Source organism: Papaver somniferum, chromosome 9 (genome assembly GCF_003573695.1).
Source record: "Papaver somniferum cultivar HN1 chromosome 9, ASM357369v1, whole genome shotgun sequence".
NCBI classification, from domain to species: Eukaryota; Viridiplantae; Streptophyta; class Magnoliopsida; order Ranunculales; family Papaveraceae; genus Papaver; species Papaver somniferum.
Genome location: NC_039366.1, coordinates 52,982,562 through 53,054,650, shown reverse-complemented (window position 1 = coordinate 53,054,650; position 72,089 = coordinate 52,982,562). Strand labels below are relative to the sequence as shown.

The 72,089-nt window shown below is 36.1% G+C and overlaps 3 protein-coding genes across 4 annotated transcripts; 2 read left to right on the top strand and 1 right to left on the bottom strand.

Annotated features, from left to right (window-relative positions):
• The first annotated feature begins 22,578 nt into the window (after positions 1–22,578).
• On the top strand, positions 22,579–26,448 carry LOC113313144 (adenosine kinase 2-like). 2 transcript variants are annotated; one of them, XM_026561874.1, is made up of 11 exons: positions 22,579–22,755; positions 23,262–23,315; positions 23,723–23,769; positions 23,869–23,900; positions 23,987–24,088; positions 24,219–24,286; positions 24,931–25,201; positions 25,298–25,368; positions 25,470–25,512; positions 25,592–25,775; positions 26,058–26,448. In XM_026561874.1, the coding sequence occupies exons 1-11, from the start codon at positions 22,673–22,675 to the stop codon at positions 26,120–26,122; spliced, it is 1,020 nt and encodes a 339-aa protein (XP_026417659.1). In that variant the 5' UTR covers positions 22,579–22,672; the 3' UTR covers positions 26,123–26,448. The 2 variants fall into 2 exon arrangements, with proteins under 2 accessions (XP_026417659.1, XP_026417658.1); XM_026561873.1 differs by having other exon boundaries at positions 25,446–25,512.
• A 1,013-nt stretch (positions 26,449–27,461) lies between these two features.
• On the bottom strand, positions 27,462–28,294 carry LOC113308191 (auxin-responsive protein SAUR50-like). The gene has a single exon (XM_026556671.1). It carries the CDS (start codon positions 28,212–28,214, stop codon positions 27,708–27,710), a length of 507 nt encoding a protein of 168 aa, XP_026412456.1. The 5' UTR covers positions 28,215–28,294; the 3' UTR covers positions 27,462–27,707.
• Positions 28,295–37,182: 8,888 nt separating this feature from the next.
• Positions 37,183–38,544, top strand: LOC113311945. Its single transcript, XM_026560727.1, has 3 exons — positions 37,183–37,364; positions 37,536–37,956; positions 38,050–38,544. Exons 1-3 carry the CDS (start codon positions 37,183–37,185, stop codon positions 38,542–38,544), a joined length of 1,098 nt encoding a protein of 365 aa, XP_026416512.1.
• The last annotated feature ends 33,545 nt before the right edge of the window (positions 38,545–72,089 follow it).

Below are 72,089 nucleotides of genomic sequence, written 5' to 3'. Positions count from 1 at the left end.
TGTGTTATAGTTAGAAATTTTAATATAGGATTAAAGATTACATAGTCTCAGTTATTTAACACATAGATAATCTAGCACTGGAGAATAGTGAGGTTTGTAATGCTGGAATGTTTGTGTTATCTTTGTTTGTAGGAAAGCATTGTCGGGCCTATCTAACCTAGACAGGGAAACTGCATGCATGGATTTTCATTCATAAAGGGAGGACTTACTTCTATTAGTGAACTGTTAGATCCCACATTTTACTTGGAAACTGATAGAGTACATTTTCCCGTAATTAGAACCGTTAATCTATTAAAATAAAAAATGAAGTTAAAATTTTAAGAGTAGTTAAGATAATACTTCGGCCATTAATGTTAAGAATAATAATAAATGATAATAACATCACTAGTGATCACAATAGAATTAATATTAACACTTATTAAAAATAGTATTGTATTGAACCTTATCTAATTGAAATCTTATTAGTAAATATATGACGATAAAAGTAATAATTAGGGTCAAGTAGCTACGCAACATTATTAGTAATTATCCACAATCAATTTTTGTAAATAAAATAAATAAAATAAAAATTGGAAATACATTCTTTTGCATTTAAATCAAATAGATAATATAAGAATTTCTAGATTTGACCTAAGAATGTGAGGACACATTTTTGCATATAGTAATCTTATACCCAAATTATTTTTAGTTCAATAACTGATTTAGTAAATCATTAGAAATTAAACAAATATACGTGAAGAAATAATAATAGAATTTGAATGCTTAGTACAAAAATAAACTTGAAAGGAAATAAATTCGTATATTAATAAGATACTTTACATTAAAGACTATTAGAATACATTATAATTTTATGCAGACTCAAGTTGAAATGATATTAAGTTACCAACGCTAATATTTAATAAGATATATATATATAGTATACACACTCGATATGATTAGGTAAAATCAATTATAGTCATACTTCTAAAATTAAGACTTAGTGTACCAACGGGATTATAAACAAACTAATAACGATAATAATAAAAATATAGAAAATAGTAACACTGCTGATAATAGTATTTCAATAATTTTGTTAATAGCAAATTTATAGTAGATAATAATATTTGGAAAATTTATATATAGTATTAACAGTAAGTTAAAATACCAAGCATTATAGATTTACGTGAAATCAAATTTGGATTAACTATATGAATAAATGTATAACAAAAATAGAACTACATCAAATTAATAAATTATTAAATATTAAATTATAAATTTTAGCGCGAAGAGCTTAGACATACTTATTTGTTAGAGATTAATTTAACAGAGTGAGCTTAGAGACAATCATATTATGAAAGAAAAATTAGTCTATTGAACCTGAAGCTACAAATTATAGATTCTAGTTGTAGAAAACCATATAGGTTTATTTTTCATTTCTTTTGGCTTCGAACTCATTTGAAATGAATTAGTTTTTTTTTCGCGCGTTTGTAAGTATGAGCAATACTTGCATTTGGATGAGAGATAGTTTTTCTCTATAAGGTGGAGAGTTTTGCAGACCAGAAGGATGGATCGATTTTCGAGGACGAAAATGAATAAGGTATGGAGAATGCAAGGACCCTCAAGCTCGTCAACGCTATTAGACCAGTCATGAGACGACTAAGCCGCTATTGACTTGATTAATTAGAGACGAACGTTAATTAATAGAAATTAATCTAACAACGATCTAATTACGAAATTAGTATCACTAGATAGATATCGAAAAGTTATCCGATATGGACTACTCGAGCGCGTCAATCGAAAGCCGAGCGAAGAAGATTTTATTAGTTTAGTTAGAAGGTAAAAATCATCATTTTTCATCATGAACGCCTTGGCTTCCCTTATCCATTTTCTAGGTGCCTTAATATTTTCTTTGGTCTTATCAACCCAGAACGAGCAGATAAGCTCATTCTTTCTTTCTTCTTCTCTTTCTTCTATTTTCTTCTGCTTCGTCTCTGCTCTCCTCTGTTGATGTATGAAAGATTAATTGAGTGTGGTTTTGTTTAGAAATTCATAAGAAGCTTTGGGTGTTGACTCAAAGGAGTAGGTGATGGTGTGGTGATCGATTAAGCTTGGGAGAAGAAGAATCTGATGTTGATGGAAATTAGAAATTAGGGTTATGTTTCAGAGATAAAGGAATCAAGAGAACTTGATGAATCTGTTGAGGGTTTGGTGATTTATGCTTGTGTTGATTCGAGGAATTGATTCAATCTCATAGGAACAGTAAGATAAATTTAGGGTTTCAAATTAATTCGTTTCTCTTCTTGGATTTGTTGTTATTTGATTGAATTAGTATATGGGTTTGTGTTTGATTGAAGTCTAAATGGATGTATGAAGGTTAATTTGATTTCATAGAGAAACTAGAGTTCCAGTTCGTTCTTAAATCAAATTAGAAATAAGAGTTTGAGTTTCTTTTAATTAGGAATCATCTAATTTGTACTGGAAGGAAGATGAATTAGTGATTTAGAGTTAGGGTTTTGTTAAATTGAGAAGGAATATTAGGTTTCTGAAGTTCAGAGAGAATTAGGGTTTTGAATGGTGATCTGAAATTGGAAGAAGAACAAGGTGATCAAGAGAACAATTACTGGTGAGGTTCAGGTGGCAGGTGCAGCTGTTAGTGGTTTTGAATTATAAGATTGCTGACTTGAGAAGTTAAAGTTGTAAGTTGAGTTACAAGGGATGAAGATGTGCTATAAAGTGGGTTTGAGATTGAAAGAAGCTTACAATTCTGTGGTTGTGTTGTTGGCTTGAAGCTGTAAAGGGGATTGGTTTTAGTTTAGCTGATTAGGTGGCGCAGGTTGTGTTAGGATTGGTGATTGTATTGAGTTGCAGTTGAAGCTATTGAAATTCCAGGAGCTCGTGTTGGTGGTGTTCAAATGGGGAATAATCCGAGCTGAAGTTGTTGTGTCAGTGGAAGGGTTGAAATGAGAAGTAGTTAGATCAAATGCAAGAGGGAGACCAAGAGTTGTATCTGAAGTTGCAGGTGTGGTGAACTGATAAATGGTGGTGTTTGAGTGTTGAGGCTGAAATTGCAGTTGAGAGGAGTATAAATGAAGTGTTGGAGTTAATGGTGTTGGAACTGAACTACAGGTGATGATGCTGGTCTATGAATGCCATACAAGGTTGTTTGAGAAGAAGTGAATGGTGTTACAGAAATGAGTCTTGCTGGCTGGCTATGGGTGTATGATTTTGTGTAAGAGATTGAAATGGAGAACAACTGCAGGTACAAGTGGGTTATGCGCAGATTATGAAGCTATGTATAAATGTAAAGAATATGTTATCTAGAGCTAGGAATCAGAGTGTAGTGTTTGATGAAAACAAGACTTTGGAGATGGAAGTTAGTTTGTAACTCAGAGAATTGTGTTTAGTTGGAATGTTGTTGAGATTGTGTGTTTGTATTTATGTTTGATTGTGTTTTGAGTTTTGTGTTTGTGCATTAGTTGTGGCATGAGCTTATGGCTCAGGCCATGTGCATTATGCCTGTTAGTCATTCCAGTCAGTCTAGCTGACTTATCTGGCTTAAATCAGTCTAACCCTGAGTTGACTCAGTGGACCGAGTTGAACCTTGACCCTAGAATTTTAACTGATGTTGACTGTTAGACGACTCCATTGACCGTTATAGACTGTCAGTTGACCAGTTTGACCGGGCTTTGGTTAATAGTGAACTTGGGTTTAGAATCAATTTCCCACTTGAACATGCTTTGGATCCCTTATGGTACGAATTGACCTTTGGTTCCTTTTACAAAGTTGTAGATATTCTTAAGACATACCTAATGGACTATAAAATCAACATTATTGAATTAGTAAACCTTTAGATGTGCTATAGATAGATAATGAAAAGTGTAGAACCATAAATGGGCTTAGAACAATTAGATAGTTTATTTAGCCTATAACTAGAGAATTGTATGAGATTATGTTATGAGCCATGTCTGAGCCTTTTGGCTAATATTCAGAGTGCTTGTGTGATTAACAATTAGTCTTTATTAACAACGACTAAATCAAAGGATGAAACAGTGGATTATGGATCTCAAGGTAGGCGAGGCTTGTCATCAAAAGAAGTGGGAATCGATAACGAATTCTATTGTATTCATTATTGTTTTACAAATCTATCTTTGGTGAAATTCATGCACATCTTTGTTACTATATGATATGTGTATGCATGTATTATACGTGAGTAATACAAACTAGTTTTCTTTTACATTTTGGGATGGGATTGGATCTTTAGAAACATCTGATATCTGTGTTTTGGGAGTATTTACTTATTTTCAAAAGTGATTCTTTCCATTGAATGGAAATTGGTTACAATCTTTATTTATTGTTAGCATGAAAGGGAGAAGGTTCCCTTTTGATTGGTGTGAGATGTGTGCCCCAAATGTTATATCTATTAGGCCTCGTTAGGTTGAATATTATATAGGTCTGGTTTAAATTTGTCCAATATGTTTTCCCTATTTCCGTACAACTTATAATCTTAATATGCTTTATTTGTTTTTCTGTGTTTTAACGGTTTTCAGTAAAACATGCTTTGTCTTTAAATCATTCTAGTGATTACTTGAAAGTTAGTTGTTGTTTCTACTGGGCACCTTTCGGGATGATGTGCTCACTCAATTCCCAATTTCAGTTTCAGAGATAGATCAAGATGTGCACGTGGCGATGAAAGCTTCAAGAAGTTGGTTAGCTTCCGCTATGTTATTTTGTGTTTATATTCTTTTTGTAAATCAACTCGCTATTGAATATGTATCATTTGAGAGGAGTTCTTGTATTTATTTCAGAAAGGGTTTAGATTTGGGTTAATCTTTGTTTAGAACTTCTTTCTTAGTGTTTTATTAAATGTTTTACATCCTTAGTGCCTCATGTTATAGTTAATAATTTGGATTAGTAAGCTTCTAGCTTAGGGGGCGCTACATATATCACCCACAACTAAGAGTTGGTATGACCCAAAGTCGAAGACTTGATAAACCAATCTGTCTCACATAAAAAAGTCTATTGAATAGATAAATCTGTCTCCCACAACCTAGTAATATCAACCTCACAATAATCTTAATCGTGTGGTAACGAAACAAGATATTGTGGAATCACAAACGATGAGAGGAACATGTTTGTGACTACTTTTTATATTTCCTATCGGAGATTCAATCTCGAGCAAATCTTAAAGAAGATAGTACTCAATACGATAGAAAACAGCAAGATCAGAACATGTAACTACAGAGAAAATAGTTGGGTCTGGCTTCAGAATCCCAATGAAGTCTTTAAGTCGTTAACCTATAATGGTTTTAGAGAAACCTAGGAGTTTATTGGATTAAACAGAAGAGCCTTTGTCTAACTCATATCACTGAGATTGAATAGAGTTGTTACCGAACAGATTTGTTGTTCCTTTACTGTTTGGAATATGAACCAAAGGAATTGTTCCAGTGCGTGCACTTATTGAATGTCGGAAGCGCAGGGATACTGAAAAAAGTTGGTGAACTATAGGTTTAGTTGATTGGTCTCAATTATATGAATTTAGGTTGATTTTGTATAGCGGCTTAATTCTGAGAGTATTCAATTTTGGACTAGGTCCCAGGGTTTTTCTGCATTTGCGGTTTCCTCGTTAACAAAATCTTGCTGTGTCATTTACTTTTATTTTCCGAAATTATAATTGTTGTTATTCATTTTGCATTTGACCAGGCCTTGCCCTTTACTAGGAAATTGAAACAACCGTATTCAAATCCTCAGCATATATTCACTTTAAGGCATACAATAAACCCGCTGACAGGGGATTCACGGAAAGATTACCTCCCGTACCAGACGGGCGAAGAACCGCTGAAGTCGACTCGGGCCATGACTCCTATGTCATGTGTGAACCCGAGGGGCCGAGACGATATTGTAATCGTCGTCCTTCCCTGCAAACAGTTTTATATTTAATGTACCCTTCCTTAGGGTTAAAAAAAAATGTCCAAGTCCAAAGTCCAAATAAAGTGCAAAAGAAAAGAAATAAAAAAAATAATAATAATAATTACAAAAAATGGAAGGTCTCTAAAAAAATAAAATAAATTCTCTCTCTTTCTTTTTAAAATTTTTTCTTTCGCTCTTTTTTTTTTGCTTTGTCTTTTTCCTTCTCTTTTAGCTTTAAGCTTTGATTCCAAGTCTTTAGTATCCAACTTCAAACCTGTAATACAAAGACACACCCAAAGAAACGTAAAAAGAACAAATGAAATAAAAAAAACCTAAAAATTCTACCTAAGCACAAATCCCCGTCGGCGGCGCCAAAAATTTGATGTGATTTCAAAAGTTGTTGTAGTAGTAGAGTTCGTCTAAGACTCGTGAAGGTTCGATTTTTAAATTTAATAAAAATAAATATACAAATAATGTTAACAATGGTGAGAGGTACTGGGACTAGGATTCCACCAAATATTCAAATTCATGTGATTCACCTATTTATTCTAAACCATTTTAGCTCATTTAACAAGTATTTTGGCTCTATTTCTTTGCCTAAGATAGATTCTTAAAATATTAATTGTAAATCTTAAGCATGGCATATCAAAAGAATTAATCCTAAGCGTAAACCATCAAACGAAATGACAATTAACTAAGAATTTTTTTTTTTTAATTTTAATTTAATGCAAATAGTCAAATAAAGAATTAAATGAATTTATCGCATGATGAATTTTGGTTTCCTCCCTCGTCCCAGCGTGGGGTTTAGCTTCTCATATTAATCACTTGATCAAAATACATGTTTGTTGCTCAAAAGTTGATTAAAATGATGAAAAGGTGTAAAACAGCGAAAGTACGACCCACAACAAGGGTCCAAGAAGAACGATAAATAGTAATGGTCACGGACGCAGTATCTCTACGACCCACGCCTGTGTGTCGTTCTCACTGTTGGAAAACGACTGTCCTGGCGAGTCTCTATCCTGGGGTGTAAAACACCACTTTTCGAGCCAATTTCGCCGCAATAGCTTATTTTTCCAAAAACATCTACAAAAACATAAAATAACACAATAAGTATTTAATCAAGTCTAACAATACAGAACATTGAGAACAAAATAGACACATAAATGCGTCTATCATGGTGGTATTGTAATATCCTGATTTCGGCAGTGGTTGGCCGGATGGAATATAAGTAATGGTTCGTCCTTTCCTAACACCGAGGACTTTTAAGCACAATTGGATCCAGAGTTGGCAGAAAACTCTGCAGTTAAGCGTGCTCGAGCGAGAGTAATCCAAGGATGGGTGACCATCCGGGAAGATTCTGTTGGATTACCGCAGCGATACCCGTTGAAAACCCCACACTGTCGGATAACCGTAGTGGCTAAGTGGGGACAGTATTGGTTGAGGGACGAGTCATTACAGCACCACTAAATATTAAGTTACATGTTGTAATATTTAATCCAAACAAAATAGACATCAGTTTTTGATTTTTGTCGATTATTGTGTAAGGTTTATTGATGGATAAAACTCTCTATTATTTATGAATAAAATTATTACTTTGTAATTTTTCTTGTGATAGTTTTTCGATTACATAGTCCGTGCTTAAATGCTTTATATTATTGATATGTGTAAGGTATGTTTGATTTCGGTTTTCATAACCTTAATATTCGATCTCATACGATGTGTAAACCCTTATGGTTTGTGTGGCTTTTTGATTTAGCGGGATTAAGTTCTAGCCCATGTTGGTAGGCTTTATCAAAGGATCATAAGGTGTTCTGATTGAAACTCATATGTGAAAAAGTTACAATATGTTGAATTTTTGTTTAACATAAAAGCATATGTGTTTCGGGTTTTCAACTTTTGCTATTTGCATGAAAACCGATTCAACCTTTCTCTAGTAAAGGTTGTTGTTGTTGTTGTTGTTGTTGTTGTTCTTTTGTTCTTGCGAGAGGATGACAACAAAATGGGGGAGAGTTCTAACTTGAACTTGCGCTTAATGATATATCTTTGTGGGTAGAAGAGGATGCGGAATTTGAGGTAACGAATTTGTTAGTTAATCGTTTTCTTATTTAAGAAAAGCTTGAGTTTATTGCATATATTTTTCTTTTGCTTAACAAAATTCGGTACAATTGATGTTTATTCCATTATGTGTGTATGTATGGATGGATGTGTATGTGTGATTCAATTGTTTCCGGTTAAGAAAAACTGGTTTGATATCTTTCTTTATTGTTTGGTATCCATGGTTTTAGACTTAACGAAATTTCGGTGAAATTGCGGTGCTCTAATGTCTATGTTTATTTCAATTGCTTCCGGTTAAGAAAAATAATTGTACAAGTCAATTTATTTGGTTTGTATGTATTTTTTATGGCTTAACAAAATACGGGATCATTTGTTTAGTCCAATTCGATTCCGGATAAGAGAAACTAAGTTAATTTCGATCTTAGTTAGACTTATCAAAAGTAAAGGATTCGGTTATTCAAGTCTAATCGAATACCTTGACAAGAAATATTAGTTAACTAACCTAGTATTTATCTTGTCTAAAGTGAAAGGTCTAAGTTATTGTCTGAATAATTAGTGCCTAATGAGAAAAATAAAGTTAATACTGATCTTTATTTTGGTCTTATCGAAACAAGCGATTGTACTTGTGCAATCGGTTTAGCAAGGGAACTAAGTTTTCTTAGTCAATTTGTTAAACTATTAAGGAAAATTGCTCCGGGAAATTGTTTCCTTGATAACACATTAAAACCAAATTACTTGTAGTTTCGGTTTTGATATTGGTCATCTAAAGTGGTATGTGAAACCTTCGTGCTTAACTTTTAGAGGTTGTACAATTCTTTTAAATTGTAAGATCCTTTCGGTTTTTGGTATTTGCTCGTACCTTTGTCATTTTTTGACAAAAAGGGGGAGAAATATATGGATTAAACGAAGTGATTTGTGATCACTTAGGAAAGGACAATTGTGCTTAAACGTTATATCTAACGAAAGAGTAAAACATTGACTAAGGGGAGAAACATATCATATGATGATTGCAGTTATTTGGACTACAAAGGGAAATAACAAAGATGTGCGGATTGAAAATCTACCTATCTCACCTTTAGGGGGAGTATTAGCTTTTTTATTTAAATGTATTCAACGACATTTATGGATTGAATATATGCAGGGTATTGTGCCGTTGAAACTTGGAATCAAGCGTATGTATAATGAATTTTTGTAATTTGTTTATCCATATGATTGTAAGAGTTTTGTCACTAAAATTGACAAAGGGGGAGATTGTTAGAGCATAGCTCGGTTGAACCCACCAAGTGTTGGTATGTCAAGTTTGATTGTCATATTTTAGTGAATCAAAACTCAATTGAAGAGTCGCTTGACTATGTACTAGAGACAACTTCGTATAGGTTAGGCTAGAAAGATTAGGATAATGAGACATACGAGTATTACTCGAAGACTTGAAGAATGTGAAGAAGTACAAGCTACATCGACGACATCATCCTTCCTCGTGAGGTTAGTAATATTTTGACTTGAACTGTTTCATTCCCAACGTATCTTTCAAGTCACGCTATATTGAAAACATAACTGCGAAGCTGTGAATGATTATACTCTAGTAGACATAGTGTTTAGGAATTACAATACGAAGTATAACGCTTATCTTTTAAACTTCGTATATAAGACATCGACATAATCGTATGAATGATATTCTGATTATGTGTATGGGTATGGGTGAAGATTCGTCGTAGGAAACAATGTTTACATTCGTTTAAAGGAAGTACATTCGTGAACTTGTTTTATGAATCGAAAGTGAAATCGCTAGGCTTATTGGTATTGTTATTCATTGCATATCTTTGGATTACCAATATGTGTGATTAGTACAATCGATCATAATTTATTATGTATCTTGGTAAAAATATTCACAGTGCCTGACTTATGTATTGGTATGACTTTTATTAGTGTAACAGATCCTAAGTAATCACCTAAGATGGTAAGACCGATATTTGTAATTGGCGTGACCGATCCTAGTAATTGGTGTGACTAATCACAAAAGATGTGTAATCGATCCTTGTAATTGGTGTAACCGGTCCTGGTAATTGGTGTAACCGATCCTGGTAACTGGTGTGACCGATCACAAGTAATACCATGAGAATATGGTAACCCGGTCCTGTTAATTGATGTAACCGGTCCCAGTAACCATATTAAGGTAGAACCGATCCTTGTGTTTGGTAGAACCGTAAAACCATGATTAGTGTGTTGATTTGATCAATCACATAGTTCTTGGAAATCAGATGAACCAGTTCTAAACTTGTTTGGAAGTGTGGTATAATCGGTTCCAAGATTGTAAATATGAAAGAGGATTTACAAAGAAATAAGATGTCGACATACTTTGAACATGTTCAGTAACTCTTATCTTTTATTGTTCAAAGATATTCCTTAATAATTCAAGGAGATCCCAGACCGAAATAAGTTGAGAATCTTTTAATTAAGGTTGTTAATTTTATATGCTTTTAATTACCAGCAATTAAAATGCATATCTCTGAAAAATAAAAATTGGTAATGTGCATTTACTAATTGGAGATTTTCTAGTAGGATTTCGGTTAATATTGGACAGAGCATTTCCATGAATTATGAAACTGAATTTGGAAATATATTGCATATCTTGAGAATATTTTCGGTTTTGGAAATTCCTTGGTGTCCAAACTTCCTTGGTCTACAGATACCCAAGTTTGCATTTCGAGCAAACTATCCTAAGAGCCAGCAAAACTACCTTGTTGTGTTTTTACTGGTGGAGCCGTCTATTCAGAGAGGAAAGTACCCTAATTAGGTGAAATCTCTTACGACCGTTCGTTTAAAGAATTTTTTGGGATCAAGAAGCCCTACAAGTACCGTTGGTGGGAAACTAAATAATTGCAGTATTATTAGTTTTCGATATGATTTGATTGACTAACTGTTGTTGAACTTTGATTGCACCTAGTTTGTTTATTCTTGAGAATCTTCTCTTCTGATATAAGATTCACTCAAACTAGATCGAAGCGTCGACGGGATCTTTAGAACTGTTTGTATATCTAAAGACGTATTGTGATAATCCATTGTTAACAGACTCCCTTCTGTGCGTGATTGATCACAAGAGATTCAAGTTGTGGTGTGCAGGTGTTTATTGAAGATTTAAGAAGATTTGAATACGAAGAAGATTTCTGATTTGGGTTCATAATCTTTAGTGTGCACAAAACTTGATCGGTTGGGATCCAACTATAATCAGTTTATCTTTAATAGATTTGATTGATTAGTTGCGTAGATCGACATCAGTATTTAGCATCTTGATAGATCCTATTATTGATTGCATAATCTAAACTCTGTTACTTTGGTAGTTGTTGGATAGATTGATCTAAACCCGACAAAAGAGTTTATTGGATTAAACAGAAGAGCCTTTGTCTAACTCATATCACTGAGATTGAATAGAGGTGTTACCGAACATATTTGTTGATCATTTACTGTTTGGAATACGAACCAAAGGAATCGTTCCAGTGCGTGCACTTATTTAATGTCGGAAGCACATGGATACTGAAACTAGGTGAACTATAGGTTTAGTTGCTTGGTCTCAACTATACGAAGTTAGGTTGATTTTGTATAGCGGATTAATTCTGAGAGTATTCAATTCTGGACTAGGTCCCGGGTTTTTTTTTGCGTTTGCGGTTTCCTCGTTAACAAAATCTTGTTGTGTCATTTACTTTTGTTTTCCGCAATTATAATTGTTGTTATTATAATTTAAAGTAAATTGCACAAACGTTAACTCCATATTAATTGATAGTGATCCTATAGAGTTTTCTTAAGTGCGAACCTATTATCAAGTAATCATACTTTGATTGTTGTATTGTCTCGATCTCGTATCCACAGACGATCACACAAAGTGTGTATACCGATTTGTTGTATCGTCTCGACTAAGTCCATAGACAATCACTTTCGGTAAGAGTTATTATAGGTGGAAAAGTTTAAGATTGTGGTATATTTGGGTACCCTCGTCTTTTCAGTCTTCAAATCAGGGTTTGCAATCAATGTTACCTTGGTAACAAAGCATTCAATATTCACCGTTAGATGAAAATCTGATTAGACTCAAGCTAATATCTTTCAACCGTTAGATCGAACTTAGCTTGTTACACACAAATGAAAAGTGACTTCATTTAGATATGGGTAACCATACATAAACGTGTACACCTTGTTGGCTCAACAATAGTTAACCGAATTTATCCATATGAACACTTTCATATCAACCTTGTTCATCTTAACACAACTAGTTCAAATGAAACTAGTTCTAGAGTTGTTCAATTGTTTATATTCTCATAGAAGTATACAAGACACAATTGAAGGAAAATCGATTTTGATTCACTCGAATCAATTCATGAACATTATAGCCACGGTTTGCAAAAGATCACATTTATTATTATATAAATATATTAGTTCATGAACAAACCGATTTTAGAACATAACCTACTCAAGTATGCAAACAGGTACGCATACCTAAGTGGCCGGACTTAGTTTGAGTTCGCCAGTATGCGAACGGGTACGCATACTTTCCAAACTCAGTTGAATTTCCGGACATGAACTTACGCCAGTACGCATACGAGTATGCATGCTAAGTTCTCGGACTTTCATTAAACCAACCAGTACGCATACGGGTATGCATACTATGGTTCCTGGACTTGGAATAACTTGCAACAGTTAGCATACAAGTGCGCATACTGTGTTATATCCAATCATGGTTATTTTTTCTAAACTCTCATTTCAATTATTGAAACATTCTTGGAAGACGACAATAGCTACCTCACACAAACTATTAGCTTCAAATAAATTTTCGAGTGATCGATAGATCAATATGAAACATTCCGAGTCTACATCAAATGACTGTCTCACACAAATCATGTAAGATGTTACCAGATGATTTTTCACATGATCATCTTTTGACTTTCGTTAAGAATATAAGATGAACTTGGTTAAAGCGAAAGCTTACCAACACATATTTCGAGAAATATGCAAGCGAGTTAAACTCAACGCGAAATATTAAATGTGTATAATCGAAGTCTATATAGTTATACGACTTTTGTCTCAAATAAGAGATAAAGTAGATAGAATTTTGAGTGACAGATGAGTTCAAGTCTCCACATACCATTTGTTGATGAAGTTCCGCAAGCTCCCTTAGTAGTTCTTCGTCTTCAATCGATGAACGTCGTGAAGTCTAAAGCTCAAGTACACTTTTTATCTTAATCTGAGACTTAGCTATAAGTAGACTAGAAATCAAGACTTATAGTTTTGGCAAATAAACTTGACAAACAAGCTTGAGATAGCAACGGTTGCGAGTTCGACCGAGCAATGCTCTAACAATCTCCCCCTTTGTCAATTTTAGTGACAAAACTATCAATACATATGGATTACAAAAGAAATAAACTTTGTAGCTTCTCATCCAAATGCTTGATTTCCTTGTTTCTTCAACATTACTCGAAATCTTCGTCACTTCCAAGTACTCCAGTGATTCTGAACGTGTTCAACTCGGCATCGTAATTGTTGAATATTTGTAGCTATAACAATGAGAAAACAGTAGCTCTCAATCATTGTTATACAGTGTCATAGTATCATTAGACAACATCAAAGTCCAATTGTGTCAAAACTTTTACAACAATACTATGGTGATATGTATCACTCCCCCTTAGTCAACACTTCATCTCACAATGAAAACCACTCCCCCTTACATGATGATCCGTAAACCATATGTATGTGTAGTGTGTACTACACATTAATTCTCCCCCTTTTTGTCAATATAAATTGGCAAAGGTATGAAAACTAGTGGGATCATAATGAAATTCTCATAGAGATACTTCATGACTAAAAGAGAACATATCAATTTTGTTTCGATGATTTCACATAGTCGAAACTTAGTGTATTTATCAAGGAGTTTATAAAGATACAAGAAAACTCCTACAATATTCCACATCCGCACTGTCGACAAAGATTTGGCAATTAAGCACAAATTCAATTAATAACTCTACCCCATAAAATGTCATTCCCGAGAGAACAACAAGAGCGACCTTACTTTTACAATAAGATAAGAATTTATTCGTATACTTTGATCCCTAACATAGCATTTATCTATATATAAAAAAATGCGGAATTGAAACAACACCACACTGACGTTCTAAGCCTTGATTGCCCAATAGATATAAATGAGTCCAGGGGCAAAAGGAAAGAAAGCTAATGAACCAAAACAACACCAATAAACTGCCGTAAGTGTTGAAACGTAGCAGTATCTAAAGGTTTGGTGAAAATATCAGCCAATTGTTGTTCGGAAGACACAAATTCCATATTGATCATACCATTTTCATAGAGATCTCTAATAAAATGATACCTTATGTCAATGTGCTTCATTCTTGAGTGATCAACATGATTCTCAGTGATACGAATCGCACTTGAGTTATCACAAAAGATCTTCATTACACCAGTGTCAATTCCATGATCAGCAAGCATTTGTTTCATCCATAGAAGTTGAGTACGACACAAACCTGCAGCAATGTATTCTGCTTCGCATGTAGACAAGGATTGTGAGTTCTGTTTCTTGTTATGCCATGCCACAAGATTCAACCCAACATAGTAAAATCCCCCTGAAGTACTCTTTCTGTCTTCCACACATCCATCCCAATCTGCATCTGAATAGGCAGTAAGATCTATGTTAGTATCAAAAGTATAAGATATACTATACCCGATAGTGTGTTTGATATATCGCATGATCCTCTTTGGAGCTTCATCGCTTTTAAAATCAAACCAAAAAGGAAGGTTAAATAGGTATAAGAGTCAAATTGTATTAAAATTCCTTATGTGTCATATTTTTTCAGGGGCATAATTGGCAAGCAACTCCGTGTCTTGGAATTTTACAAATTTTATCTTGTTGGAAAGATTTGAAAGAGATCTACACATTGAGTACAGACAACAATATCAAATTTAAAGTTTTTACGAAAAATTCAGAGGTATTTATCATTTTACGCACAATTTTGAAAAATTGATTTCATAGCCATTATGCAAACCACCACAAAGGATGCATAACACATTATGTAGCCGTATTTTGGTTTATGCATAGACTAATTTTTTATTGCAACTAATTGAGCGATGTAATCTCTCTGTTTCAGGAAAAGTGATACTTTCATTTTAGGCACAAATTTTCTTTCACAGTCCGATTATATCAGTGTTTCCTTTTTTTATTCGGTCGGTCCTCCCCACCGTGGTAGCAGTGTTCTAGTAATATACTAGTCTTTACTAAGGTACAAGCAAAAACATTTTATGGTACGAGAAAAAACATTTTATTTTATGAAACCAACTCTTGCTTCGACTTCTAAAAGTCAAAATGTTGCTTCCAGATGTGTATCGACACTGTTATTTCTTCCAAACGATCTTGCATTTAGACCTGGTCTTATGGAGATGCTAGCCTCTTCCCAATTGCCTTTACACCTCATCTTGGGAAGGGCCTAGGTCTAGCAGTAATTCACTGAGAAATCTAGGGACGGCTAATGGGTAGTCGTTCCAAGCAAAAAAAAAAACGGTAAATCAACTGTTCCTATTGTAATGTTAACTAGAATTCCTACATGTAAAGGTGAACCTATCACTTTCTTGAGGAGGTTATCCAGAGAAGTTTGTGAAACTTTAGATGATTTGTACTTCAGTGGTGTGATCGCCAACCTACAACGTCAACCTGCAAATTCTGAAGATGATGCCCAAGCCCCCCCGAAGAAGCGAAAACTTCTAAAAACTTTGGGATAGGAAATCCTCAGTTGTATGTATCTCTCACCTTTCATCTTATATAAACAGTAGGATAAACTTGGAAAACTCTGAGAACTGGGAGGAATTGACAAGGATTTTTCTTCTTTAGGTTATTGATCAAGTGTTCACCGGAACGACTTCGTCTAATGTTTCAAAAGCATGGTTGTTTGTTTTTGGAGATTCTGAGAGCTCACAAAACCTTGGTAAGTATGATTGGGGTTCATTTATTTATGGTAGATTGTTAAACAACTTGGACAAGGTTTGTAGTGGTGATGATAAGAACATGGCAACAATGTGGATGATATTAGAGTATTGGTATTATATTTACTTTCGTAATTCTCAACCATTACTTAAAATGGGATCATTTGCACCGTAAGAAATGTACCATGCGATTATGTTCAAATCAATCCATAAAGAGGGTGTGCAACAAACAGACGCTGGAAAACATTCCGTGAACAACTCTAAAAGACAGATGGATTTGTGAGTGTCATCTAGAGCAGTTGTTTGGAAACCATGGGTCCGCAATGCCCACTATGGAGATGGGGATGTAGTTTTAGCAAGAGAGGTTAGTCGAAAGAGAATATATTTTAGGGGAATAGTTGATAAGAAAGATGAGGCACTTTATCTTAGGGAGAGATGAACATAAACATCATAAACACACTACATAAACATAAAACATAAACATTACATCATAAACATGTCTTGACAAAACTAAAACACAGTTAAAACATTACATCATAAACCCAAAATAACACGCCAGAAACTATTGATCAACATAAAATAGACTTAGTCATCCCATTCCACCAACTGACACCCAGAACATTTCCAGAAATGTTCACCAAATGTGTTCTTATCTCTAGAACGATGCAGTTTCATAACAAATTTACAACCAGGGATTGAGCATGGCGCCACTTTTTCGTGTTCAACCTTAAATTTCCCTTTGTCTTTGAAGTTTTTGCATAGTTCATTTACCTTCCTATCATCATTGGCCTTGATTGCATCTTCCAACCACTGCTTTTTCACGAAAATTCTCGAATTGGCAACACAAGTACCTACTTTGTCCCGGTTCCATTTCGAGTAACATTTTGATTCTCGTACAACCTCTATGATGGCACTTGGAGTATATCCAAGGGCATTGCATGGCAGTATGGTCATCAAAAAAACATAGTGGACAAACTTGGTTTGCTTCCACACATATTATCTGTTTTCCTTTGCGACTAAAATTTATTTATGACTGTGTATATTTCAAGAATGGTTTTATGCATCACGGTGTGTTTCTTTGAATGGCTAATGGATTGTAGTTATGTGAAAAAAATGATCTTTATTTATAAGAGAATTCCCCGATTTTCGTCTTATCAATTACAATGTGTTGATAAGGTCAAAGAGATATCTATCTGAATGAGATATCAATAACAATGCGTTGATGAAAGGGTGGTCAGAATCTCAAGGCTAACAGAAACAGATATCCCGGGCAGAACATGCACTATCTATGAACAATGTGAGTTAAGTCGTCTGGGTGTAAACAAGTTGTAGGTTTAAAAAAGGTAAATGCACTATCTATGAACAATGTGAGTCGCCTGTGAGCACAATTCACCTTAGACACGTACATCCAACACTAAGAAAAAAAATTATACTCCAAGAAATCTCGGAACTGTCTACCAGCCTAGTGTAAAGAGAGTGTAATAATATTTGGTTAAGGAACACTAAAACTGAAAATGAGTGTAGATGGAGTGTAAACTTAAAGAAGGTCAAGGAACAGGTATTTGTTAACCGTTTTTAAAAATCCAAAAACGGATAATGGGTAGCCGTTACTAAGGAACGGGCAACCTTTGGCCGGTTTTTTGATGTAGAACGGTTAATGAAGTTCCGTTTTCACTTTATTAGAACGGCCAACCATTGCCCGTATCCGGAGTCTTTCCGCTGGGATTCCTATATACCAGGGAAAGCTTGCGAGAAGAGGGGGTTTCAGCTAGGACTGCCAATGGGTATCTGATTACCCGGAACCGAACCGGACCCAGGCGTATTGGGTCCGGTTCCAGGTCCCAAGATTGTACCCATTAGTAAAATCACTACCCGACGGGTATATATTTGCTTTTTACTTGTTAATTTTACTTAAAATAGGAGTATTTTGTATAGTTTCGCTTACATTTTTTTCATTTAATCCTTATAGAACATTGACATAGATATAATAATAATTTTATATGAAAAATTATTAGAATCAAGCTAACATAACAAACATAAAAAGTGAAAAAAATATTATAACCCCACTTCTATATGGGTTCAACATATAGAAGCCCCACTAAATGGATCATTCATTATCAACTCCATACTTTAGGAAAATGATATTACTAGGCCCAAAAAACCAATTTTTCTTCAGATCTGGCCCATAATTAATTATTATGAATTTTAATAATGACAACACTACCCTTTTGCATATATACAAGAGAGAAATCATAATATATTTTCATTTTTAGATTTTGTCTCTCTCTCTCCTCCAGACGAGATTTTCTTTTGCAAAATGGTTTCTCGTCAGATTCTTCATTTCCAGATCTGAAACAACATTTTTCTCCCGAAATCAAGTTCTCACACAGAACAACATCGTCAATAACTCTTGTTCTTGCGATTTCAGTGCATATTGGTGAAGAAAAATGAATGAAAATCGTCAACAACAACTATACATGAAGATTTAATCATCAAATCATGATGACAAAGATAAGTTCGATATATCTTCATCTTTTCATTCGATTTAAACTTCTGATTTGTTGATTTCCAAATCGATATCAGAAGAAAAAAAATTTGTTTACTGTTGAAAACCTAATCGATCTGATTTCATCTAGAAATATTTATTCAAAACATGATCATAATATAGATCTATAGTTATTTCATCTTGATCTCTCTTTTGAGATTGGAATTTTCAAAAAAAATTGTCAACAAATTTTCTAGGGTTCCGAATTGAAAATCGATTTAGCTTTTAATCTATATTTCCGATAGAAAATCTAAGTTTATTTATGAACTCAGAGCATCTTAATCTCCGTTACCCGTCAAATGAGATCGGAGATGGAAACAACACGATTTTTCTTGAATCGATCGATTCATGTAATTTGAATCTAGGCACGTTTATGTTTTTTATTGTTATTGTTGATGTTGTTTTTGTTGTTCTTTTAGGTTCGATTTATTGTTTTTTATATTTCAATTTGATTTTATAGGGTTGATTAATGGTGTTGGTGATAATTTTGACGGACATGTTGAATAATAAGTGGATAAAATTGAAGGAGAATATGAGAAGAAAGAGGATGAACCATGTTTAGTTTCTGTTGATGGTGTTGGTGGTCATCACACGTTTGAGTTTACTGTTCTTTCGTTCAGAATTTGATTAATATTTCAATGTGATTGAGTTTCTCATTTTGATGATGATGCATAACATGTGTAACTTGCATCTACACATCCAATTAGCTTGTGTAACTTTCCTCTACATATCCACTATATATTAAATGCTAGATGAATAGAACAACAAATAATCTCATCAGTATTTGTGGTTATAATTAGCATCCTCCCAAATTAAAAGTTGTTAAGTTGTTAAGGTTTACTTCAATTGTTTAAATCATGTGGTTTGACTGTATTATATTGAAATTGTATAAAATTCATGGTTTGAGTTTACTGTTCTTTTGTTCAGAATTTGATATATATTTCAATGTGATTGAGTTTCTCATTTTGATGATGATGCATAACATGTGTAACTGTCATCTACACATCCGAATTGCATGTGTGACCTGCGTCTACACATCCAAATTGCATGTGTAACTAGTGTATACACATCCAATTAGCTTGTGTAACTTTCCTCTACACATCCACTATATATTTCAACTTTTAATTGAAGTGAACCTTAACAACTTTTAATTTGGGATAATTGCTGGTTACATTGATGTGTATTTGCTAGTTACACATGCTTTGAAATATGTATGAACTTTGATTTTAGTTTGCTTATCTTGAGTCTTGGCCTACAAATATGGAGTTTGATTAAAGAATTTGTGGTGGAGGTGCAGGTTTTGGAGGAGGATGAGCAGGCAGTGGTGGTGGTGGTACTGGATCAGGTTTGGAAGATAATTTAGATTTGGAGATAGTGGTGGTGTTTTGGTATGAAACTGAGAGGTTTGGTATGGATGCTGGAGTTGTAGTGGACACTGTAAGTTGGATCTACTTTACATTCTGCTTGTCTTAGTTTTTTTTTTTTTTTTTACGTTGGTAGTCATGATCTTGATAGAGCATGTGTGAACAATAGTAAGTTGATACTGGTTCTTTATGTCGACTATTTATTGGTTTCAAATGATGTTTTGTTGGTTTTTGTCTGGTATTAATTTTGCAGTTGGAAAGTTCTTGCATATGTTAGACACTAACAAACACATATTAGGAATTGTTTGAATAGCTTTATCGTAGTCGTTCATTTCTTGTAGTTGAGTATTCATTTTCTTTTCACTCTTTGTACGTTATTCTTCTTAATGATTGATGTCATTGATTGCAATTCTAGTTTTTGGTCGACTTGGTTGTTATGAAATCTAGTTTTGATTGAATATATAATTTTTCAGTCACTAATCATATGCAAGTGTAACTCCTAGTTACACTAGTCATATGCATGTTTAACTGAAAGTTACACAAGTCTGATGCATGTGTATCTCCTAATTACACATGTTATATGCATGTGTAACTCTCAGTTACACAAGTCAGCTGGTGCATAACTCCCAACCACACTAGCATTACACATTTTTTTAAAAAAATTCCTCCATAAAATATCTATGCAAGCGTGAGTAATAACCAGATTCAGTCTTACTAATTTTATTCCTTTCGAAGGTGAGAATAATGCTTAGGCTGAGGCATCGCAATATGCTTCTTTCCGTGGAAGCAGTCACACACCATCCTAATCTTTCTCTATTAGCGAATATTCTTCCAAGGTATGTTGTGCTTTCTCAGTTTCATTCAACATATTTCTCCTCAAATTTGCCTTGTATATCTCTCATATGATTGTTATTCTTATACTGATTTTTTTAATTAGTAACTACACCATTACTACTTTGAAACTTACAAACCAGTTTAGTAATTAGATGATTAGCCAAAGTAACATGTATGGTTAGAGATGGAGATGGTGACGTAGGATGAATGTTGAATATTTAGTGTGTATAAATTTAGGTACACTGGCCAAAGTGAAACTAGATATATGGTAAGATATATGTGTAACTGCATAGTACTTTAGCCATATTTTGGTGTGAATTCCATAATTAGTAGACCAGTCATATGCACATGTAACTCATGATTACACAAATCATATGCATGTGTAACTTCTAATTACACTAGTTTAATGCATGTGCAACTCCTAATTACACATGCTAAAATGGAAAAATCTTGCAACAAAAAATTTACAAAGGTACACAAGCTTTTATGGATGTGTAACTGCTGAGTACACGTCATATTTTATTAGAAGATGCATGTGTAAATCCCAGTTACACTACACAAAGTATGTGTAACTCCTAATTACACTTTCTTAGATAAGTCATCAAGTGTCTTTCTGTGATCTTTGTTATTCGCCTTGTAATTATTCCATAGTTTTGCTTCTATAGATTTTTTTTATCAAACCTAACCCTTGGATGTTTATTTTGTTGCAGATACACAAGCATTTTGGAATCGAGGAAGATAAGAAGGGAAGAGAACATTTTTATTAGAAGATCTCGTAGCTTATTTCCAAGCTTTCGTTTTACGTATTTCGTGTTTTAGCTCGTTTATTGTGTTCAATAACAATTGATAAACAAAGAAATTTTTGTAAATGAAATTATTGTTTCAATAACAACTGAATATAGATGTATAACTTCTAGATACACATTTAGGCTAAGTCCTATGGTCCTCTAATCTAGCAAGTAGATTAGCAGTCCACGCCAACTAGGGCAACCTCCTAAGTCTTATGGGAGTGCTAATCTAGCAGCTAAATTAGCAGTCCACGTCAGCTAGGACCACTGCCAGCGTTGTTTGGTTCAGCGCTTTAAATTTCAGCCGTCAGATCGAATTTTGTGATTTTTGTGATCCGTGTGATTTTTGTGAGCGCTGAACCGTTCAGCGCTAAGGTCACTTTTTGAACGCTGAACCATTCAGCGCTTCAATCTCGCTGCTAGTTGAACTGCGAGCACATGCTAGGAGAGAGAACTAGTGTTAACTTTTAGGTCACATTTTTTTTTGAATTGCAACACTTAACAGCCAATCTAGCAGCTCAATCTAGCCCATAAAACTTAGCCTTATTATGGATGTGTAACTTCAAAAATACACATGCCATATGCATGTGTAGCTTTTTGGTACACATGCCAAATGCCCATGTTAACTGTTTCATGACATATGAATGTGTAACTTTTTCATACAGAAATTCCCATGGTCGGCGACGGCGGTTGGAGGTGGTGGTGAGAGGTGGTGGTGATGGGGACATCATTTTACTATTCTTAATAATTTGGGCTAAATTTAAGTTTTCTTAATTAGGGGTTTGACAATATACACAAGGGTATGAATGTCTTTTAATAATTCGGGACTTAGATTTAAACCTCTTTTAAATTAGGGGCCTCATATTATGGGTAACCTATGGGTGGGGCCTTAGCCTAAGTTTTCCATAGTTGATTTTAGAAGACCCGATAAATATTCAGACCCGACGGATATTTAAGGTTTTTATTCGGTCCGGTTTCGAATCCATTAATTTAGAAACCGGACCCGGAACCGACTAAAATCACTGATTCTGGGTAGTGTACTACCCGGACCCGATAGAACCCGTTGTCACCCCTAATTTCAGCCACGGTTTTTGGCCTTGGGAAGAGCCTAGGCATCTCCATAAGACCCAGTCTTACACCCTCGCTTTCCTTCTCCTCTTTCTCCCGTTCTTCCTCTTCTCCGAAATCTTGTTTCCTTCTTTCGTTACTCTCGTAGTCGTAATCAACCAGAAATGTCTTACGATGGAATCCTATTGGGAATGGGGAATCCCCTTCTCGACATCTCCGCTGTCGTAGACCAAAAATTCCTAGAAAAGTAACTCTCTCTCTCTTTGTAAATCTCAGCAGTTATCTGTCTTTTAATTGTACGTTTGAGCTAGCCATGCCTAAATGAGTATAAGATGATTTTCGCAGGTGAGCTGTTCATTAATTGATCCCAGGGCATCGTCATCTTCGTGCTGATATCGTTAATGATTAGGCTTATCTATTCCTGAAAATGTTCTATGTTTCCATTTTGTGTCTTTTGAACGTTAATGATTTGTGGCGTTTGTTGCTGTAGTGAGGTTTCTTTTTTTTATAATAGCATTTCTTCTATACAGTCGTACAATACGGTGTACTTGTTCTGTTTTGCTCCATTCTAAGTGCACTTCATTTTTCTGCTTTAATAATTGTTTGGATTGTCGCAGTTGTGTAGATAATCTATCTAGTTGATTACTTAAGATCAAGATTAGTGTTTGGCCGAAAGCTTGTATTTGAGGTTCAGTGAGTGTTTTGGATTGATCAAGTTAAGATGGTTCTGAGAGTTTTGTATTCATCTGACAGATACAATGTCAAGTTGGCCAATGCCATTGTTGCAGAGGATAAGCACCTACCTATGTAAGTTAACTATTTTTGATCTTGGAAATAGTAATGTTATTCTAGTTTCATGCGTAAGTACATCTGACTAATTTGCTCCTTTTCTAATCGTTTTCTGTCCTATGATAGAAAGAAGACCTTGAAACCTTTTATCCACACCCAGTTATGCGAACATTGATGGCGAAATTGGATATTCACATTTTGACTATATAGTTCTTAGTATGACTTTACATTAACCTTGAATCTCCAATTCTCCATGTCAAAATAAGAATAGATTATGTCATCATTATAAATCATTCACTAATTATTAGAGCAGATTCCTATGATGGACTATTGTTGTATTATTGTCCCAAGAATTGTAATGTAACCACATAGCCACAACTCTTGATATTTTCGTAAAATAAGAATCTTTGTATGTGTATTCTTAGGTACGATGAGCTGGCTTCTAAATACTCCGTTGAGTACATTGCTGGAGGTAACACAAAGCCTATTTCTTAAGCTGATTACGCTTATTCGATGGGTTGTCGTTAAACATAAGTTAACTGAGTTTTACATTATCTTAACATACATACAGGTGCAACTCAAAATTCAATCAGGGTAGCCCAGGTATCGTTACCCTTATGGTGTGTAATCGCTACAGTTGTACCGTACATGCAAGCTGACTAGCTGAGTGAATATACTGTCTTTCGCAGTGGATGCTTCAAATTCCTGGAGCAACTAGTTACATCGGGTGTATTGGAAAGGATAAGTTTGGGGAAGAGATGAAAAAGAACTCCAAACTTGCTGGTGTTAACGTAAGTTGCCTCTCAGTAGTCCTTGACACTTCAATCGTTTTCTTGTATGTACAAAATTAAGGTGAGCATGTTTCGCAATCTCATCAAGGATATCTAATGCCTATTAATATGATCCACTATCTTCAATCAGGTTCAATATTACGAGGATGAGACTGCACCAACGGGTACATGTGCTGTTTGTGTGGTGGGTGGTGAAAGGTCAGTTCTGAATCTCACTTCTCTTCAGTTCTTTATTGTCTGATCATGCATAATGGTGATGAGAAATCTGTAGCCGAGGAGTTATTGTAAGATTAGTTAACTGAACTGAGTGTTGTGTTCGAACTTTGAAATTCAGTTTTCAAAGTAGTGATTTAGTTGTAGGTGGTTTCATTAAAGAGGTGTGTCTGTTGGCTACTTATTTCACGAATCTTATTTGGTCCATGCTATTTTCACCCCGGGAAAAATACTCAAACAGCCATGTGTATTTTTGGTATCATTCAAATCATTGTTGGGGAGTGCGATGGAGACCATGACACAAGGGTGATGGTGCTCTGATTACACGCATGAGCCCTGGTGATGATTTGGATATCTCTGACACGTCTGTAGTTAACATAGAAGGTTTATGTAATGTCAGGGTTTGGTATGGTAGCTGTAAGCCTGTAAATGGGGATACAATTTGGTTTTAGGTCCGAGATAAAAAGTCCTTTTTGTGAAATTCAAAATGGAAAGTGAGTCTCCGCATTTTATTGGTGAAACTTAATACTTGAAATTCAAAGGAAACGGACCCCTTGTTTTATTCTTTTTCTTCTTGCGAAATATAATGTTGAGAAATTTGGATTCGATGCATTGCAATGTATGTGCAGGTCTCTTATTGCAAACTTATCAGCAGCAAATTGTTACAAATCTGAACATCTTAAGAGGCCAGAAAACTGGGCTCTGGATATTTCCTCTTTACTCGCTTTTCATCACTATTCCTTTCGACTTTTGTTGTATGTTCTTTCAAGCCAACCCAAAGTTATATTCTTATCCTGGACAGTTGAGAAGGCCAAGTACTTCTATGTTGCTGGGTTCTTCCTCACAGTGTCTCCGGAATCCATCCAGCTTGTAGGTGAACATGTTGTAGCTCAAAACAAGGTAATTGCTGATAGGTTAAATTGCCATCCAGCTTGTTTGTTTTTCCATATCTTAGTAGTCACACTGAACTGCAGCTAAATTTAAACCCGTTTGCAGATCTTCGCAATGAACCTTTCTGCTCCCTTTATCTGTGAGTTCTTCCGCGATGTGCAAGAGAAAGCTCTCCAGTAAGCTTTTAAACCTGCATTTTCTATGATAAGAATTAAAATAAATCCATATATCACCACCGAACTTCATAATTCAGGTATGTGGACTATGTTTTTGGCAGCGAAACTGAAGCAAGAACTTTTTCAAAAGTTCATGGATGGGAGGTACACCTGGTTAACGTTAAATTTTGAGGATTTTCTTGGGGTTCAAAGTTTTTATATGATTATGCCATCTTTCTGGCAGACTGATAATACTGAAGAGATTGCGTTGAAGATTTCCCAGTGGCCCAAGGCTTCTGGAACTCACAGGAGGGTTACTGTTATTACCCAAGGTAAAGATCCAGTGGTCGTTGCTGAGGATGGAAAGGTGACATTGTTCCCCGTGATCTTATTGCCGAAGGAAAAGCTTGTTGATACCAATGGAGCAGGTATATTTTCGTATTAAGCATCAAGGGCCTTGCTTTAATTACTGTCGTTTACATCCTCCACTTTCACGCATCGACCAAGTTGGTGCACTACCCTAAGGACCAAATGAAACACATGGTGATAACCTGAACTCTCTAAAGTCCAAATAGAAGGTGGGAACCTTTTCTATGTGGTTTATAACCTAGTTTCATTATGTAAAGCCTGGTCTTTGAGCTAGAAAATGAGCTCCCTGAAATTCTTTTGAAAAAAAAAAATGCAGTTTATATCTACATTTTGGTTTGCAGGAGATGCATTTGTTGGGGGATTTTGTCCCAGTTGGTTAAAGAGAAGCCCATGGAGGACTGTGTGAAAGCTGGATGCTACGCTGCAAATGTCATCATCCAAAGATCCGCCTGTACCTACCCCGCAAAGCCTGATTTTGAGGACTAATATTCTTATCTCTCTATACCTTTGATGTATTAGCTGGTGTATTTGTTTAGCGCGGATGGTAACATATTATGTGGATGGGAGGGTATAGGAGGAACTGGGTGCAGCTTCATATGTTTTTGGTCAATTATCCTTTGTAGTACCCTTTGTTGGGCCACATTCTTGTTTTAACTAGAGAAAGAGACCGTAAGTAATAAAATTAGTTGTGTCAAACAAAAAAAAAAACTAATAAAATTAGTATGAACTAAATTGATGAGTCGTTTTGTTTCTATAGCACAAAGCTGCATTGGATGTCTGTCCTCCTCTCTGTTTTCTAGTGTTTGTTGGATTTCAAAATATTAAGACTACTGATGTAAAATTGTAAATATGATGGGCAATTCAACCAAGCCTGGGTGGAACTGCAAGACTCCTGGTTCCACATTCCTCTGCTCTATAATCCAGCTGGGCGTAACTGCAAGACTCCAGGTTCCACATTCTTCTGCTCTATGAATCCAGCTACTGAATATGCGCGTGAGATTTCAAATCTAGTCCTGGAACTTGTTATACATATACAAAATCACTGTAAATGACATTGGAGATGAATCCCGCAGATAGGAAGCTCAACTGTTGCACTTTTATTGTCAATTATGACTTCAGATGGGTACACAGGTGGTGTATCCGTCTGTGATTCGCACTGTGAGGATTTTCAACTATACAAGCAAATGAGCAATTCACATAAAATCAGTACATTTTAGTAATCAAGATTAGCATCATTTCTTGTGTGTGTTATGAAGTACAGCCAGACAAGTGTCATGATAATCCCCTCCTGCTGATATAGACGCTAAACGCAATCACTTAGCCAAACTTGGATCAATTGATTATCCAACCTGTGGCATTCTTAATTTATTCCTGGAACGCATTTAAGTCGATATGAAATCGAAGTAAATGAATTTTCAGAACTTGGGGGATCCAACCAACCTGATTTGGTCCGAATCCATGAATCATGGTCATGGCCTTGATCTGTCTCTCTCTATCTCTCTCTCTCTCTCTCACTCTGTCAGCTGAATCACTCTTACATGAGCCCATAACTATGGCTTTTATGAGGGGTGGAAGATGTGATGAGAGTGAGATTTCCCAGACAATAAATATGCTACTGGAAAAGTCTCTTGCATTCATTCATTCACGAATGCCTTGAAACTGTGTGCAGACACCTATTAAGAGAGAATATAGTAGTTAGTTGAAACAAGAACATCTATGGGTAATTGTTAAGGTACAAGAATAAGTACATTCATTAACAGTAGTAATAATTAAGCAAAAATAAAATAGAATTACAATAATTAGTTTAGAATTACAACAGTTAGTAAACTACATGCCACAGTTCTCATAAAACAACTCTACTACTCAGACTTCGCCTAAGACTTAATCGATCATTAATTAAACACGGGGTTTTAATAAGAAAAATAGATGAAGCAGCCGATCGATATCGATGGGTGATAAAATATGTTCTGTGACAATCTAGTCCCACATCCTCAAGATCGGCATAACAAAATACTCGGCTTCCCTGGCGTGTTAGCGCAGCGAATAACACTGAGGAAAACTTTCTCTTCACAAGGGATACATAGTTTGGAATGAGGATGAGTGAAATTATATTCTTCTCTTGCTCTATCAAGCAACGCCTTAAACAAAGGATGTTTAAGTAAACTGATTTTGATAACAAACCTCTTGTAGTCTTCTCCAACGTATACTACCAAATGACCTTTTGGTACATCTTTTGGGATACCAAGGGAGGAGGATGTTCGTTTCATAATGATTTTCTCCTCCTTGATACTATTCTCTTGCTCGTCTTCTTCTTCTGCATGGAGTAGAGTATCGTTGGCACATGGCGCCCTCAACATTGCCCAACATTGTAAGAAGCAACAATTGTCACCATCTCGATCATAACTGGTTGACGATGAAGATGGAGTAAGTCCTAATGTTGTAGTGCCCAGTTGTCTCCACCTGTTCAAGTATGCTTTGATAAACCTTCCCTTGGCCATTTTTTTCTTTTTTGGATGGAATAACTTCAGGCTAGAGATGTGTTTGTTGGGAGAGGGAGTGGGAGGGAGTGGGAAAGAGAGAGAGGACAAAGGGTGGTACGAAAGTGAAAGTGATGATGAGGTATATAAAGGTGATGACTCATGATGGGATAGTGATTAATATTGTGGGCTCTAAATTGTTGAAAAATCATTCATGATCATGATAGGCAGCTAAGAGGGTGAGGTGAGGATGATTGTGATATTTTGCTTTGTACAATAAGCAATACTCTACCTGCGTTTTATGACCGAAAACATTTCTTACCCCCAAAAAATTTATCTTGCCAACTGAAATACTATGACTGTCAGTCATCGGTTGCACGTTGCTTATGTGTGCGACTTGCCATATACTGGTACTCCTTTGCTATTTTTCTTGATTTCCATTAAGGAGTTTTTGGGACGAAATGAATAAAGATGAACGACAAACATACGCCTTTGCAAACTGATTGCAAAATACTCCATTAAGAGCATCCACAGTGGGCGAGTATAACCAAAAATTTGGGATGAGATCGTAACACAGTGGGACGGAGTAAAGATCAAATCTCAACCAAAGATCAAAACCCAGACCATATTTAGTCGCGACCAAATCCCAAATCCTAATATAGTCGGGCGTAAATTTAAAATCCGTTTGTTGTCAGGCGTAAACTTAAATTGCGTTTGTTAACGGGCGTAAACCAAATTTACGTATGTTGGTGGGGCGGAATTTAAAGTTACGTTTGTTGCGGGCGTAACATAAATTTACGCCTGATGAGACGGACAGCAGAATTCCGCGCGTTGCCAGGCGGACACCAAAATTCCGCCTCTCTTGGGCGGACACCAAAATTCCGCCTCTCTTGGGCGGACACCAAAATTCCGCCCCATACGGGCGGACACCAAAATCCGCCTCTCTTGGGCGGACACCAAAATTCCGCCCCTCTCAAACGGGTTTGCGTAGCAGATTTTTGACATGAAATGAAAATTTTCATTTCATGAAAATTTTCGAACGTTGGAATGATAAATTTTTCGAACGTTGGCGTTGGAGATTGCGTAGCAGATTTTTGACCGTTGGTAAGATATTTATCTTTTTCGAACGTTTGAAATTGAATGTTAATAACGGGTTTATTTTATACCTATATATACCAGATGAATTCCTTTAACATTTTCATATCATTCGTTGTATTCGGCAAGAAAAAAATAGTATCAGCAAGAAATAAGTCTGCAACTTTTTCAATCTCTTTTAATTCCCAATACACCAAATTAACAGTTTTAAAAAAAAAATTCATTAGAATCCATATGAAATCAATCTACTGCATATTCATTACAGACTTTAGAATACAAGCATTCCACAACCATACTACCATAAGAACATTACTGCCACTACACATCCATTCAAAATTGAATACATTCAAAATCCAATAAACAACCGCAACCTCAACTTCTTAAGAAAGAAGAAGGGTCGCTTACTGAAGGTGTTCATTCTTCCATGAATTTCATCTCCACTTTAAACCTATTGTAAGAATCATAAAATCCCAAACTGATATGAACAAAACTCAAATTAAAAAATTAAAAATTGACAAAACATAAATTAAACGTAAACCCAATTCATATCATTAAAAAAATCAATCTTCTTAACCCTGATTTTGGAAAACCCCCAAAAAATGTTTTAATTCTATCAAAACCCTAACTTTTAAAATTGTGAAATTCAAACATAAATTATCACAATCAAGTAAGAATATGATGATAAAAGAACGCCATAACTACGATTCACACCTTTTTAATGAAGTTATTGATCGATTTTGATTAAAAATCTTGTCTCACTCGACTAAAATTGGTGGTGGAGACTTGGTAGAGATGTAGAGTGGTAGACTAGTAGTACTGTTAGTAGAGAAGAATAAGAATACGAAGAAGAAAGAAGAAGAAAAAGATATGTAGAGTGGTAGACTGGTAGTACTGTTAGTAGAGAAGAATAAGAATACGAAGAAGAAGAAGAAAAGAGAGAAGAAGAAACAGTTGTAGGTTAGTAGTGGAGATGTGGTCTGTTAATGAAAACCTAATGGGCGGAAATTTTGGATACGCCCGTCTCAGGCGTAAAAATATTTTACGCCTCACAAATTCATCACGCGGACAGAAGATGTCCGTTCGTACAATTCCTCACGCGGACACGTGCTGTGTGACCGTGTTTAACTCGGGCGGAATTTATTTTTACGTTTCTTCGAGCGGTCATTTGGAATCCGTCTGATCAACGGGCGGAATTTAAGATTCCGCCCCATACGAAACGTAATTTATATTTACGCTTGATAACAGACGTGATTTATATTTACGCCCGTTTGAAACGTAATTTATAATTCCGCGCAGAAATGAAACGTAACTAATACTTCCGCCCGTCTTCATGCGTAAAATTGTTTTACGCGCGACCAAATTTGGTCTTCTCCCCATAACGTCACAATACAGATTAAACTCATATTTAGTCTTTTTATTTGGTCTTTGATCTTTGAGTTTAGTCGTACCATTGCAGTCGCTCTAAGGAGTAACATATATGCAAATTCATCGAGTCAATTTTGACAAAGCTCTTTGTTGAACATTCTTTGTATCACAAATTTTTTTTTATAACGATGTTGAAAATCACAATAACGTTCTTACCATCTATTTGAGAGTGAAAGATTATTATGCAAATTACAAAAAAGAAAAAAAAAGAAAAAAAAAAGAAACAACAAGTTTTTACATCTGTATCATGCAAATGCCAACTAGAAATACACGAAAATTATATGATAGGCGCTATAGCTGTTGTTTTCTCTATATGTTTCTTTTCGTCATTCGACTCTTTCTGTGTTTTCTATCACGCTGTGTACCTTATCACTATTTGACTACGAATATAATTACTATATAAGTTCGTTTGTGGTGATGCAACGGGATTGTACGTAGTGCACTATTGATACGAAAATGTACGATGCACCGTTACACTTCCATATCTCTGTCAAGACAGAGGTAACCAGCTAACATGTCTTTGATGATCGATTAGGATTTCACGAGATTAAGATGTACCCCACATTAAGTTGGGAGTAAGAGGATAAGATGATGAACAAGATATATATGCATGATAGAAGGATGGGAAATAGGCCTTCTCCCTCGGGTCTAGTGCTTATTTATCTATTGTACTTGCGATATGCATTCATGCTGACAAAAAAAAAAGATTAAAGGAAATTGAAATAGAAATTTCCAAGAACTCATTTATCATCACAGAAGTCTTTCTTTTTTGTGTTTGCCCGATGCAGCTTCTCTCTTTATCCACACATTTTTGTCCTCGAAACAGAGAAATTCCCTGGAATATTGCAATTGATCAATAGACTTGAGTTTATGATCACATATTACTTCAGACCAGCCTCATGCATGTCGAGTTATTGAACCAATTTGTGGTCTAGGATCTTCGATTTGGATATTTACAAAAATATCAAAGCGAAGCATGCATGGGTAGAGAGAGGCTGAGAGGAAGGCAAGTCTTTAATGCATCACATGTTGATAAATACACGAGGGGCCAATTTTTTTTTTCTTTTTTATAAATAAGCAGTGAAATTCCTGAAATTACAAAGAGAATCCCAAACAAACAAAGTTTACAACTTAGTGACTTTCAAACCATGTCCCGTAACCCGAAACCTGTAACCTAAATCCCATAATCAGAATCTCCTATAACCCGAATCCTTTTACCAGAATCTCCACCGGACAATCGAAATGTAACCATAGAACAGTAAAACCCGCCTTTAAGGGAGAATTTGAATCGGTGAAGCTAGATTCACAGCTCGACGAACCAATTTTTTTAATATCCAAACCTGAAGTCTCATACTGAATCTCAACTTCTCCTGCTGGTACCAAGAAAGCTTGCCGGAGAACGCGACGTAGCTTTATTTCCCACTGAATAAGATTAAATTCAACACTACTCTTGAGGTAATCCAACATCACAAACCAACTAACACACCCAGAGACCCAATCCACAGGATGAACCACAAGAACCAAAGTTACAAGGACTAAGCAACGAAAGCAGAAAATTAGTATAAACCTAGAACTAAAACTACCGACTGATAACAGAGATAACCCAGGTGAAAGTAGATCAGTAAACAACCCATAACACCAAGATCACAAAGAGAAATTCGACCAGCACCATTATTTTTGAAAACTCCCAACCTGTAAAAATTAGGTGCAGATGATGCCAAAGGACACACAGATGTTGTCACTTTCTTTTTCTCATAGACTAGAGCTGAAAACGTTTATGTGCTTTGATTTCTTTGTTTCCAAAGATCCCAATTCAACCATCCACAGAGATAAAAATCACCCAATACAAAACAACCTTCTTCTCTAGTTGATACAATCAGATCTTCACTTTCTTCAAACATTTGTACCTGCCGGAGAAACTCTCCGGTGAGCGATAAACCGCTGCAAATCATAAAAACTTCAATCCCTTTAAACCAACAAACTGTAATAGCAGATCTATAGAAAACCCCATCATAAAAGCCATAATAGCAAATCCTCCAAGAGAAAACTAGATCAAAACATAAATTGAAGAAAAAAGATACTAAAAAATCACAGATTAAATTACATACTACACCAGAAGATAAAAGACTATCTAACAAAACGACAAACAAAGGAGGACTGCCCAGATCCACTCCATTAAGAGCCGATCTGGGCAGAGGAGAGGTTGTCGGTGGAGTTCTTTTCGTTGAAAAAGAAATAAGGAGAAATGGGAGGAAAGAGAAAGGGGAGGAAAAAGAAATCCTCGTCTAAAGAAAGGAGGAGAGGCCGTCGGTGGAGTTTTGTCTGTGTGCTATAACCTTGAAAGGTAGATATAATTGATTTTGCACGAGACTTAACACATGAATGCGCATTCGAGTTTCTTTCGTAAATATAATTGATTTTGCACGTACAGTAATTTTATTCCCAGAAGAAAAAGTCGGGACCCGAGAGTAATACTAGAACATTCTCAGTATATTTGGTACCCCTGAACCTATTGATACAGCCATGGCTGCAAAATGGGGTAAATTTGCAAAGGTAAGAGTAAGACTTGATATAACAAAGCCTCTCCCAAAGGATATGGAGATTACTCTAAAGTCCAAGAGGAAGATTAGAATCACTTTCAGATACGAGAAGGTGCCCAGATTATGCTTTTACTGTGGTTATTTTGGTCACATAATGATACAATGTCCTCATCTATCCAAAAAACTGGAAGAGGATACAGCTCTCAGTACTGAAGATATTATGCTAAGAATGAATGATAGAACTTATGCGAGATACAATGAAGAGATTCGTGCTTTTATAAGCACACTGAAGATGACATGAATCGACGCATTGAAGGGGTGAAGAAGATGAATGTGGAGTCTCAAGAACCGTTGATGAAGGAAATTGATCTGGACGGTGAGAACAATGCCACGCGCACGCGGCTACTCGATATGGATTTGGAGTCGATGAGAATGAGCGGATCCAAAGGCGAGAAAGCACTCAGGTGCAGTCCAAGTGAGACAAATTTGCAGAAGACGAATGGCAATCTGTGTAAGGACAAATCCGCAGGTGGTAGTGCAACAAATGACATCACTGGCAGAGAGAATACGGTAGACGAAAACATGTTAGCAGATCCAAGAAAACCGTCTAGTATAGACAACAGACGTGTGGCAGAAAAGAAGTTAATGGAGCAGATTTTGTCGGGGTTGGAAACGGTAAGGAAAGAGATATTTAATTGTGAGACAGGTGGAGGAGATGATTCACAACCACGTAAAACTGACGTGGAGTCCACGTATGAAGATCCAAATCAAAATATGGGCAACCCAATAGGTGTGGATATTGAAAGACCAAAAGGAAGAATAAAAGCTTCAGCTAATCCCATAGTCAATCAAAACAAAAAACCACAAAACCCATGTCCCCAACCTAACCCTAATACCCCAGATCCAATTAATTTTAATCCTCAATCAAGCCAAAATTCCTCAATCAATGACACAGAAGACGATGATCTCATCTCTTCATCAACATCAACGAAGGAAAATTCGAAAAAGAAGGAGAAGGGATGAAATAAAAAAGCAAGAAACTCAAGTAGAGTTCAGAAAAACAAAAATGTTGAAGAAGTTCTGAGTGGGATGAAGAGAACAGCTTGTCCAATGAAAATTGATGTACCAGTGAAGAAGTTCAACACTACGAATTACCCTTCTATGGGTGTGGTGGCCGCCCAGAATCAGCCACAAGGTCAATGTTAATCTTCTCATGGAACTGTCAAGGATCGAGAAACACCTCGACAGTACAAAATCTAAAAGCGTTTCTTAGGGATTGCAACCCTCAAATTGCATTCTTGACGGAGACTTTAATGGGTGAGGCGAATTCATATAGATTGTTCAATTCGCTTAATTTTGACCAGTACAAGTACATTCCTGCAATAGGGAGAAGTGGTGGAAATGTGTTATTATGGAAGAATTCAGTTGATCTGGAAGTGTTGTGAGCTGACAAGAATGTAATTCATTGTCGAATTCATCATATCATCGAGAAAGATTGGGATTTATTATGTGTGTATGGGCCTCCTCAACAACAATCAAGGAACAGGTTCTGGTATGATCTTTATCACTATACTGCTCAATTACAAAACCCTTGGTTCATTGTAGGAGACCTTAATGCTATTTGCTCAATTAATAAGAAAAAGGGAGGAAGTCAAACTATAAACTCTGCAAATAATGAATTCAAGAATTTTATCAAAGATAGAGGACCCATAGACATGGGTTTTGTTGGTCCTGCCTTCACTTGGTCTAATGGTGTTGTAGTGAATGAACCCATTTTCGAAAGATTGGACAGGGCATTGTATACACCAGATTGGTACTTTATGTTTCAAGACAATGGAGTCCTTCATCTACCCAGGATAAGTAGTGATCATGCTCCAATACTTGTAAATACTCATAGAACAAGCAAGAGAAAAAGGAAGTATGCTAACAAGTTTGAATATTATTGGATAGAACATCCAGCTTTCCAAGATGTAGTTCATGAAGCTTGGCAGTCAAATTCCAATGAGACAACAAGGAAGATCAATGAAATGGGAGAAGAGTTGAACAAATGGAGTAGGAAGACCTTTGGGAACATATTTAGAACTGGGGAAGAATTGAAAGAAAAACTCTTGAAGATTCAAATGGAAGCTCATATTAGAGACACGAGAAAAGAAGAGAAGGAGCTGTGTATGGAGATAGAAAAGCTAAATATTATGCAGAGAAGATATTATGAGCAGAGGAGTAAGGTTAAATGGATTTCCAATATAGATAAGAACACTAAAAATTTTCACATGTCAGTACTACAAAGGAAGAAGAATAATCAGATAGCTGCTCTTAGGCTACCAAATGACTTGTGGGTAACTGAAGATAATGATATTGTTCAGTATCTAGTTGAGCATTTTACAAACCTATTCAAGAGAGATCCAGATGAGTTGAAGTATCCAATTCAGTTCCAAGCAAACTCCAAGATTAATGAAACTAGTAATGCCAGCATTTCAATGGTGCCCATGAAGGAGGAAATTTGGAACCGAATTAGGAGAATGAAAAGCCTGAAAGCTCCAGGACCAGATGGAATGCCTGCTCTTTTCTACAAAAAATGCTGGGAGCTGATAGGAGATGAGGTAACAAAAACCATCCAAACTTGTTTCTCCTCAGCAACTCTTCCCCTAGGGCTTAATCATACCAATATAGTGTTAATCCCCAAAGTCAAAAACCCCTCACTGCTCTCTGATTTTAGACCTCTTGCTTTAAAAAACATCATGTATAAGGTGATCACAAAAATTCTAGCTCAGAGAATCAGAATCCATCTAGATAGATTAGTGGACAAAGTGCAATCTGTATTTGTCCCTGGCAGATCAATTATAGAAAACATAGTAACTGCCAAAGAGATTATGCACACCATGTCTAACTCAAAGTCCATAATAGGAGCTTTTGCCTTAAAAATAGACATTAGCAAGGCTTATGACAAGATTAGCTGGAGATTTCTGAGCCATTGTCTAAGAATGTTTGGATTTGTAGGGCATACATATGAGTTGATCATGCATTGTGTAACCACAACTAGTTTTGCTATTGTTGTAAATGGGCAAGCCGAGGGATACTTTAGGAGTGAAAGAGGACTGCGCCAAGGGTGTCCATTATCACCATATATGTACATTTTGTGTTCACAAGGACTCACTTGGCTTATGCGCACTATGGAAAGTAATGCACTATATAATGGCTACAGAGTTTGCAAGGGTGCACCAGTTGTCTCCCATCTTATGTTTGCAGACGATCTGCTGCTATTTGGGACACTGGATAACAGGACTGTTGATACACTCATGAGGATATTATTCACTTATGCTGGTTGGTCTGGTCAGACAGCGAATATGAAGAAGTCAACAGTTTTCTTCAGAAAAGGAGTACAAAGTGATAGAAGAATGGAGATAGCTAATCTATTGGGTGTACAAATGATGGAAAATACAGAGAAGTATTTGGGACACCAACTACTCAAGCCAGCACATTTGATATCTTCACATGATGGTCTCGAGGACAAGTTCGACTCCAAGACAGCAGGGTGGAAGAGAGTATTTTTGTCCCATGCAGGAAGAACAATGCTGATTAAGACAGAACTGGGACTCATTCCCCCTAATTATATGGCTATTTCAATTATACCCAAGAAGGTGCTAGCAAAGCTGACAAGAACAATAAAAAACTTTTGGCGGGGGCATGACAAGGATACGAAAAAAATGCACTTCATTAATTGGAGTATATTTGAGATGGAAAAGGAGCAGGGAGGTATGGGGGTAAGATCACTTCAAAAGCTGAACATGGCAATGATGGCTAAGCTAATCTGGAAGTTCTTGGAGGATGAAGATTGTGTTTGGGGTCAGATTATGAAAGCGAAATATGTGAAGCATGGAAACTTTTGGGAGGTCAAGAAACAAAATGGCTGCTCATCTACTTAGAGTGCAATGTTGAAAGTCAGGGAAGAAATGAGAGAGGGATGTTGTTGGATAATTGTGAATGGTGGCAATATTGATATATGGGATGATCCATGGATACCAAGCATTCCAGCAATGAAACCAGAGAAGAGGGATAATGGAGATCATGGTACAAAGAAGGTGAAAGATCTTATTATACAAGGAGAACGGAGGTAGGATGAACTCAAGCTGCAACATCTCTTCACCCCAACTGAAGTGACCAAAATAAAGGAGATCCATATACCTGCTGAGCCAGAGGAGAGTACTACTGATAAATTGATGTGGATTCACCATCCAAAAGGTGAATTCTCAATTAAATCCTTCCTTAAATCATTGAATGACAGAACCCCTTCTACTTCAACTAATAATGAGCTTCCATGGAAGAAATATTGGAGTGTGAGAAATATCCCTCCAAGAATTCAAATGTTTGGTTGGAGAATGCTCAAAAATGGTCTCCCTGTAGCTAGCAATATCAAGAAGCACATTCAAGGAATAAATGATGATTGCAGGTTGTGTGAAAGACACACTGAATGCATGGAGCATCTGTTTTTATACTGTCAGCTGACTCAGGCAGTACTCTTTGCTTCACCATTAAGTCTCAGAATTGGGGAGTGCCCAAATTTATCAGTTAAAGACATCATTTTTATGTGGCTGGAAGAAGGGGGTGACTATGCTAAACTGGGAATGGGATTGTGTGTTTTATGGGCAATATGGAAGGGTAGAAATGATGTTGTCTTTAACAAGAAGAAGTTCAATATAAGGGAGGTGATCCAAGAGGCAATGTACTGGTACAATATGAAGCTTGAAGTGGAGACTGATAAAGTGCAGCTAACAGAGAATGACATGATGGATGCTTAGAAGGACTACTGGGAACCACCGGAAGGAGAGAAAATAAAGATCAACTTTGATGGAGCTGCAGGGCCAAAAGGATTCGCTTGTGGAGTAATTGCCAGGGAAAAAAGGGCTAAGGTGCAGGGGTGCCAAAACAAGATAATTGACTACTGCACAGCAGTTGAAGCAGAGGCATACAGTGCAGGTCTGGCAGTGGAGCTGGGGATCAATAAAGGATTCAGAGACATCATCCTGGAAGGTGACTCACTGAACGTTATAAATGCACTGAGATATAAGCATTACAACTCAAGCTGGAGGATCCAGAACACCATTAGCAGCATCAGAGATGACCTGAGAAAGTTCAACTCGGTGGAATTCCGAATTATCAGAAAGAATGCCAATAACGTGGCACATAATCTAGCATCTCTAGCTGCATCTACCCACACTTCGAATGTGTGGCTATCTTCCCCTCCTCTGAGTATTGTTCATCTCATTGAGAATGAGCAGTATGCTACTAGCTAGTTTTTTTGTTGTTTGTCTTTGTTTCCTCCTTAAAAAAAAGGTTTCTTTCGTAAATACGAGAACACACCGCACGTGCTTTGCACGTGCTATAATCTATGTGAAATCCATCTTAGCCGTGGATCCTTTATATTTGATCCTGTCCATTCATTTACCCCCAAATCTAAAACGAAACCCAGATTTTTCTCCTTCCCACTCCTCTTCCCTTTCTTTCCTCTACTACCGTCTCCACCGCCCTCTATTTTTTTTCCTGCGTCCATCTGCTTTAACGGTGATCTTTCTTCCTTTTTCTGTGCCCACCTCTCTGCTACACGGCTCCATTTCTTTCACTGAAATCTTAAGCCGTAGTTCCATCTATCTAAACACAAAAAAAAAGATTTATTGGAGGGTCTAGTAATTTGTTATTTTTGTTGATAAAGGCTTCTTTGATCCGTTTCTTCATTTCATGCTAGATGTTCGATTTGATCACAATCACACTGTTGCTAGAATATGGCTACATGAGATGAATTTAGAGATTCATTTTTAGGAGCCTTAAAAGTACTTTAGTGCCCTTATTTTCTTGATTCACACTGTTGCTAGAATGTACATTTAAAATATTTTAACATGGGTAAATTCTTAATACTAATAATTTCAGGATTCATTTACCATTATGCCCTCGGGTAATTGCCTAATGAAACCGTGTGATATATAAGAACAGGGGCAAAATAGTCCAAAAAATTTACGGCTTCAACTAAGAGTAATTGGCTTTATATAATATAATAGATAATTAATTTTGCACGTACAGTAATTTTATTCCCGGAAGAAAAAGTCGGGACCCGAGAGTAATACTAGAACACCGCTGTCGCGGTGGAGAGGGTCGATCGAAGAAAAACGTAACAAATAACCATTTCCGCCGGGTAGGAATATACGATTTCTATTTTAAGAAAAAAATGATATTCTCACCGTTTCAATTTTGCCTAAAAATAGGCTAAATTGTAAAAGTGGCAATATCACTTTTCCTGAAACAGAGGGAAATTGAAAAAGTGAAAGTATCACTTTTCCTGAAACGGAGAGAGTATATCGTTTTATTAGTTGCGACGGAAAATTATTTGATGTACAACTAACAAAATATGGATGTATAATGTGTTATGCATCATTTGTGGTGGTTTGCATAATGACTGGGCATTCAATTTTCGAAAATTGTACCTAAAAAAGATAAACACCTCCAAATTTTTCGTAAAAACTCTAAATTTGATATTGTTGTTTGTACTCATTGCGTTGATATCTTTAAAATCTTTGTAACGAGATAAAATTTATAAAATTCCAAGACACAGATTTTTAGATATGTAATATTCTAGTTTGCTTTCCAATTTTACCCATGAAAAATATGATACATAAGGAGTTAGTATAATAATTAAACTAAACGGGAGGGGTATTTTGGTATTATCAAGTGCAAACTGCCAACCCATTTACAATTTTTTTTATCAAATTGCACATTTGCTTTATGCTTCATTTTACAAAAAAGTGGCCATAAAAGGGACTCCCTCCCTTCGGGTCCTCCAGTCGGTCGGTTCAACAATCACAAGGTTCAAAACTTAAAATTCAAACGTTAGATTACGTTCTTATAGAACATGATTTTTTAATTTTTTTTTCCGAGAGAAGTTAGCATTGATTTCGGGTGTTAAGGAGACACAAAAAAGGAACAAATATTCAATCATCAAAGAGGCTGGAGGTGCCAAAAATAAAACCTTGCCAATGGTAAAGTTATATATAAATTTTTTCCACTCTACTGTGAACCAAATCATCAAACTACAAACCTTTAAAAACTCGATAGAGAAGTCCGCATTAAAACACTTTATAACGATAATTACATCACTTGGTTCATGATCCTTTGTTGTGTAAAGTCTTCTTGTTTTTCTCGATTCATGACGCCTATCAGATCGCGTAAGAAAGGTTGTTCCATATAAAATAATTATGAACTATGTTTGGAAATTTCTTCTTCCAGGACTTAATGTAGACTTTTGTTATCTCTCTCGTTGCCAAATCCAATTTCCAATATCCAAAAACACACCATCACACACCTTATACGAAAACATACAATGAAGTAGTACATGATAAATTGCTTCGTCGATAGCTCTATTGAAAACGCATTAACGAGACATCACTCTAACACCTACTCGTACTAAGTTATATAAGATTGGTGTGGCATTCCATATGGTAGTCTCAATAAAAAGGAGACCTTGGGAGGTACAATAGCATTCCAAATCACTTTTGGATACGTGAAACCATGTATCACTGGTCGCCTTTTGAATGTCATGGAATGACTTCGTGAGGAATCTACTTGAATTTGAAGGAAATTAATTTCTATCGTCTTTTGTGTAATGATGAGATCTGATTTCCTATATGTATGCTCTATCAAGTTAAATGCTTCAGCCAGAGGAGGTATGCATAAAAGTATTTGCCCCAAGAATAAATCCCAGGATTCCGTCTGTTTTTTGGATTTGGAAAAGTGCGGATTTCCAAGAACGTGAATCTTATGATATGTTGGGAATCTCTTATGATAATCATCCACGCCTGAAACGTATATGTATGCTCTACCAAGTTAAATGCTTTCAAAAATCTCAAATTTCGACTGAAGTGAAAATTACATGCTGAATTCAAGTGCACATATGTTATTGCTTGATTTATTGCTTCCTCCTTAGCTCCACTTAGCCCTCATAGAAGAGGATATTTTTCGTTAACCGTCATGAGGGAGTTATTTTGAATTAATTGCTTATATTGCATAATCCCCTTCCACAACCCATAACCATTCGTTATACAAACGTATTTTGGTAACCAAGGTTCCACAATATTATCCCCATATTTCCTATGGATAATCTTTCTCAGTAATTGATTAGGTTTTCCCGTAAGGATTCGACCCTCCACTGATATTATCCCCACTTAGTCACTGTTATCACCAGGCAGTGTGCGGTTTTCAACATGCACCACAACGGTCATCCAACAGCAGCTTCGCAAGAGATCACCCATCCGTGGATTACCTCTGTCTGAGCACGCTTAACTGCACAGTTTTATGGTAACTTTGGAGTCGATAATCCTAAAAAGGCCTCGATATAATGTATACGTTCCTTGACTCTTGAGAGACCAGTATCTGGTATAACCTTCCAACACATTCTCCCACCCGAGCACAAGCGACCCGTCCCTAGTTCTATCCCAACTATCTCTGATATTGTTCCCACTTACTCACTACGGTTATCCAGCAGTGTGATATTTTTAACGGAAATACTGCAGTCATCCAGCAACAGCTTCCTGAGAGGTTCTTAACTGAGAAATTTTTCCTATGACTGAGTCACTGCGGTATTCCATGTCACTCATGATACTAGTACCTGACCTTACCCTCCAGCATATTATCTCAGCCTCCACAGGTGACCCATCGACGATTCTGATACCATTTATAATGACCCAACCTTCCACCGATATTACTCCACTTAGCCACTGCGGTTATCCGACGATGTGGGATTTTTAACGGGAATCACTACGGTCATCCAACAACAGCTTCCCGGGAAGTCACCTACCCTGGAATTACTCCTGCCTGAATGTATAGAGTTTTCTGCCAACTCTTGAGCCAATTATGCAGAAAATACCTCGGTGTTAGGAAATGACAAACCATTACTTATATTTATTCGACGAACCCTACTTTCATAATCGGGATATTACATTACCTCTGAAAAGATGAGGGTACCCAAATACAACACAATCTTTTTGTTTCAACCTATAATTCCTCTTACCAAGTGTGATCATCTATGGACAAAGTCGAGACAATACAACAACTTCAGTATTCACACTTTGTGTGATCTTCTATGGATACGAGATCGAGACAATACAACAAACAAAGTGTGATACTTGTTAATAGGTTCGGTAATAACCAAACTCTATAGGATCACTATCAAGTATAACAGAGTTAATGTTTGTGTATTTTACTTTATTATAATAGACAATTATAATGCGGAAATCAAAGTAAAAGACACAACAAGATTTTGTTAACGAGGAAACTTCAAATGCTGAAAAACCCCGGGACCTAGTCCAGAATTGAATACTCACAGAATTAAGCCGCTATACAAAATTTAAACCAACTTCGTATAGTTGAGACCAAGCAAGTACCTTTAGCTCACTTAGTTTCCTCAGTATCCATGTGTTTCCGACTTCGAAGGTCACGCACTGGTACAATTCCTTTGGATTGTTCCAAACAACAAAGGAACAACAAATATGTTTGGTAACAACTTCTTAGATTCTTTTCAATATAAAGATATCTCAAGTCATACGCAAAGGCTCTTCAGTTTAATCTAATAAGCTCATTTTCCTGGTTAGATCAATTTAACTTTAACTATCGAAATAGTCAAGTCTAGATTCGCACTCAATCAAAATAAATCCCAAAGAGAAATATCGAGAATGCCGATCTCACGCAACTAATCAATCGAATAAATCCGATTCTAGTTGGATCCTATCCGATCAAGGTTTGTGAAACACAAAGATATGAGAAACCAATAAGAAATCTTCTTCGTCTTCAAATATTATTTAATCTTCAATTAACACCTTCACAACACCACTTGAATCTCTTGTGATAAATCACGCACAGAACGGAGTCTGTTAACAATGGATTATCACAAGATCTCTTTAGATCTACAGACAGTTCTAAAGATCTCGTTGATACTTCGATCTAGTTTGAGTGAATCTTATATCAGAAGAGAAGATTCTCAAGAATAAACAAACTAGGTGCAATCAAAGTTTCAACAACCATTAGTCAATCAAATCAATCAAAAACTAATAACACTGCCATTATCTAGTTTCCCACCACCGGTACTCGTAGAGCTTCTTGATCCCACAAAAGTATTTAAAGGAGCGGTAGTAAGAGATTTCGCCTAATTAGGGTACTTCCTCTCCGGATAGACGACTCCACCAGAACAAAAAAAAGATGAAGTTTGCCTGGATCTTAGGATGGTTTGCTAGAAATGCAAACTTAGGTATTTATAAACCAAGGATCTTTGGACATCAAGAAATTTCCAAAACCGAAAACATTCTCAAGATTTGCAATAAATGGCAAAATTCAGTTTTCCCAATTCCAATAAATGCTTGTCCAATATTTCCGGAATCTCTCAATGGAAAATCTCCAATTAGTAAATGCACATTACTAATTTTTATTCTATAGAGATATGCATTTAATTGCTGGTAATTAAAGCATATAAAATCAAAAACCTTAATTAAAAGATTCTCAATTTATTTCGGCACATGATCTCCTTGAATACTAAGGAATATCTTTGAACAATAAATGATAAGAGTTATTGCTCGTTTTCAAAGTATGTTGACATCTTTTCATTGTAAATCGTTATTTCATATTCACATGGATTTACATTCTTGGAATCGGTCATACCATACTTCCAAACAAGTTTAGAATTGGTTTCCCTGTATTCCGAGACAACTATGTGGTTGATCAAATACCAAGTCACATACATGGGTTCAATTGGTTCTACCAATCACTAGGATCGGTTATACCTCAATATGGAAATACTTGTGATCGGTCACACAAGTTACCAGGACTAGTTACAAGGTTCGACTCCATCTACACATGGTAATTCTTGTGACCGGTCACACCAATTACCAGGACCTGTTACACCAGTTACCAATTACAAGGATCGATTATACAACACTCGTGATTAGTCACACCAATTACTAGGATCGGTCACACCAATTATAAGGATCGATCATACCAAACATGGTGATTACTTAGGATCGGTTACACTAATTAATAAAACCAGCATACCAAATCATAAGTCAGGCATTGTGATTAGTTATACCAAGATACATAACATAGTTACGATCGGTTCTACCATCTCACACATATTGGTCATCTAAAGATTTGCAATGAATAGCCGGACCAATAAGCCTAATGATTTCCCTTTCGATTCACGAAACAAGTTCATGAATATACTTCCTTTAAATAAATGTAAAATATTGTATCCTAGGATGAAATCTTCACCATAACCCATTCACATAATCATAACAATATATACAAGATTATGTCGATGTCATATCTACGAAGTTCAAAAGATAAGCGTATCCTAAGATGAAATCTTCACCATAACCGATTCACATAATCATAACAATATATACAAGATTATGTCGATGTAATATCTACGAAGTTCAAAAGATAAGTGTTATACTTCGTAGTCTAATTCCCTGATACTATGATCATGTCACATCACTAGAGTATTGTACAATATGTATAGTATATACAACTTCACAGTTATGTTTTCAATATAGCACGACTTGAAAGATACGTTAGGAATGAAACAGTTCAAGTCAATATTAATAACCTCAAGTGGAAGGATGATGTCGTTATTGTAGTTCGCTACTTCTTCACATTCTTCTGGTCTTTGGAGTAATACTTGTATGTCTTAATATTCCTAGAATTTCTAGTCTAACCTAACCGAAGTTGACTCTAGAATTTAATCAAGCGACTTTAGATGAGTTTTGACACACTAAAATATGACAACCAAACTTGACATACCAATGCTTGGTGAGTTCAACCGAGCTATGCTCTAACAACCTCCATATCGCCACACCCACTTTGCTTCTATTTAAAAACCTCGCTATTAGAGTCAACAAGTTCCAAAACCATCACCAGCTTCTGTAAGTGTTCCTTAAAGTGAAAAGATACAATAAGACTTTGAGCGTAGTCATAGATATCGTTAACAGATTTGCGATTCCAAATTAATTTTTTATTTTGAATTCTTTTCAATAAGTTCCTTGCAAACTGACCTCATATGTGACTGATGCACTGAAAGTCCCATTTTTTTTTGTCAAATGTCATATGCAAATCAAACTAAATATTTATTTGCTCATCACTAATAATTAGGTCATCAGATTTGGAACCAGAGACAATTGCTCCCTCAAGTTGTAGCGGTTTTGTCTTGGATGAAAGATAATTTGATAGTAGTCTTAAAGCTGAAAATATCAAATGACTTAAAGCTACTGGGTCTATTGGGTGTTACAGAATTTTTTTTTGGACCGAATCATGAACCACTATTAGGTGATAGTAGTGTTAAGTATGTGCGTACCTGAATAACTATGACTGGAGTGGTCCTTCCATATTATATTTAATGTGTATTATGCGATATTATCCCCCAATATTATAAATCCAATCAATAGAATTAATTCTCCAAAAGCATCATCTTAAGAAAAGAGCAAAAGGGCCGTAAGTCGAGATGGCAAACAAGTGGATTTATACCAGCGTACATAAATTTTTGCTAAATTAGTAAGAACTACCTTGAAAATCAAATCTACCCTGAAGGCAAAATTGGAAACAAATAAGTAAATAAATTGGCTTTTCTAACTGGATAAAGCCATAAAACAGTGGAAACAACCAAACGGGTAAGGTGGGTTGAGTGCCGAATTTGCTAACTTTAGTTTTTCAAACCTTAATTAATTAATAAACTAAACTAAGATTTACATGTAGATATTCTGATAAGCTCTCCAACTTTTCATTATCTCGAGTTTAAGCATGATCACTAGTTTATCATTTTAAATATGACTATGCATGATATGTCAGCTAACGTTGCTACTCTCTAGAATATAGCACCTAGTTAGCTTTTTCTTGTTTTTTTGTATACCCTGGAAAAAAATAAGTTGACGCCATTACCATTTACAGTCTAAGCTCAACAAAGGAATGTTCGATAAATAAATAATCTCGCCAAATGAATAATTTTATTCGATTCCTATTTGGATAAAGGGATAAATTAATAACCTCGATAAATGCATGAATGAATAATCATTGAATTTCATACAAAAAATGTATGTAAATAAATCAAAATATCTCATTCCAATCAACAGCGTTCCTATAAGGAGTCATTTTTTCTCAAAAAAAAAAGCACTGTATCTAAGTTGATTGTTTTTTCCTTCCACCAAAGCTAAAAGGCATCATCCTTAATTTTTTGTAATACATGTACTGTATAATTTCTGGAACATTTTGCTTGTATTGTAGCAAATCCTTTTTTATGATGCTTACTGCTTGAAATGCCTCATTTGATGACACATTTCGTATGGCACTACTATCATCTACTTCATGATCATTTTCAGGATTTAATACTGACTCTATAAGTTCTTCGTTCATAGGCGATTCCGTAACTGCATAATTCTCGTTAGGATACTTCAGAAAATATTCGACATCCATCACATTTCTTTAGTGTAAGTTAGAAATGACATCAGTTAATTCTTAAATATCTTCTTTTAATTGACCAACTTCTGGTTCGGAAGTGTCAAAATTATATAGGTAAAAACCTAAACATACTCTCTAAATAAATAACCAAACCAAACAAATATTTTTTCCGACCGGTCCCAAAAATACTCATTTATCGAGGTCATATTGTATCTTATTTTAAGTTTATATAAAATTGGCCACGGTGCTCAGTTATCATCTTGATTAAATAGAAGCAATGACCAACTAGTGTATCATAGTTTGACTCTTATCTTTTACATATATCTCATCATTTTTATTATTATTTTCTTTTTACATTTTCCAATGGAACAATAACAAAACTTTCAAATATTGTTGAAACTCTATTGATTAATACTTGATTATTTAATAAGCTTTTAACGATAATATAATTTCCTGATCCAGCTAGGCTTACAAAAAATTCAATTTTAGCTAGTTTAATTAATGATTTCGTCCCATTAATAAATTTTGCTGGTCCCAAAGACATTAGTTTACACAGTTTCAACTACATATATCAGATCAACTAAACTAAATCCTGCGATTCGTTTAAATTTCACAAATTCTACTGCTTTTATATGACCCCATATGCATTATGTAGGTTTTTTGGCGATGTAATTCAAAAACTCTATATATGGGACAAATTTTATGGTCCAAATCTTGGACAATAAATCTAAACTCTTGATCATTCCCATCTCCAACCCGCTACTAATCCCAATACTAGAGTCATTTTCCTTTCAACCATTTAGACTGTGTCACGTCTTGTCGCATAATTACCCCAAACACTGTTATCCCAACTGTAGGAGAGTTTGCTAGAACGAAAATGCTAGATCCACCGAAAAAGAATCGAAAACTACATCGAGAGGGATCGAAGGGACATAATGTTGCGTTCTCAACATTGGGATAGTGAAGGACATGAATGGGCCCTACCACTCTCTCACACGGTGCACTTTTCAGATATTTTTTCCGGTCAATCAATCATCTCCGTGCTGGAAAGCATTGTTCTTACTATAAACGTATAAAGGTTAGTTATTTTAAATTTCATTTCAGGGTTGATTATTTAAACAATGATTCTGTGCAGACCGTGAAAACGGAGTACGGCATAACCGTCAGGCTCAGTTTTCTTGATGGGTCACGGTGGACCCCGCTAAGGACAGTAGGCCGGTATTTGTGAGAAAAATTGGGGGCGGTTTTTTTTTTCTCGGTTTTTCCTCGGACGTTAATACTTTCTTATATTTAAAGGGAAAACCGCACGTACGCTATCAATGTCTGATGTGATTTTGAGGTTTCTGTCGACATTTTTCAATTTCCAATTAACAGACAAATATTATTTTATGAGTGCACGATCTACGATTTCATTTTTATACTGATGCAATTTGTTTGCTAATAATAAAGGAGATGCACGGTTCTATGTCTTCCTACCAAACTGCTTTCCGCCGAAGGACTTGCGTACACGCATTTCTATAGCGCATCCATTTAGTGAACAATGACGATCCCATAAGCATTGGTTTGTCACTGCTTTGTAATGTGATAATATTTGTGGTGAGCCAAACAGAATCAGACTCTCTTACCTTTTTGTGTACGGCATCCAAGACTTTTGCTACACAAACGAAAGAAAAACACCATGCAGGATAGTTCGAGTCTTTGAGATGCGATTTAAAATGTGTGCTTGAGACTGAATCGTCTCCGAGTTCTGCAAGGCTGATTCTCGGATTTAAAAAGAAGTCCCATGCTAATTAGCGTGTGAGCATCATCCATTCACCGGTGGGCATCGCACAGCCATCTACACCTAGATGGCAAAAGCACCACCAAATTCAAGTAATCTTCGTGTATGACTAGTTGATTGGGTGCTGAAATGGATAAAATGGTTATCTTAGTGAAAGTCAACCTTCTCTAGTATATAAAATGGATAATATTCTCCTTCCACCCATTTTGTTCCATGAACGCCGAAAAATGGTTGGATATTGGAAATTGTTCCGTAAGAGGCGAAATATGTTAGGACGGTTTAACGCAAAGCGGGAGGTCGGGTTGTTAGGGAGCTTAGTTCTTGGGAGAAGGCTAGGCACATGAAACGGGGCCTCCAACCCATTTGCCAAAACAGTTGGTTTGGTGACCCCTCAACACCAACGACTAACGTTCTTCCCCCCTTAAAGCCAGGACAATTCAAAATCTATTTCAATCATGGCCCAGTTTATCATTTGATTTAGTTTGGTCTCAGTTGCACGTGTAGAATACGCTATCTTATAGCTGGCATATACTTGCCATGCCTTCTCATCTTGATGGAGTTGTCGATTTTTTTATTTTTTTTCTTTCAAACATGCATTTTATTAAGTTTTATTTTTTTTCCTTGAAACATGCATTTTATTAAGTAGGAAATACCATATGGTCCTAAAAATAATATATTAGAGTGAGTTTGGTCAAGTTGACCTAGTCAATTATCTGTTTGTTCTTTTTTAAAATATAAATTATTATTTGATCCTAGAAATAATAATTTGGTCTTAGGGTGACGTTATGGATGATGTAATTGTCATCTTGTAGTGGCAGAGATACCCTTTTAGGTCCATATATATATACTCCCTCCGTCTCTAAAAGATAGGCAAGTTTCCTTATTTGGGTATGTCAAAAAAATAGGCTTGTTTCCATATGTGGAAAGTCAAATGTTATGATTTTACTAGTATATCCATAGAGGGACCACTTCTCTCTCTCCCTTTTCTCTCTTAATATTAAAGGGGGGCCACTTCTGTCTCCCATCTTTCTTATAACAAATGAGTGGGGATCAAGGATAGATTAGGAAAAAACATGAAAAAGTGGCTACAATGATTGGTTTTCTTAATTTTTGTGAAAGCCAAACAAGCCTATCTTTTAGAGACGGAGGGAGTACAAAAAATGAGTAGAAAATATCTTATTTTCATATTCACTTTCTCTCTCTTCTTTATTTTCAGATTTACTCTCTCGCTCTTTTTAATTTTCAGATCTAGTTTTTTTCTTCTCCCCATTTTTTTTTCTCTGCTCATGATGAAGATGATGATGAACAACGACGTTTTTGGGTTTTTTTTTCTCTGCTAATGCTGCTGTTGATAATAATGATGATGAAGACGATAAAGAAGATGATGTTGATGAAGTTTTTGCGTTTCGTTTTCGTTTTTTGTTGATTTACTGCTGCTGTTGAAGATGATGAAGATGATAAATACGATGAAGATGATGTTCATGATACCAAAGACGATGATGATGATTTAGTTTTTGAAGACGATGTAGTTTTCGTGTTTCTTTTTTCGTCTACATTGTTTGATGTTGTTGTTGAAGATGATGAAGATGATGAACATGATGAATACGATGTTGTTGCTGCTGTTTTGAAGACTATGATGTTTTTATCAGGGGTTCATTTCTGGAATGAACTATGGTTTATATAGGTTTTTATCAGGAGTTCATTTGGCGAATGAACTCTGGTTTATATAGGTTTTTATCAGGAGTTCATTTCTGGAATGAACTCTGGTTTATATAGGTTTTTATCAGGAGTTCATTTGACGAACGAACTCTGGTTTATATAGGTTTTTATCAGGAGTTCATTTCTGGAATGAACTCTGGTTTATATAGGTTTTTATCAGGAGTTCATTTTTGGAATGAACTCTGGTTTATATAGGTTTTTATCAGGAGTTCATTTGACGAATGAACTCTGGTTTATACAGGTTTTATCAGGAGTTCATTTCTGGAATGAACTCTGGTTTCATATAGGTTTTTATCAGGAGTTCATTTTGACGAATGAACTCCTGATAAAAGGTGATTTCTGAAAAAATAAGTAGAAATTAACAGGAGTTCATTTTGACGAATGAACTGCTACAAAAAATAAATAAAAATTAACACAGAAGGGTACTTTGGTCCATTTAATATTTTTAAATAATTATGGACCAAATGGAGAAGGTGATTTCTGAAAGGACTAAACAGACATGGGACCACCTAAAAAAGGACCAAACGATATTTTTAAGATTAGGTTACAATTTGACGTGGGTATGTGATATCCACGGAGTCACGGAAAATAATCTGACTAATAAAAATTGGGATTGTCTGGTCCCAAATTTTGGTTGAAAATTTTCCTATTTGACTTTCATCTGTCACATGATTGGCTAAGCCATTTGCTGCTTGATTTCCTTCTCTGTAGTTGTGTCATACAACAGCCTGCGGAATCTATTGTATTCTATTCTTTATTTTGTTTAATCAATTGTTATTTTTCCATTTTTTTTTCTGAAAAAGAAAAAGGTTATATATAAAAAATCAAGGTTATTTTTTAGTCTTTACCCGTATGGTCCTCTCTTCTCTGTGTATCGGGTAATCAGAATGAGTGAACTGAGTGCTTAAATCTTTTTCAGTTTGACCTTTTTTTTGTTCCATTAGATTTTTGTTGTTGTTTTTGATCTTTTCTTTTCATATTTCCTTGTCTTTAAGTCTTTGTAATCAGTAATGATGCTTATTTAAGTTATTTAGTTTTCAAATATTTTTTGTTTCTCCAATTTATAAAACCCTATTTTTTTCGTGCACTATGAGTAGCGAACTTTCTTTGTTTCTCTATTATGTGTATGCAGTTTGTTATATCTTTAATGACTTTTGCCTTTTTGTATGTTGAGTATGTCATCAAGCTTTTGCTAAAAAGAATTGTTTGTGTTGGTATCTCTGGTCTATGATGTTTTGTGGAAGAAATTACGGCTTCGGTTCAACTCATTGAGTCAGATCTTAAATTTATCCAGTGTCCTATCCAGTGCAAAAAAAATTCAAAATTAAAAAGGAAAGTTTGTTTCATGTGTTTACTCGGTTGGTTTATAGCCAGTTGTTACACTTACCAAATAAACAAATATCTCGTCCAATTTGCTTCCTTGATGATAGCCAGAATACTTGCACATATCCATATCAAATGTATTCTCCAACCCTAATCCTTATAACTTCTCAAAAGTTATACTTCTTTCTCATCATTCTAGTTTCAGAACCTTTAAAAAAATTTGCGGAATGAAATAAGGAAACACTAGTCAAGTGGGTGACTTAGTCAACAAGTTTAAGCAGGCAAATATAGATGTAGGAGACTCCAACAAAGTTTTTGGTATTTCAGCAAGAATAAAGATGAGGAGGAATCAAACCGGGAATCAAGTGCTAATGAGATAGTAACTATTGAAGGAAGAATGAACTATCAGACCGTAGAGAAATATTTTAAATTTACATGTCCTTTAATGGCAGCAGAAGATTTAAAGATAGTATAGGTTGAGCCTAACACAATGATCTTTAAGTTCAGCAACTGGAACCTCTTGAATAAAGTTATCAAACAGAGACCATGGAGCATCAATAAGAACATAATAGTTGTCCATGACTATATCCCAGACTTGTTCTACACTGAAAAGCACCGGGTTTCTACCAATTATGGTTTCAGCTCAAGTATCTTCTGCCAGAGCACATGAATGTGGTCTCTGTCACTAATATGGGTGAAGTAATAGGAGAAGTCACAGGAATTGAACCTAAAGATGTTATACCTGTTGGTAGTGACCCCGTTAAGGTTTGTGTAAACATTAAACTCTTTGTGCCCCTTAGAAGAGGAGTTAAATCTATAACCAATGCAGGAGTTACTCGTCGGCAGAAATATTTCTATGAGAGACAGCCTTACAACATATGCCCAGAATGTTACGCCATCAATCATTCTAAGGGGTTATGTATATATGCAACATTTTTCTTGGCCAAAGCTCATGAAAAACCATATTTTTTGCAGAAAGCTATCAACATCAAGAAGAACATTTCGATTATCACTGCCAATACTGCTCCTGCATCTAATAAGAACCAGAAGAAATTTGTGAAAAAAACTTTTTTTGTACCTCCTAAAGATGGTACAACCATCAATATTTATTTCTTACTCAACAAAGATTTAGCAGAAAATACCTTAGAAAAAGGCATAGAAGTGCCCATGACTGCACCCCCACACTTTCCTTTTTCTAGTCCTCGAGCAAACTACAAAAATAAACTAAGGTACAACAACTCATTGTCGTCGAAGTCACGGTTGCACTTAGCATGTGCAACAGGCCTTTAAACCCCTAGGTGTCCCTAGTGGACGAGTTATAGTCTCGTGAAGGCTTACGAGAGGTATACCCATAAAACATACTCCAAATTCAAAGCGTTCCAGCTTCCCAAGCATCCAAAGAGCTATGAGGACATAAAGTTTCTGCATGCTAGTAATAAGAAGTTAGAAATACCAAAGAACATATTCTCATTCTTAAATGTTGAGTGAGAAATAACCACACCATAATGAGAGAACGCGTGTTTGAGAGCGATCAATAAGCATTTCGCCTCGACTTCTGCCTCATTTAAAAGGATTTTATGATAACTGCACTCAATAAGACGGCTTTTCTACGGGTCTCACATGTGTGTAGGTAGGACTGAAGAGAGAAATCCTACACACGTTGAATGGTGGGAAGGAAACCTTCCGAAATATTTCTGGAGACCCCACAAGATCGTGGGAAATAAAAGACTTTTTTCTGATGATCTCTAAGAAAGGAAATCAACCACTATAGCAAGGATGGGATACCACCTTCACATCCGATCAGCAGTGACGAAAGCACCATTCTCACAGCATCCAATATAAACGTAGTCTTCAGCTCGTCTTCTTCATTTTCTTGGTCTTCGTCTTCAGTCTTCAACTGTTGATGATAAACTCTTGAACTTCGTAGAACTTCGACAATTTGTGATTCTTTCTCTTCAATTCCTTGTTGCTTGAAACTTCTTCATAGATTTTTCTTCTTCTCCATGGATTTATTAAATGAATACAAAAAGAAATACAAACCAAAATAATACAAAGAATTTCTCTTGTCTTTTTTTTCCTTTCTTTTCTTTTCTTTTCTTTCTTTTTGTTTTTTTTATGACAAAAGAAATAACTACGAACTGAATATAAAATAAACAATGAAATTGTTATAGCCATGGGATAAGTACTTTACCGCTTGATTTTTCACAACTTGTATTGTCTTCTTATCATAAACTTCAATATAATTCTCATCTTTTGATTTTCTTCGCTCTTGTAAATAAGTCTTCAACTTGCGTATATAATTCCGCTCCTTATGTGTAAGTCTTCAACATGTATATAAAAATCTTCTCATTGTATGTTGCTTTACTTGGATATGAAATTTGCTCTTCCCTGTACTATTGCTTGTAAACCTCAAACGTCTTCAACTTTCCTTGTAGATTTTGATGTCGCTCCCTTATTGATGATGGTTGTGTTTCTATGGACTTATTGTTGGCGAGAGAGAATGGTGCTACTGCAAATCAAACTACAAGAAGGTGGTTTTCATCTATAAACGTCACCCTCATGATTGACAAAATTAGCACTCAAGAGATCAAAGAGTAGTGCTTCTATCGGTGGGAGGTTGGGTATCTCACCATTCTACCCAGAATTAATGTACTGTGACACACTCAAAAGAAAGCTCTTTATTCAACTACAAAAAAAAAATTGGTCTGATGCCTCTGTTGATTTGAAAATCGGTAGTCTCCACTAATGATTGATCAACAACTCTAATAATGCATTTCTCCCCGCTCCTCATTTGCATCACCGGCATGATTAAATCCATTATTTGACACTCTAACAAGCAAGAAATCTGAACGTAGTTCCCTAACACTTCCAAGTTCAGTTATGTTGGTCAGAAATCTCTATGTAAACATACCTAGAAGTATGCTAGTGACTCTAAAATCTCTACAAGTTGGAGGTTTTTTTTTATTATTATTTTGATGCAAATATATACATAATTTTGAAAAATTCTATTCAAAAATATAAAAACTTTATATGCAAAATACTCCCCCACACTTAAACTTCACATTGTCCTCAATGTACAAAACTGAAAATTCTGAATTCTGACGTAGCAGAAGACAAAACACGACAACTGTACAAATTGGTAAGGAATTTGGAAAAATACCACTTCACAAAAGTTGTTCGTCTACGTCTTTTCTACAAAGTGTCAATAGGGAACAGTATTTCGGCTAACGATCTGACAGTTATGGTCTCTGGAATGAACTACGTGCAGTCTGAATTTTTCTGACGAAAAGGTATTCGTCAAAATTTTCTTCAACATAGATTCCGGACTCTAAGAATTTAAACATGGGGATGAAAATATGATATGAAGGTAATAAAAACTGAAAATAAAAGGGATTAAGATACAAAACCTATGGGTTGCCTCCCATTAGCGCTTGGTTTAACGTTGTCAGCCCGACTGTAGACTCTTTGGCTACTCCTTAGCATGCGTCTAATACATTAGCATGAACATCTGAATGAACATCGCTAGGATACCACATTGCTCCAAAAATATTGAAGCGAATCTTTTCATCATCAAATTCCATAGTGAGCGTTCCTTTGTCAACATCAATAACGGTTTTGGCCGTTTTCATGAAAGGCCTCCCCAATAACAGCGTTATAGATGCATCAAACCCGCTATCCATTTACAATACACGAAAATCAACTGGAAATACGATTTGATTCACCTACATAATCACATCTTCAATAATACCTCTAGGGTAAACATTAGTACGATCAGCTAGTTCAAGAACAATACGGGTTTCTTTCGAAGGACCCAAATTCAAAGATTCATAAATAGATGCAAGCATAACATTAACCGGTGCTCCTAAATCAAGCATAGCTTTTCCAAACCTTTTATTACCAATCAAAACAGGTATATCGAAACTACCGTGATCCTTGCATTTAGGTGGAAGTTTCTTTTGGAGGATAGCAGAAACGTTTTCTCCCACACTCATCACCTCATTACCGGTTAATCGTTTCTTCTTGGTGCATAGGTCTTTCAAAACTCTTGTGTATTTAGGAACCTGCCTAATTGCATTTATCAGCGGGATATTCACATGAATCTTTTTGCATATATTCTAAAATCTCCTTGTCTTCTTCCACCTTTTTAGCATTATCGAACCTGCGAGGAAAAGGTAAAGGAGGAACATAAGTTGAAACAAGAGGTTTAGAGGTACCTCATTGGTTTGGGAAGAGTCAGTAATCTCTTTCTCCAAAATCGTCCCTTGGGGTCTTTGCTTTTCCCAGTATCTTCTGGTTGCACAATTTGTATACCACTTCTCAATGTCACAACATTAACCGTTTCTCTAGGATTAATAGGTTGAGAAGGGAGTTTCCCACTATTATGCGTTTCCAAAAGGTTCAATATACCTTCCATGGTGCTCATTTGTGTCTGCAACTCCTTGATTGCACCATCAGTCGTTTGCTGATCTTTTTGCACCATTGTGGTTTGATTCTACATCATAGCAAGCATCTCTGATGATTCTGAGTTGTGCGCTGGTTCTGGTTATTGTTGGAAACCACTAGGGTGATTAAAAATCGACCCTGGAGCTGCTGCTTGCGTATTCGCATAGCTGAAATTGGGGTGATCTCTCCATCCTGGATTGTAAGTGTTGGAAAAGGGATCATACCTTTGTCTCTGCTGATTCGGGAAAACTGCATTCACTTGTTTAACTTCGTCCTCATAAGAGGGAATGATTATTGCGGCCGTTTATTGCATCATCTTCCCCATATTACCAATCCTATGTTCTAAATGCGGTGAAGAAGTAACCTCATTAACCCTTTGACTCATTGACACACCTCTTGTGTTGAATTGCTGCGTGTTTGCAGCCATATTCTCGATCAATTCCGTCGTTTCTTCAATGGTTTTGTTTGTCAAGGCACCACCACTAGCTGCATCGATAAGATTTCTCTCGGATTTGAGAAAACCATCGTAAAAATACTGCACTATGAGTTTCTCAGATATTTGATGATGTTTTCAGCTTGCTAACAACTTCTTGTACCATTCTCAGTGGTCGTAAAGAGTCTCACCAGTAATTTGTTCAATCCCACTAATTGCTTTACGAATAGTTGCTGCTTTAGAGGCGGGAAAGTACTTTTCTAAAAATACTTTCTGCATCTCATTCCATGTTGTGACACTTCCAGGTGGAAGACAATAAAACCATTCTTCTGCAGAATCAGTCAAAGAGAATGGGAAAGCTGTCAGTAAAGCTCTTCCTTGATCAGTTCCAGTTGAGTTCAAACTTGTCAACCTATGTTGAAACAGTTGTAAATGACGATTCAGATCCTCTACTGGAAGCCCTTTGAACTTCGGTAACCAATGAATCAACTGAGATTTGAGCTCAATTGAATCTTCCAAGTTGATACACAACTTCTGCTGATCAAACGATAGGGACGTCAGATCTTTGAGTGTCTTCTTGGGAGGTGGAAGTGGTGGAGCGCCTCCATTTCCCTGGTTCCCTTGGTTTCCCTGGTTACCAGTGTTTTGGTTGTTCGTTCCGCCAACCATCTCCTCTTGTTGTGATTTTCGAGGTTCTTGTAATACTGTTCCTCTGCGAGTTGAAATTACGCACCTTTGGTAATCCCAACGTTTGGATGCCAGAGATCAAGTACCTGAAACAAGATTCTCAAAAACAAAATTAAAAACTAAAAATAAGAAATCAAAAACAAAATAACAAGCCGCTATGCCTCCCCGGCAGCGACGGCAAAATTTGGTCAGTTGTCAGCCGACGTAAAAATAATTTAAGTTCTTTCACTTCACAATTATAAATAATAGTATAATTATAAGAACAGATTCGTTCCACAGGGAGATATGGGTTGTCAAATTGTTTTGATTATTTATAGAAACTGGGGGGGTTTTGTTTGTGATTATAACTAAATAAGAATAAAGCAAATAGAATAATACGAATATCAAAGATAAAAAGTACTGGTTAGAGTTTTCATCTTCCATCTTCCAACATGTTATCAACTGAATCAATCTCAACATTTATTTTCTATCGATATCAATAACCCTAGAGCGTCCTATCGCAGACTTACTCCGGCAAAACTCATATTATCATCAAAGGCACAAGAGCCACTCTTTGAATCCTGTCCGCTAAATAACTTCGCGCAAGAGCCACTCAAGTTTAAACCAATTAAAGCACTAATATTTATGAGTTGAGGTTTTTCTAAGCAATCCGGCGCAAGAGCCACACAGATTTAACCTAGGTTACGCTTCTACATATGATTGCATGACAATATCCCGTCGTTAACAACTATATTATGCTACTTCTAACAAGGATTATTCGACAATTCTGGAACTCAAACCCTAGTTTAGCAATAGATATGAATGCATTCTCATTTAATTTGCAACTTAAACAAATTAGCAATCAATTATACATGGAGTTATAAACGGTAGAACATAAGCGATACTAACAAATTATGAATGAATACTTCAATTGAATAGCATGTCTTCCAACTTAGGACTACATCTCTAACCAATAAAAGGTTTAGTTACTCATGGATTTCTTAAAACCCATGTAAAATAATAAAGAAGAAATTGAAAGCAAACCCTAGGTTGTAGAGAAATCTCTAACTCCAAAGCTCCTTCTTCTCTCCTCTTATGTGTAAAAACGAATTCTAAAAGATATCCCCTCCCAAAGTCTGGCCGTGTATAAAAATTACAGGGAGACCCATTCTACAGATTTTCTACACCGTGAAACCCACCGCCGGAAAAGTTCACGTGCGCACCCAATTTTCGTGAGAAAATTTCTCCCATACCCACAATTGATAAAATTTGGTTTCTTCGTATCTTTTCTTCTTCTTCTTCTTCACGGGAATTTCTTCTTCAATTAATTTTCTTTTCTTCCTCCCAACTGTGACTTACAATCAATAATATTGATAGACGGTATAATCACATGAAGATTGGAAACAATAGATGAATGAAATCGAAAGTTAGGGTTTGAGGTGATGTTATGAGATGAATCGAGATCTTGCTGTTTATTATTTCCGAAAGATGTATGAATGGTTTTTTTTTTTAATTAGGTATTATGATTGAGAAGATGGATCTGAGATGTGTTCTGAGATGGAGATAGGGTTTTATAATTGTTTCAATCAAGTAGAACAGGAAGAAAATTTAATTTGAGATTTAGAAAATACAGGGAATAATGATAAAGCTTATTTGAGCTTGGATGATGAACAACGAAGAAGAAGAAGAAGAAGATGCTGTTATGAGTGCATAACATGTCATGCAGTCAAAAAATGGATGCATAACACATTAGCCGGCATCTTTGTTATTTTGTGTGAAATTGAAAATTGACGCATAATGCATCATGCAGTCGAGAAAATGGATGCATAACCTGATATGCATCCTTAAATATGACTGCATAACCAATTATGCATCAATTTTTTATGTACGGACTAAAATCAACCAAAACAATGGCTACATAACTTGTTATAGTTGCATAACTTTGTTATGCAGTCGAGAAAATGGTTGCATAATTCGTTATGCGTCTGCATAATGTGTTATGCATCTGTTTTGGAGGCTTCATAATGAATATGTAGTCAGTTTTCGAAAATTTTCCCTAAAACGATGATCACCTCCGACTTTTTCGTGAAAAACAAAAATTTCATATTGTTGTTTGTACTCGTTGTGCAGCTCTCTTAAAAAGATTTCCAATGATATAAATTTGTAAAATTCCAAGGCACGGATTTTTAGATATGTTATATCCAAGTTGCGTTGCCAATTATACCCCTGAAAAATTAGGCTGCATAACGAGTTATGCCTAGAGCTGGCAAACGGGCGGGCCGGGGCTGGCTTGTTACAGGTTACACGGATTCGGGTTAACACGGGCCAAAGCTTGCGGGTTGTTATTTTCACGGGTGGTCATTTCTCCAACCCGCTCCCGTAACGGGTAAAGCTTGCGGGCTCACGGATTACCCGACTTGTTTAATTGATGTTAAAATTAAAAATTAATTTAACTAATTTCCGGTCCTGTTTAAGCTTAAACAAACACAAATCCATTCAACACAAAAATCAAAACCCATCTTCAATCTCTAATTCCCTATTCAATTCCTGAAACTTCATTTTCTTCTTGGATGATTCAAAATCACAGAGCTTCAAACCACCACCGGGTTTCCACCAACAGTTACAAACCCATGTATCCATTATTAACAGCTCAGATTGCTTACCTTAATAATTTTAGGTTCATCAACAGAAGTATAAGTCTTCTGTCTTCCTCCTGATCCTTAAATCGAAGCTACAAAATTTATCACATAAACGCATATGTTAAAAAAAAACCTAAAATCACACACAAATTTCAGTTAACTACATCAACAGCAACAACAGCTACACTTCAGGAAGCAACAATCAGTCATACCAGAGCCCATTATTTATCTCCCACTCTCTTAGCAGTTACCACCAACAACACCCATCAACACAAATTTCATCTCTATATCCATGTTTATCACAAATTCATCTCTCTCCCCCTGTGAATTTCACCATCGACCCATTCAATTTCAGAGCACCAATTTTAACAACCACATATTTTTGTTCCTCTCGGTTTAAATTCAGTTCAAATTGCCGATTTACCCAAATCGGCATCTCCGTCTCAACCTTAAAGATTACCCAAATATTTCATCTCCGTCTAATTATCTCTTCATTCTCGTTTGTCACAGCAGCAACGACAATTCGTTCCTCCTAAATCTAAACCCTAGCTTCTTCTCAAACTTCTCTGATTTCCTAGATTCACCTTCAATTCCATCTTTCTCTTCTCAAATCAACAGTAATCACCACCTATTTCTATCTCCATCTTTAAATCCGTGTTAATTCTTTTCATCAATTGATAAGATGATTAAGAACTTTTTCGTTTCAATTAAAATTAAGAAGAAAATGAAGAGGAGCCTATTGCTTTTTCGTCGGGGAAGAGCGAAGAAGAGAAGAAGAAGAAGAAAAGGCCGCTTTCACTAGGGTTTTTCGATTATATATCAGAGGGGACACACGTTATATTAAGGGGAGTGGGACACGCAGCATAATACACGGTGGGGGAATGACATTACGGGTTAACGGGTGAGCTTGCGGTTTTCACGGGTCGGTCCGGGTTAATCCGTTTTCCAACAAGCCAACATTTTTCCAACCCTAACCCGGCTTGTTTATAACCCAGCCAAGCCGGGTTAGGGTTTTCACGGGCCGGGTACAGGTCTATCCGCGGGTTTCGGCTTGTTTGCCAGCTCTAGTTATGCCTGAAAAAATAGTATGCATAACGAGTTATGTATTGATTCTTAATAATTTCGGATTATTTTGAGTGTCACGGTATCTAAAATTAATTGTGGACCTGACAATAAGAATATTATTTTTCTGGGCCTGCGACTAAGTTTCCCTAAAAATTATAGACTCAGCTAATGGGCCGCGCCAATGGGTGAAGTCCAGTATATTCCTCAGCCTTTCCACGGACGTACAAGTCTCCGCGAAATATTTTTTCTCCTGGATTTTCATGTTCCCCGGTCAGACTCGCGTATACCAGACCCTCAGTGAATTTCCTTTTCTTCTGGATTTTGAAACTCTCTTGTAAATAAACCACAGACACAAACTCCTCTGTGAGAATTATTTTTCCCTGAGTTTCACTTTTTTCGTTCATTCACTCCCACTCACAATCACCAGACTCTCCGTGAAACTCAAACTCTGAGTTTCTCTAACTTCTCCAACCGACTTACTCGATCACACTTTCAGCAGGCAAGCTCCGACAGTCTTCATCACAGCTCCACCATTCTCCATAGCTCCAAACTGCCTTCTATCATCACCATCTCTTCTCTAACCTCAGCTCCATGTCCCTGCCATTACCAGCTCGAGCGAAACCCAGCTCAGGTTATATTATGCTCATCTTTATCATCCAGAGACAACGACCACAGTTCTCTTTCCATTCTTCATTACCGGGAATCACCATAAACGTCCCTGACCTTCTCAGTTCTCCATTGCTTCTCCATCAGTCACTGCAGCAACAGAAACCGCAGCATCTCCCTTCTCGTTATTCTTCTTTCTTTTGCAGCCAGCTCCTACGGCCATTAATGGCAACAACATCATCTTATCCCTGCCGTCAAAAGCAAACACCAATTCCTCCATCTCTGTTCCTTAGCTTTGCACCCATCGATAATCAACATCACGACTTCATCTCTTGCGGTTGCTGCCATCAGCTCGCAACAAAGCTCGACAAACCCAACGCCATTGAACTTCCACCAGACTCACACCATCTCCACTGACTTGAGCCATCTCTGAATACCACCATGGATCACTGCTCATTTCCGTTGCCGATCATCATGGCCACTGTTTCTAACCTTCTCCAAATGGAAGCAACCCTATCCTCATCTTTATTCTTCATTGCTCTCAACGATCAATACCCATCTGTCTTCTGTGGAGCTCAACTGCCATGCAGCAACAACAGAGCTCCCATTCTTGTCTTCCCTGAATCATACGAGAAATAAAGAAGAAGATGGTGTTACCCTTAACAATATGACTAGCGCCTTTAGCATTCTTCATTTAACAGTCAGTCTTGCCCGGTTCTGTGACTGCCCTGAGTAATTCAGGAAGGTGCCTTCATCAGTTCTGTGCTGTCTCAATTGTCGCAACTTCGACTCTCTTCAAATACTTATAACTTTTTCATGCAAGGTCGGAATGACCTCGTTTTTTCGCCGTTTCCTTCGTTTTTTCGTCCTCTTCAAGGTGATGTGAAGAATCTTGGATTTAAACGAGTTTCACTTCCTTTTGGTTAAGATAGCCTCAAACATCTAACAAACTCAAAAACAAACAAAATCAAAGCATAATGATATAAAAACTATCAAGAAAGCAAAGTATTTGAATACCTAACTAGTGCAAATATTGCACCTATCAGTAAGGATGTGAATATGTGGCATGATTCTTGGATTGGAAGTTCATTCATCTTTGTTATATCGATTTTAATGGTGTTTTTATCCCAAACATGAGACTTACTAACATTATCGATACTATCTCTAATAATTGAAATTTAAGTAGGATTGAAAACTTGTTTTCGTCCCAGCTCTAATGATTGGAATTTAAGTAGGACTGAAAACTTGGTTTCTTCCCAGATATGTGAGAAAATCAGGTCAATTCTATTGACTATTTGTGAGATACTAAGGACATACTTGTTTGGTATGGCAGTAGTGATGCTAAAGATATTTATCATTATTTGAACTCCAAAATCCTATTCTTAATTTCTGTCAGGAATCCAGACTGGAAGTATTTGTGGAAGCTTAAATGATCACATAAAATTAAATTCTTTTTGAAGTAACTTTATCACAAAAAACTTAATCTGAACGGATCTGTTTACAGGAAAGGTATGTGTAATCATCCAGGGTGTTTGCTTTGTGATCAGGATTTTGAAACCACATATCATCTTTTCTTTAATTGCACCGTTGTTGGCATGTGTGGAGTAAATATTTGAGTTGGATTAGTTTTATACCAGTAAATGATATCTTGTCCCCGTTCTCTTTTAAATCCATGTGCTCCCTTAAAGATAGAATATGAGCTATACTTGGTGTTTGATATTTCCATTTTTTCTTTGGAGTATTTGGGTTGGAAGGAACAAGTTTTTGTTTGAACAAATAACATTTCATGCTGAGCAAGTTCTTGTGGAGGATCTTAAGGTATGACTGGGAGTATTATTATGCTGTTAATGGCGGGGAAGGAGGTAATCATGGTTATGAGGAAATTCACATTCCATAGTAATGGTTTTTATAAGCTATATACTGACGGCGTTTCTGCTAGTGGTATTAATGCAGTGGCTGGAAAAGTTATCAGAGCTGATGATGGGAAGTTTGTGGCATGTTATTGCAACTGAAAACACAGGGGTACAAAGTATACCAACAACTTTTTCGTTCGGAAACCTGTATGGAACGAATTTACCCTCCAAGCGATTCAGTTACAGTCGCGCTCCTTATGTCTCTTGAAACCTCGCAAGGCTCTACGCAATTGATTCCCTTAGCTGATGTCCTTTACGACTTTAGAGTTGCTTCGGCCGAAGTGAAGACTTTTGGTACCAATCCGCCTCTAACAGATAAGCATATTTGATTTCCTTAAAATCAAAGATCAAGGAGTGGAAATATGTTTGAAATAGACAAAACCTCACAAATCCGGAACTTACGACTTCCAAAGAGCGGTCTAGATTCTTAACCATCTCTCAAGAACAATTTTCAAAAGATCACTTCAACTTTCAGATATCTATCTTGAGGAATCACAAAGTTTGAGACGAAGAAAACTTTGTGATTACTATCTATCTTGCCTGAATGAGATTCCGAAAACCTCTCAATAACAGAAAAGCAAGATCAAGATACACAAACTATCAAGATAAAGATAGTCGGATTTTGCTTCACGAATCCCTAACGCGAAGTCTTTTGATCGTAAACCTAATTATGTTTCTCAGATGAAATCTAGGTTTATAGAGGACGACTCTAAGATCAACTAGGACACAAATCAGGGATTGAATTTCTCAGTTAAAATAGCATCTCTATTTATAGTTTTCAAAGACCAGGGGTTGATTAGAATTCAAGATAAGATAACTTGAGAATCAAGCAAACACTTTTAGGTCTTGAAAATACAATAGAAGAGTATACACTATGGTCCGGTTACGGAACCATGTACAATGACTGTTCGGTTTGGAAAGTAGGCCATAGGAACTAAAAGCAATTTGATGTTCATTAAAGCACCTACGAATTTAATCATGACACACACACACACATAAGTGTTTAAGTGATTAATGAAGTCTTACACGTGTTAAGAGATTTCTAGCAATGCCAGAACATATTAAAAAAAAAGTCTTTGAGTATCTGCTAATGGTTCATGAACCGGGTTCTCCAACCTTACTAGACTACCGAACTCAGTTAATAACGGTTCGTGAACCGGGTTCTCCAACTACTATCCTATTATACCAACTTCAAAATTCAGCTCACCATGGTTCGTGAATCGGGTTCGTGAACTGTTCCCAATTGAACTTACGGTTCGCAAACTGGTTTATCTGAAACTCAGATATCTATGGTTTGCCAACTGGTTCGCCAACTTACTTTGAGTAGAAATAATAGAAGTTATAAATTTCTCTCTTTTGATGTTTAAACATTCCCAAGTGATAAAATCATCTGCATGGAAATTTTCAATTGATCCACAAACAATAAATTGCTTTGAACTAATATTGTGAAGGACTGTTGAACATCTTTGCTAAATCATATTTCGAGATTTTTAACAAGTCAAGCTTGACTCGAAATTTCTTTTTTTATAAACCTATACTAGAAGTGATCATACAACATAGTCTCAATAGATATAACGGTAAGATAGTGAGTAAAATAAAATGGTTCAGTTTTCATATACCTGATACAGAAGTTCTTAGAATTTCTTCGTTGATCTTCAGTCTTCAAGGGTGTTGTCTAATATTCAAATACCAAATTCTAACCTAGTCCAAGACTTGACTTAATATACTAGAAATCAAGATATAGTTTTGATCATCTAACATTGACAACAAGCTTGAGATAGCAAAACTTGTGGGGTTCAACCGAGCATTTCTCTAACACAAACACATATACTTCAATGGGAATAATGATGCTGAGGTGTGGGATGTTCATGATGGTCTCAAAATTGTTGTTGCTTTGGGTATTTAGAAGTTGGAGGTCGAAAGTGATTCCACCTATACTGTCTAACACCGTGATGCAAAAGTCAAGCCACCTTGGAAATTATAAAGACTTATTGAAGATATAAACTCACCTAAGACTAATTTCACAAGTATTTTTTCGACCACCAATATAGAGAAGTAAATGGAGTGCACGATTGTCTCGCTAAATTGGCTAGTAAGAAGGTTCTTGTATGCGGTTGTGTACGACACCTGATGTAATAAAGAGTCATCTTGTTGAGGATAGTGCTGGTAGAGCCTATTCGCATCTAGTTAGAAGAGTGGGGTCTTAGTTGCTAGTTGTGTCTAGCTATCAAAAAAGTGGCTTTTTAGTAAAGTAGCCAACATTTAGAATCATAATTAAGAAAGTGTCTGTTTTTTTGAGCCATTATATAGAATGGTCGAGTTTGACCTTTTCGATTTTTTTTTCTTTCAAAAAGCGAGTGACGGCAGTTAAGTCCCAACGTGTCAGTTATCCTACTTAGAAAAAGAAATATAAACCCCTCAATCGGCTGAATAGGTATGAGTTCGTATCATGAATAGTTTTGGAATCGAGAGTGCAATCACGAACTTATTAGAGATTCTAAAATAAACTGGTTTACTAGATTTCTTAAAAAATAATCTCAAGTTGTCAAAAACAGTACCATTAGCCACCATTAAAACAAAACCCATAATACCAAATCATAAGGAACAATCAAATTAACTTATTTCTTACAGAACATTGATTTTTTTTTTCTGAATCACATATAATTTTATTAAATGAAAACTAAAGTTGGGTAATTACAACAAAATTAAACTCAAGGACCTATAAAGGAGCCAACTACATAGGCCCAAAAAATAAATTTAGAGAAAATTGCAACACCTTCCAACAAGGATAAAGAACTAGAAAGAAACTAAAAGATCCCTAGAAGAATCTGTAGTATTTAACTTCTGGCATTTCAACTCTTGTAAGAAAATTTGGTCTTCCAAGAACAACTTGTCTTTCTCCTGCAACTAAACTTGCACCCTTCTTAGATACTGTATCAGCAGAGAAGTTTACCTCTATGAAGCAATGCTTAAAAATAATTAAAGAGACTTTACCAAGTGCTTTCAGCCATCTCATTCTAATAAACCAGAGAAACCGACCTTTGGAAAAATCAGCAATCACTGTTTTAGAATCTGAACACAGAATAATATTCTGTAACTTTCATTCTCCTGCTAATTCAACAACACACACTACTGCATAAATTTCTGTAATATAATTAGTTGTAATACCTATACCGCCTGACTAAACACCAATCACTTGATAAATGGTCTCTAATTACTACTCCAAAACCAGCAGCTCTAGGGTTACCAAAAGAAGATCCATCACAACAAAACATAGTGTATCTAATTTGGGGTGGGGGGTCCAGTAACTATCTTTAATACATTGAAACTTACTATTACTAGAACCCAGATTGAAGAAGGAAATTACCTGGTGGTCATAACTTTGATTCCACTTGTTTCCTTTTATTCTGAAGCCACCTTCAAACACCACTTTTCTGATTCTGTTTTTAAAGTGTTGCTAATTTGGCTTGATTTTTTCAAATAGTCTTTTGTTTTGTTTTAAACCAAAGCTCTTTAATGACAGAACAAGAAGCAATGATCCAACTTCTTGGATCAAGTGTAGATGGGGCAAAACGATTTGATGATTTTTTAAGAAGTGAAGAGACGACCGTGAGTACGGGGACTCCTCAAACGATCAAACTGTATTACTTCAAACAAATGCCTCAATCAGAGCGCTTTGAGTTCGAGAGATCAATCTGTAGGACTCCGGCATAAACCAAGACAACGGTCGTTCCAGAGTCAATTCAGTCACAAAGAGTGAAGCGGGTTGATATGTAGGAGGGAAGCTGAGAAGTGTGAGAGATCAATGGTGATCAAGGACTGTGAATGTGTTGTAGGTTTATGCAAGTGAACTGCTGGGTTCGAATAAGTTTGAATTATGCTCAGTTGAGAGTGATTGTTCATATGAAAATTCTTGCGATAATTTCTGTATATCTAAGTTGTTGTTTAATCATCAATCCAGAGACTTATTTATATTGCCAGAATGTAGACAATGTTAGAGCATAACTCGGTCGACCTCGCATGCGTTGCTATATCAAGCATGTTTGTCAATGTTAGTGATCAAAACTATGAGTCTTGATTTCTAGTCTATTATAGCTAAGTCTCGGACTAGGATAGAAAAGTGTAGTTGAGCTCAAGGACTTCATGGCGGTTCATCATACAACGACGAAGATCTACTCAAGGAACCGTGGAACTTCATCAATAAAAAGGTATGTGGAGACTTGAACTTATCTATCACTCAAAAGTCTATCTATTCTATCTCCTACTTATTATGAGACAAAAAGTCGTATGCTATATAGACTGGATCATACACATTTGACATTTCGAGATGAGTAGTCACTACTTATCTTTTTCTCGAAATAGTGTGTTGGTAAAGCGTTTCGCTTTAATCAAGTTTATCTTCACCTAGTGACGAAAGTCATGAAAAGTTTCAATTACTTTGAGAATTTCTCTGACGTGAAACGGTCTGTGAATAACGGATATATAACGTAATCTGAGAATGTCTCAATGATTGGAATGGGAGTTTAGATTACATAACCATGTATTCCTTAATCTGAAGTTTTTGAACTTTGTTGATTGAGAGAATCCGGAGTAAAACTTTGGTTTTCTTCTCTAAAACCAGGTTAACGACTTAAAGACTTCATTGGGATTGTGAAGCCAGACCGATACTACTTTTATCGTAGTTGTGTGATCTGACTTGCATCTTCTATCGTACGAGTGCAATCTATTGATTGGATTGAGATCGTGAGAGTTCTCCGATAGGCTAGATAAAAAAGTCACAAACATCTCCGTCTCACTGTTTGTGATTCCTCGACAAACCGCTTGTGTAGTCAAGAAGGATTTTTGAGAGGTTATTGATTAATCTAGGCTGTTCTTCGGGAATATAAAACCGGATTATTAATTGGTTCCTGTTCACCTTGATTTTATATCTTAAGACGGAACAAAAACCTAGGGTTTTTCTGTGGGAGACAGATTTATCCTTTGATAGACTTTTCTGTGTGAGACAAATTTGTTTATTATCAAGTCTGCGATTTTGGGTTGCAGCAACTCTTGGTTGTGGGTGAGATCAGCTAAGGGAATCAAGTGCAGTATCCTGCTGGGATCAGAGGCGTAGGAGTACAACTGTACCTTGAATCGGTGGGAGACTGATTGGGGTTCAACTATAGTCCAGTCCGAAGTTAGCTTGTAGTAGGCTAGTGTCAGTAGCGGCTTAATACAGTGTGTATTCAATCTGGACTAGGTCCCGGGGTTTTCTGCATTTGCGGTTTCCTCGTTAACAAAACTTCTGGTGTCTGTGTTTTTTATTTTCCGCATTATATTTTATATAATTGAAATAATACATGTTGTACGTTAAGATCATAAATTGGAAATCCAACCTTTGGTTGTTGATTGATATTGATTGATCCTTAGATATTGGTCTTTGGTACCGTCCAAGTTATTCCTTGTGTTTGATTAAAGACTCGCTATTGTTTTAGCTTGAGTAAATCAAAACAAGTGAGAGATATTAACTCCTTGAGATACTTTAATCTAGATTGAGTCTGACTGTCTAGTTGATTCTCTAGCAAAATACTTCGGAGTTAGTCCATACAGATTGCTAATTGAAATATTTGGTGGTGTTGTTAGACCCCCGCTTTTTCAATTGGTATCAGAGCAGGAAAACACGTTAAAGACCTTATAAGTTTGTGTTTGTGGCAATCTGAGTCTGTGGATAGAATCTCATACGCATACCAAAAATGCCTCCTAAAGCTGTCAACTTTGTCAAGTGTCTCGGAAATACCTCAAAGGGTCACTCCTTAGATGATTCTTCCAAATCCCGAGGTAAGAAGATTGTTCCATCCTGTGTTGGCCATTCTTCATGTACAACTCATTGATGAATTTGAAAAGTCTATTGATCGTGAACAGGTACTCTATAACATTATAGGGTCATTCTCTAAGGAAATTGAGAAACTTCTTCAAGAAAACGATATACAGCGTGAAAAGATTTGTGATCTTAAAAAGCTGGTTAAAGAAGGCTCAATTAGGGAAAAATGTTTGATCAAGACGCATTCAACTGATCTTGATAGACTTCGTGTTGAGAAAAAGAAACTTGAAGCATCACTTGTCATATCCCATGGACAGTGCAATTCCTTGGAAAAGGAAAACTTTGTTTTAAAGAAAAATTCTTCTGCACAAACTAATTCTCATGAGTAACTGTACATAATGAAATTTTCTCCAGATGAATATTGTGTCAAGAAAAGTTTTCATAACTTACAATCTTCTCCGGTGGCTATGAAGTTGAAACAAGTACCAGTTATTGCTTCTCCTCCACGAATCTGTACCTTCTGTGGAAAAGTAAATCACTATGCTATCCATTGTTTTGCCAGAAAGAAACGTGTTTCTGAACTTCACAAATTGCTTCTTTCTACTGTCAATGGGGTAAACATTCGGACGACTGCTACAGTAAAGGTCCTTTTCACAGGAAACCAGGCATCTTATAAAAATGATCTCTCTCCTAGAAATGATTACATGACATTTGTAAACTCTTAGACTACCAATGAAAGCATGTCCTGTGCTTATAAGAACAAATCTGGTAAATCTAAGTCTAGTGTGTGGAGAAAAATTTCGGAAAATCCCCTAGAACTTATTTCTAGAGGTCCTAGACTTTGTTATCAGAAAGGTTTCTCACTAGTGATTCCTAGAAGGACTGCGAGACGCACCCTTTTCCCTGGAAGCTGCAGTGAAAGGACAAGAAATGCTGAGATAAGATATCCTGGAGGAAATTACGGCTACTCTCTCAGAACCTATGGTGAGACTATGTATCCCTCTTCTACCTAACAGCAGAATGTTCTATTCTTGTGTCTAACTTGAGAGATACAAGGATAAGGATTTGAGAGATGCTCAAGTATTGTGCCATTTTTCTCTAGCTTGTATATCTTTTGATGTAATGCTCTAGTTTCCTTTTCTTTTGTCACTATGACCTTTTGAGATGGAGAATCTTTGAAAGCTTCATAATGTGCAATATTTTCCTCTTAGGGCCATTTGTCTTTTGGTCATCCCACGAACGTCCGCATCTCCTCAAGCAACTCTAGTGTTTCTAGGTAGGGCATTCACAAACATATATAACTCTTATACGTGTTCCATTCTTCTTCAGAAAGGAGCTCTATGGAAACTGTTCCCAAAGAAGAAGTTAACCCTATGGTTGAGGATGATCTCAAAGGATGTGATTCTGGTCAAGAGTATATACTGAAGAAGATGCTTGAAAGAAAAGAGTATAACTCTTGGATTGGAGAAGCTGTCAAGGATCTGATTCGTGTTCAGAATGAAGTTAAGAAAGAACTGGCTAACCTTCAATTGCAGATAAACCAGCTTATTGATGGACATGCGAAAATCTTTGGTACTCAGAATACCTTGATCAGAAATCAGAAGAAAGCTATCCTTGATTATGCAAAGGATCGTCATTATGCTCGCACTGTTGATCGGAAAGTTAATGTTCTGATCTATGAACATGGTATGTCTACAGTCAACAGGATCAAGGATATCAGTGACTCATACTTTGATGGACCATATCAGAGGTATGAAATTATTAAGGAAAACTGAGAATATTTTCAGATACCTAGTATGTCTTCTTTTTAGTTGGAAGAATAACTAGAGCTTGAATAGCGAAGATTGTGACTACACATAGCTATTTTTGTTTTCATCTTCTTATATTTAATTTTTAGGTTTATTGGTTTTTAAATTCTAAAAATATTTGGAGGATGATATTATATATTGCAGTATTAATCTATTTTGAAGGATATGTATTTTTTGCGTCCGTGAACTTGAAGGTCCCATATTGTGTCAAAAGTAAAGTCGTTCATAAATTGATATTCGTATTGATGAAAGGACGAATGGACTTTTGACAATTACAAAAGTTATGCCTATGCAGTCATTTATTTGATGGAAAATAGGATGAAATCTTTTGTTTGACAAGGATAAAGTCTATTATGTCGTTATGCAAATAGTGATGGAAAATAGAATAGATCCTTGTATATTGTCCATGGTATTGATCTTCATTGATCCATTTTGTTATGTTTTACCGTGAAGGCTCCATTGTGTATCTTATGTTGAGCACCTTACAACTATGTCGATTAATATTGGCCTTGTTGGTTGTTCCATGAGATGGATGCTATATGTTGAGCATTCTTGAACTAAATTAATCATCTTGATTGGTTATTTAGTTATTTGCTACGAAAGTCTTCTTTTGTCGAGCAAAATCTTTTGACAATTAAATTGATTGCTTCGGTAATTAGTTTGGTTGCGTATTCCAATTAGATTAATTATAGGTTCTCTTGTAATTAATCTAGTTGAGTCTTTCATATACTCCACAAGTTCTTGTGTTGGGTATATGAACGACTATACTAATCATGTTCTATTGGTTGATGTAGTCGTATATTCTGTAAGGTTTTCCTTATGTTGAGTATTTGAACGATTAAGGTAGTCATCTCCGTGTGGTTATCTTAGTCGTAGCTCCGTGAGTTTTCTTATGTTGAGCACAATCAATTAAATTGATCACTTTTGTGGTTTGATTTAGTTGCGTATTCCGATTAAATTAATCATAGGTTTACTTATGATTAATTTGGTTGAGTTTTGGATATAAAAAATCATTTCCATGGTTTTTGGTGTCCAATTAGAAAATCCTTCTTTTCTTTCGAAATTAAGGTCGCTCTTGTTGTTCTTTCGGGAATGACATCTAATGGGGGAGAGTTCTTTTGAACTTGTGCTTAATGGTAATATATTGCGGGGTGTGCGGCTATGG

Bases quoted from the DNA above. Each gene is read 5' to 3' on its own strand.
- LOC113313144 (XM_026561873.1), top strand. From the start codon at position 22,673: ATGTCTTACGATGGAATCCTATTGGGAATGGGGAATCCCCTTCTCGAC. The intron at 25,369-25,445 runs GTAAGCTTTTAA...TTCATAATTCAG, and splicing joins GTGCAAGAGAAAGCTCTCCA to GTATGTGGACTATGTTTTTG. The intron at 25,776-26,057 runs GTATATTTTCGT...TTTGGTTTGCAG, and splicing joins TGTTGATACCAATGGAGCAG to GAGATGCATTTGTTGGGGGA.
- LOC113308191 (XM_026556671.1), bottom strand. From the start codon at position 28,214: ATGGCCAAGGGAAGGTTTATCAAAGCATACTTGAACAGGTGGAGACAA.
- LOC113311945 (XM_026560727.1), top strand. From the start codon at position 37,183: ATGTTGAAAGTCAGGGAAGAAATGAGAGAGGGATGTTGTTGGATAATT. The intron at 37,365-37,535 runs GTAGGATGAACT...ATTGAATGACAG, and splicing joins ATTATACAAGGAGAACGGAG to AACCCCTTCTACTTCAACTA. The intron at 37,957-38,049 runs GTGATCCAAGAG...ATGGATGCTTAG, and splicing joins AGAAGTTCAATATAAGGGAG to AAGGACTACTGGGAACCACC.